This window comes from Petromyzon marinus, chromosome 65 (genome assembly GCF_048934315.1).
Source record: "Petromyzon marinus isolate PM22_M1 ecotype Great Lakes invasive population chromosome 65, UKy_Petmar_22M1.pri1.0, whole genome shotgun sequence".
Lineage (NCBI taxonomy): Eukaryota > Metazoa > Chordata > Hyperoartia > Petromyzontiformes > Petromyzontidae > Petromyzon > Petromyzon marinus.
In genome coordinates, this window is record NC_133731.1 from 5,320,892 (window position 1) to 5,392,980 (window position 72,089).

Genomic DNA, 72,089 nt, shown 5'->3' on the forward strand with positions numbered 1-72,089 from the left:
ACGTCACAAAGCTCTGCCCCCCCCCACTCCCCCCAAAAACCATATTTCCATTTTTAAAATAAACCATGCTTCAAATCGCTTTACACTATTGTCATTGTAGTGCGTATTTAATGTGGCGCTGCACTCTGATGTTGTAGGAGTGTTGTTATAACAATTATATATTTATTTAAAGTTGCGCATTTTGATGTGACGTCACATTTCTCAACCCCCCCCCCCCCCTCGTCACAAATGTCTGACCGCCCCCCCCCCCCAAATAGGTTCGTGACGTCATTTATGGACGGCCCCTTTTGGTATTGCCCTCTGGTCTAACACTGTCTGAGACGAGGCTCTGGACCAATCAGTTTCAAAGTCAATGCATCATCATACACTATCAGAGCGTGTTTCTTTATTTGTATGTTCACCACAAGTATATGTGGTTGACGCAGACGAGATTCCTTGCGAAAGGTTTCAGTTTGGTGTTTTAACATCTTAACACAACCGCTTTGTTTTGCCAGAATAAGTAATATTAAAAACAGCGGTTTTTTTTTATTTTAAAAACACGCTTTAATGAAATGTACCGTACTAGTAGTAATGTAAGAACTCCACGGCTCCAAGAAGTGGCCTCGAAGCTTGCCACAACGTAAGGGGGACCGTGACCAATTATTGAGCGTGGACAATCAGACCCAAGACGAAACATAACGTATATATATAAAAAAATGTTTAAACATATACATTTTTATTTTTTTACGACAGAACATAGTCATTGTCATCGGCGTGACATAAGTATACCAAGTTTGCAGTCGATACCACATTTGGAAGTGGGTTCTAAATTGAGTTACAAGATTTGAGGATACAACGACGAATAAAAGCGTTTAATAATAATAATAAAAACGGGAAGAACCCCTATTATTATAGTTTTTTTTTACGCTGGCAAAGGAGGTCCCATGACAAATTCACCGATCCCGACGTAACTCGCCCAGGCCCATAGCTCCATCCACTGCTGGATGAGGAGCCCTCTCCCCTTGCGCCTTGCGGGTTGGTGGAAGTTGCCCGTCCGTACTTCTTGAAGCAGGTCCGTTGCGAGCATGGAGACGCAGGACGACAGCGGAATTCGCTCGATCAACGGAACCAGAATTCCCTGCAGCAGCAGCAGCAGCCTACAACACAACTCGGCAGACACCAACGAACGTTTGTTGATGATGATGATGCTGCTGCTGGAACTTGTGCCTGCGTGAGAGATGGAGCGTGGATGTCCTCGCTTTGGCACGATCGTGATAGGTGGCGAGACCGGCTTGGCATGGCAGGCCGTGTTCAATTCAGCAGTGGATGCAGCAGCGGATTTAACCATGGCTGATCGATTATAACCTAAGGGGCTTTCCATAAATGACGTCACGCACCTAGGGGGGGGGGGGTCAGACATTTGTGACGATGTGTGACGAAGGGGGGGGGAGGGGGGTGTTTGAGAAATGTGACGTCACATCAAAATGCGCAGCTTTAAATAAATATAGACAACACGTTGTACTTAATTAAATATACTTTTTAATAAATGTTTTCTACCTACAACATCAGAGCGCTGCGCCACATTAAATACGTACTACAATGACAATAGTTTAAAGCGATTTGAAGCATGTTTTCTTTTTAAATGGAAATGTTTTTTGTGGGGGGGGGGGGGCAGAGCTTTGTGACGTCATATTTGAGGGGGGTCAAAAATCGTCCAAAATCGCGTGACGTCATTTATGGACGGCCCCTTTTACGAACGACCGGGTGTTTAAGGTTAGCGATTTGTCGTATTATCTGGGCTGTATAGCAAATGAAAAAAAAACACATAAAAAAATTCCGTTTAAATATTGATGTGTGTTATTATTGGGATCCCCTTTATAACTAACATACGTTTTAATATTGATGTGTGTTTGTATTGGGATCCCCTATATAACTAACATACGTTTTAATATTGATGTGTTTTTATTGGGATCCTTTATAACTAACATACGTTTTAATATTGATGTGTGTTTTTATTGGGGTCCCCTTTATAACTAACATACGTTTTAATATTGATGTGTGTTTGTATTGGGATCCCCTTTATAACTAACATACGTTTTAATATTGATGTGTGTTTGTATTGGGATCCCCTTTATAACTAACATACACGTTTTAATATTGATGTGTGTTTTTATTGGGATCCCCTTTATAACTAACATACGCTATAGGCCTCGCCATCAGCTTAGTCCGGCACTGGCGTTTGCCACATTTCGAAATCCCAGCGTAACAAATGAGAGAAAACTTGATTTGAAGCTTTCGTGACTGCAGGAATTACTCCTTGGTTATTTCAGTGAAGTCACGTAGAAAGAAAATAAATTAAATAATAGAGTACGACGTTTCGATTGCAACACAAGCAGCCGTTATCAGGTAGAACACAGACACGGAGACACACAGAGAGAGACACAACATAGACAAACAGACACACAAGCAGAGAGAGACACAACATAGACACACAGAGAGAGACAACACAAAGACACACAGTGAGAGACACACAACATAGATACACAGACAGACACACACGCAGAGAGAGACAACACAGATACACACAGAGAGAGACACACAACATAGACACACAGACACACAGAGAGAGAGACACACACACAGAGACACACAGAGAGAGACACACAACATAGACACAGACAGACACACAGGCAGAGAGAGAGAGAACACAGAGACACACAGAGAGAGACACACAGACAGACACACAGACAGACACACAAGCAGAGAGAGACACACACAGAGACACAGAGAGAGAGAAACAACATAGACACACAGAGAGAGAGAGAGACACACACAGAGACACACAGAGAGAGAGACACACAACATAGACACACAGACAGATACACAAGAGAGAGACACACATCACAGACACACAAGCAGAGAGAGACAACACAGAGACAAACAGAGAGAGACACACAACATAGACACACAGACAGACACACAAGCAGAGAGAGACAACACAGACACACACACAGAGAGACACACAACATAGACACACAGACAGACACACAAGCAGAGAGAGCCAACACAGACACACAGAGAAAGACACACAACATAGACACACTGACACACAAGCAGAGAGAGACACACACAGAGACACACAGAGAGAGACACACAACATAAGCACACACACAGACACACAAGCAGAGAGAGACAACACAAAGACACACAGAGAGACACACAACATAGACACACAGACAGACACACAAGCAGAGAGACAACACAGAGACACAGAGAGACACACACAACATAGACACACAGACAGACACACAAGCAGAGAGAGACAACACAGAGACACAGAGAGACACAAAACATAGACACACAGACAGACACACAACATAGACACACAGACAGACACACAAGCAGAGAGAGACAACACAGACACAGAGAGAGACACACATCACAGACACACAGACAGACACACAAGCAGGGAGAGACAACACAGACACAGAGAGAGACACACAACATAGACACACAGACAGACACACAAGCAGGGAGAGACAACACAGAGACACAGAGAGAGAAACACAACATAGACACACAGACAGACACACACACACAGAGAGACACACAACATAGACACACAGACACACAAGCAGAGAGAGACAACACAGACGCACAGAGAGACACACAACATAGACACACAGACAGACACACAAGCAGAGAGAGACAACACAGAGACACACAGAGAGAGACACACACATAGACACACAGACAGACACACAAGCAGAGAGAGACAACACAGAGACACACAGAGAGAGACACACAACATAGACACACAGACAGACACACAAGCAGAGAGAGACAACACAGACACACACAGAGAGAGAGACACAACATAGACACACAGACACACACAGAGAGAGACAACACAGACACACACCATAGACACACAACATAGACACTCTCTGTGTGTCTCTGTGTTGTCTCTCTCTCTCTGCCTGTGTGTCTCCGTGTCTGTCTTTTATCTCTCTCTCTCAAATTTAGTTCTACCTGATAACGGCTGCTTGTGTTGCAATCGAAACGTCGTACTCCATTATTTACTTATTTTTATACGCGACTTGACCGAAAAAACCCCATCGATTAAATGGGAGAAACCAAATCGCTCCCCCCCCACCCCTCTCTCGACATCCCCCCCCCCCCACGTTAAAAGAGGCGAATGGTTTCGCCCGCGGCACGCCGCTCCACGTGCCCACAAGGAGCCGCCTGGTGGTGTCCGCGCGTCGCGTCCGCCGAGGCCGAAGGCTCCACGCCACCTCCTCTGTCCTGCTCCACCTCCTCTGTCTCGCTACACCTCCTCTGTCCTGCTCCACCTCCTCTGTCTCGCTACACCTCCTCTGTCCACGCGGAGACTTCTCCGACTTGATCGCCTCGAGGCGGCGGTGGTGCCGGATTAAGGTAATGCGACGCGTTATAAAGGTGATGCGTTATAAAGGTGATGCGTTATAAAGGTGGCCCCCTACAAATTGTATATTTTTTTTGTGTGTGTGTGTTACAAACGCTGAAATATTAAAAACGTAGAATAATAATAATTAAAAAAAATGTTTTTTTTACTTGCACGGTAAATTAATTGTCTTTTTTTTGTTTCGTTTTACATTCGCTATACAGCTCGGATAATACGACTAACATCGCGAACCTTAAACACACCCGTTCGTTCGTAAAAGTTGCAAGGGCAAGTCTCGTGCTTTAGTAATAGAGCATGTGCAGAATCATGAACCGGAATTGATAGCTTGAAAGCATTTAGCGCGGGGCCCCGTAGCCACCACTACTACTACAGCATAGTAGTAGCAGCTACTACTACATAGGTAGTAATAGCCGCTACGATATCACCCGGCACTGGGCAGCGGTCAGCTTAAACGAACGGAGAAGGCCCCGACCACTCGATCTGCTGCAGTGTCCGTGGCCTAGTGGGTGGGTGGCGTGGTGGTGGTTGGTGTTTGGTGGTGGTTGGTGGTGTTTGGTGGTTGGTGGTGGTTGGTGGTTGGTGGTGGTTGGTGGTGGTGGTTGGTGGTGTTGGTGGTTGGTGGTGGTGGTGGTTGGTGGTGGTGGTGGTGGTTGGTGGTGGTGGTGGTTGGTGGTGGTGGTGGGTGGTGGTGGTGGGTGGTGGTGGTGGGTGGTGGTGGTGGTGGGTGGTGGTGGTGGTAGCCGCCACCACCACCGCGGTCAAAGCCGCCACCGGATGGCTTCCAAAGCCGTTGCCTGCCCGGGGCTTGGAGTTGAACCCCGCGTCTCTCTCTGTGTGAGTCTCTGTGGGTCTCTGTGTGAGTCTATGAGTCTCTGTGGGTCTCTGTGTGAGTCCGTGGGTCTCTGTGTGAGTCTATGAGTCTCTGTGGGTCTCTGTGTGAGTCTGTGTGAGTCTATGAGTCTCTGTGGGTCTCTGTGTGAGTCTGTGGGTCTCTGTGTGAGTCTATGAGTCTCTGTGGGTCTCTGTGTGAGTCTATGAGTCTCTGTGGGCCTCTGTGTGAGTCAGTGGGTCTCTGTGTGAGTCTATGAGTCCGTGAGTCTCTGTGTGAGTCTGTGGGTCTGTGGGTCTCTGTGTGAGTCTATGAGTCCGTGGGTCTCTGTGTGAGTCTGTGGGTCTCTGTGCGAGTCTATGAGTCTGTGGGTCTCTGTGTGAGTCTATGAGTCTGTGGGTCTCTGTGTACGTCTATGAGTCTGTGGGTCTCTGTGTGAGTCTGTGGGACTCTGTGAGTCCGTGGGTCTCTGTGTGAGTCTGAGTCTGTGGGACTCTGTGTAAGTCTATGAGTCTGTGGGTCTCTGTGTGAGTCTATGAGTCTCTGTGGGTCTCTGTGTGAGTCTTAGCCTCTGTGGGTCTCTGTGTGAGTCAATAAGTCTGTGGGTCTCTGTGAGTCTATGAGTCTGTCGGTCTCTGTGTGAGTCTATGAGTCTGTGGGTCTCTGTGTGAGTCGGTGGGTCTCTAGAGTCTGTGGGTCTCTGTGTGAGTCTGTGGGTCTCTGTGTGAGTCTATGAGTCCGTGGGTCTCTGTGTGAGTCTGTGGATCTCTGTGTGAGTCTGTGGGTCTTTGTGTGCGTCTGTGGGTCTCTGTGTGAGTCTATGGGTCTCTGTGTGCGTCTGTGGGTCTCTGTGTGAGTCTGTGGGTCTCTGTCAGAGTATGGGTCTCTGTGTCAGACTTTGGGTCTCTCTGTGAGTCTATGAGTTCTCCATGTGAGTCTTGATGCATATGCATATCTATGTGAGTGGGTATCTGTGTGAGTCTGGGTCTGTGTGTGAGTCTATGAGTCCCTGCGAGTCTCCATACGAGTCTGTGACTGTGGGTTTCTTTGAGGCTGTAACTCTTAGTGAGTCTATGAGTCTCTGAGTCTATGCATATGAGTCTCTGTGTGAGTCTGTGCATCTCTGTGTGAGTCTATGAGTCTCTGCGAGTCTCCATATGAGTCTCTCTGTGACTGTGGGTTTCTTTGAGGCTGGAACTCTTAGTGAGTCTATGAGTCTCTGCGAGTTTCTGTGTATACGAGCCTCTGTGTGAGTATGTGGGTCTTTCTGAGTTTATTGAGTCTATGCATGCGTTTATGGGGCTCTGTGCGAGTCTGTGGGTTTCTGTGTGAGTCTATGCGTCTGTGAGTCTATGAGTTTCTGTGTGAGTCTCTGTTTTCCCAACCCTGTGACGCCTGCTGTATATTTGGAGTTTGCATGTATCTCTCTCGTCATCATCACGGTGGCTAGGAGATGTTAACTCCCTCGCCTGGTGTACAGGAGGTCGTGGGTTCGATCCCGACCCTGACGCCTGCTGCTGTATATTTGGAGATTGCGTCTCTCTCATCACATCATCATCATCACGGTGGCCATGAGATGTTAACTACCTCGCCTGGTATACAGGAGGACGTGGGTTCGACCCTGACGCCTGCTGCTGCTGTATATTTGGAGTTTGCGTCTCTCTCGTCATCACGGTGGCTATGAGATGTTAACTACCTCGCCTGGTGTACAGGAGGTCGTGGGTTAGATCCTGACCCTGACGCCTGCTGCTGTATATTTGGAGTTTGCGTCTCCCATCATCATCACGGTGGCTATGAGATGTTAACTACCTCGCCTGGTATGCAGGAGGTCGTGGGTTCGATCCCGACCCTGACGCCTGCTGCTGCTGCTGCTGTATATTTGGAGTTTGCGTGTCTCTCTCTCTCCCTGTGGTCGCGTGGATTTTTTTACTTGCTCAGGGTGCTCCGGCTTTCCCCTCCACATTTTTAGAATGAACATCACGCGTTTAGGGTATTTATTTGGCTGCTGTTCTACAATTGCCACGTGATGATGGATAAGGCCACTTCGTCGAGCTGTCGTTTGTGATCGCCACGTCGTGTCTGAAACGGAGCCGTGTGGCTCAGTGTGGGGCCTTGAACCCGGTAACATGAACAAAATAAAATAGTTTAGTTTTTTAGTGTACAGGCTGGTCCAGATGTCTTGTGACCCCCCCCCCCCATTCCATTCTCAAAAAAAATCATATTTTTGTATACCCAATGGATGTGAAACCAGAAATGAATTCAGCAAAGGAAAAACGTGTTAGCGGTCGGTGTACGGGTGAGCGGTAGTGTAGTAGCGGTTAGCGCCACGCTGCGCTGTGAACCCAGCGACCCCAGTTCGATTCCCGCTCACGGCCACCAAACACCGATGTCGATTATCTGAAACGTTGACCGGCTCTCCCCCTCTAGGTCGACTCGGCCTCGAACGGGCACCCGGTGCGATGAGTTAAAACACGTGTAAAGGTCGCCACTGGGGAGACAAAGGCGGCCGGGAGTGGTGCTAGCCACCCCACCCTCCCCTTCCCCCCCCCCCGTCGTGTACCGTGCCGACCTTCATAGGCGCTGCCACTCGCTAACAGCACTTGCCCCAACAGTCTGTTAAGGCTACACGGGGGTGGGATCTTTGTCTGTTGTGCAGGAGGCCTTTGCAATTCATACGCTGGATGGTCCCCACGCAAAGATCTTAGTTCAGTAGGTCGAGTGCTGATCCCGGCTGCAACAAAAATCCCTGTTCTGCCTTCCCAGTAAACATGGGAAGGCACAACAAGGTCCAATGTTGGCCCAACGTTGGCCCAATGTTGGCCCAACGTTGTCCCAACGTTGGCCCAACGTTGGCCCAACGTTGTCACAATGTTGTCCCGACGTTGGCCCAACGTTAACCCCGACGTTGGCCCGACGTTGGGCCCAATGTGTGTTAGCCAAAACATCGCACATATCTCCATATATATAAAAGGCAAAGTTGTGAATGTGTGTCTGTTGAAAATGTTTAGCGTACTTCCCGACATGCAACAAACTTGAAATTTGCCGTGTGGGTACTTTCCAGACTGTACACCATGCAAAAATTATGAAAATACACTTGTGTTTTTTTTTTGGGGGGGGGGAGCTCAATAATGCATTTATTTTTTGCACGGCAATTGAGCTGTGACGTCAAATCTGTCACGTGACCCGCGCACGTGGAAGCTTAACGCATTGTAGTGTAGTGGTTAGTGCTACGCCGCGCTACGAACCCGGCGACCCGAGTTCGATTCCCGCTCACGGCCACCGCCGGTGACGATTTTTTTCAACCGCTCCTGGGCCTCCCCTAGGTCGACTCAGCCTCAAACGAGCAACTGCTGTGGTGTGTGAACATCGCCACTGGGAAGACAAAGGCGGCCGGGCGTGGTGGATCCAAGTCCCGGACGAAGCCGGGTAGGACAGCTAGTATATAATATATACATTTCCTTTCAAAGCCACGGTGTTATTGGTAACTTGTTACACAGACGGTCCCGTTTAGCCAGTTTTCCCCGTCTTCATGTTTTTACCACGCTAGATCCATGGTGATTCGTGAGCAGCAGCAGCAGCAACAAAGACTTAACGTGTCAACAGCATTCACCAGACAAAGATCCCCCGTGTAGCCTTAACGGACTGTTGAGGCAAGTGCTGTTAGCGAGCACCTATGAAGGCCAGCACGGCGCACGAGGGGGTGGGTGGCCAGCACCACGCCCGGTCGCCTTTGTCTCCTTAGTGGGCGGTGTTTACACGCCACACCAGGTACTCAGTTGAGGCCGAGTCGACCTAGGGGAGGCCCAGGGACCGGTTTAAATACTCGCCAAATCTTTTATTGGTCACGAGCGGGAATCGAACTCGGGATGGACGAGTCCGTGCCCAGCTTCGCTAACTGCTGCGCCACCGCTCCCCGCTCATTTGGGACCAACAACAACAAGAGTTTCCATTGGTGACGTCAGGTCACGGGACAGACCCAGCAGGTGTCACGGGTCGACCTGACTGAGATGACCGGCAGATGGAGCACACACACACACACACAGATACACGCTCGTGTACGCGCACACGTAACAGCAACAACCGCCATTCGCCACTAAGTGGCGGTGACGTGACCACGGCGCTCGTGCCAGGCTAGGTGCACGTTAAGGCCACCTGAAGCGTCGAACGCACACCGGCAGGAGGTCACGGGGCAGACCCAGGTGCCACGTCTTGACTGACTGAGATGGCTGACCAGCACAGCAAGTTTGCCCAACCTGCTGTGCTTTAGCCACCCGGCGCTCCGCTCGTTGTTGTGAGCGTCGCTCCTCCGCCCTCCGTTGTTGTTGGAGGGCGACTGCCTCCAACTGCCCAGTAGCGTCCTTCACGAGCCTCCTCCTCCACAGAGGCCGATCTTGACACCGCTGGTACCGGTCATCGGCAAGTCCACTCAGCTCCACGTCCTCCTGTACCGCATCACTCCATCTCTTCTCCAGCCCGTGCCGCACCCGTTCGGCCCCCTCTATCCGGCCGAACAAAAGCTGCTTAGGCATGCGGTGGCTGGGCATGCGGGCCGCATGACCCAGCCAACACAGCCTTGCCCGCCGGAGGAGCTCACCGATGGGACTTTGCCCAGATGAACATACGCACAGACGCAGACATGCGCTCACTACGTACGCGCATACAACAGTAGCCGCCGTTTTGCCACGAGGTGGTGGTGATGTCACCACGGTGCCTGCGCTGGGCTAAGGGTGCACGTTGAGGCCGTCACGTGATGTGTCGAAGGCTCGCCGAGGAGGGAGCCACGGGTCAGCTGACTGAGATGGCTGGCAGATGCACCCAGCTGTGGCGCCTCGCTGCGTGGATTTTTTTGCTTCGGGTCCCCCACATTTAGAATGGACATCGCGTGTATTTGGCCGCTGTGAATGTTGCCGTGATGAGGATAAGCCACATTTTGTTGAGATATTGTTTGTGGTAGCCAGGTCGCTTGTGAAAAAAGAGCTGTATTTAGCTCAGTGGGGCCCTGCCTGGTAACAATAAAAAATAGTTTAGTTTCATTTTTGATTTAAAGCTTTCGTGACTGCAGTAATTCATATTCTTAGCTCTTTCGGTAAAGTCACGTTGAAGAGAAACAATAAAATAATAAAACAATAAAATAAAAAATATTTATAGAATATATATTTTATTATTTTATTGTTTCCCTTCAACGTGACTTTACCGAAAGAGCTAAGAATATAGTTTAGTTTCACTTAATATAGAATTGAAGCTTTCGTGACTGCAGAAATTACTATACTCGTTGGGTTTTTTTTCCCGGTAAAGTCACGTATGTAGAAATAAAATCAAATGTAACTAAATTAAAAATAAATCACGACGTTTCGAACGCAACACAAGCGATCGTCATCAACAGGTGTAAAACAAATAGCGAGCGAACACATAGAGGGGGGGGAGGGACGTGATCACGCACATCATAGCACACATAGCGAAACGTCAAACTGCACGGAGGCAAATACAACAACAACGACGAAGACGATGAGAGAGACGAGAAACTCAACAAACCTTCAGAAACATAACGCGATGCAAAACCAGTCGGCCAACAACAACACAGACACTGACCTGGTTGACCACGTGTTTCAGAAGACTGCTAAATTTCGTGTTCATCCTATACGTTTATGACAGATGATCATTTAGTTACACTTATTTCCCATTATCTCTCTCTCTCTCTCTCTGCACTCTTCCCTTCCCCGTTCGTTTCTCATGTTCTATTCATCAACGTCCTTGGCTTCACCCCACTTCCCGTGGTGTGTAGCCACGGTTACAAAGTTGTGAGTTGTTACTAATGCCCATAGTTATTACTGTTGCTCCTAGCTATTACTAATGGTCCTTATTATTATTATTGCTCTCAGTCATCACGATTGCTCCTCGGGAGGGGGGGGGGGGCAGAAAGACGCAAACTCTGGGCGTCGTTACTTGCGAGTGATATCGCGGCCGAGCGTGACCGCCCCATGCTGCTCGTGATAACAGCTGGTCATTGTGAGGGCGGCCAAGTCTCTGCCGGAGAAATCTGGGGCGGTTGGCGGGGCAGCGTGCTGCGAGTTTCACCGATCCTTCTGCGGCCTGCGGTTCGATTCCCCGTGACCGCGCCGGTGGCGCCGGTGGCGGGCGGGCGGGCGGGCGGTTTGCCAAACCCGCGCCGAGCGACGGCGGTTTGGTGGAGTGCGGTCACGCGGCTGCCCGCGACCGTCACACGGCGCGGGAGAGGCCTTCGTCCAGCAGTGGATTGACACGCGGCTGCTTGATGACGGCAACAAGAACCGCCATTCGCCACTTGTTGACGGTGACGTAAACCACGGCGCCTGTGCCAGGCTAGGTGCACGTTGAGGCCACGTGAAGTGTCGAACGCCCGCTGGCCGGAGGTCACGGGGCAGACCCGGAAGGTGCCACGGGTCGACTGACTCGGACGACTGGGCCGACGCACCACCTTGTGCCTCCCCCTACTGTGCCAACTCGCTGCGCTTTAGCCACCCGGCGCTCCGCTCGTTGTTGTGAGCTTCGCTCCTCTGCCCTCGGTTGTTGCTGGAGGGCGACTGCCTCCAACTGCATGGTGTAAGTCACGGCAGCTGAGGGTAGAAGCTCAGTGGGCTTTTTACCTGCTAAGATAAAAAAAAAATAGTTTAGCTTTGTAAGTGATATGTTTATCTTTCCTATACTTTACACTACCGTGGTGTTTTTGTATCGTCTGCCGTTGTAACGTTCTGACCCCCGGGGGCCCCTGCTGGACATCAGGTTGTGAAAAAGAGCTTCATAGCTCATCGGGATTCCTCCCGCGGTGTATAAATCGATATTCTGAAGCTGACGCCGCTGACGTCCCATGCCTCTGTGCGTCGTCGCCCCCCCCCCGCCCCCCGCCCCGCTCCACTTCCCCAGCCCCTCGCGGCGGCGCCATGTGGGCCTCGGTGCTGGCCACGGCGCTGGCCACGGTGCTGGCCACGGTGCTGGCCACGGTGCTGCTGCCGCTGCCGCCCGCGGCCACCGCCGTGCCCGTGGAGAGACGCGACGACCTCCTGCGCGAGGAACGCGCCGACCGCGTGGGCGGAGCGCTCGTCCTGTCCCTGCTGGAAGTCGAGGTGAGAAGCGGTCGAGGTCGCGATGTCCTCGCAGCTGACGGACGTTGATGCCGCCGCCGTCACCGCCGCCTACAGCCACCGCCGTCACCCACCGCCCACAGCCACCGCCGCAACCACTACCACTACCTCGCCTGGGTATACAGGAGGTCGTGGGTTGGATCCTGCTGTATATTTGGAGTTTGCGCGTCTCACTCTCTCCCCGTAAAGTCACGTAGGATGAGAATAAAATAATAAAATGAAACAATAAAATTCTCACGACGTTTCGGCCACAACACAAGTGGCCTTCTTTCAGGTGAAAGGAACAAACCTGTCGGGACGACAGAGCTAAATTGTAGTCTCTGCCGGAGACAGCTACATTGTAGTCTCTGTCGTCCCGACAGGTTTGTTCTTTTCACCTGAAGAAGGCCACTTGTGTTGTGGCCGAAACATCGTGAGAATTTTATTGTTTTATTTTATTATTTTATTCTCATTCTACATGGTGACTTTACCGAAAGAACCAAAGAAGATGAATCCTTGCAGTCACGAAAGCTTTAAATCGAAATCTCTCCCCGTAGTCGCGTTGATTTATCTCCGGGGCCCCCTAGTTTTTCCCCTCCGCATTTAGGATCGATGTCGCCGCGCGTTCAGAGCATTTGGCTGCTGCTGCTGCTGAAAATGTCCACACGATGGTGATGATGAGCCACCCGTTTGTGATGGCCAGGTCGCTTCTGACAAAGAGCTACACAGCTCATTGGGGGCTTTCAACCTGATAATGATCAAAAACAAAATTGACACCATTGGAACCTCCTTTGCCAGTAGCAAAATATGATAATTGGTTTTTTTTTTAAACGTTTTATCTGGCAACAAAACTTACGTCTTTTTTTTATTTCAATTTCAAGGACAGTGCCAGTACATTATCAGAGTTATGTTTTTTGTTTGCATTCTGACCGCAGGTATTGTGGTCAATGCAAACATGACTCCTTGTAAGAAAAGGTGTCAGTTTTGTTGCCAGATAAAAGGGTAAAAAAAAGAATTATCAAAACAAAATTAATAGCGTAGTTCCTCTTATTTCCCATTCTCTCTCTGTCTCTACACTCTTCCCTTCCCCGTTCCTTTCTCATTCTCAATTCATCAAAATCCTTGACCTCAACCACATTCCCCGCGATGTGTAGCCACGGATACAAAGTTTCTAGGTATTACTCATGCTACCAGTTATTACCATTGCTTACTAGCTTTTTACTTATTGTAGTTATTAGCACATCGCCAGATTAAATATCTCTCATTGGCACACTTCCGGTGCCCGTCTCACTTGGACATGCTAATCTCTCGCAATTTACACTTACGTACAGATTCCTTCTCTAGCTCCGCCCTCTTACCCTTGGGTCGGGCCTACCAAACTCCGATGTGAAGCCTTGTTGCTGCAGCAGCTCTTTCTCCTACGTCAGCAGTCCTCCTGCTGTGTCTGTTTCACCTGATGACGGTCGCCTGTGTTGCGACCGAAACGTCGTGATCTATTAGCTTTACTGAAAGAACGAAGGGGTCCAGTTCTTGATCTTCTCGATTCTTTCGGTAAAGTCACGTGGAAGGGAAATAATAAAATAATAAAATTAAACGTAATAAGACAAAATTCTCACGACGTTTCGGCCCCAACACAAGCAGCCTTCCTCAGGTGAAGAAACAGCTGCCGGAAAGACGGCGGCTCCAGTGGCTTTAACATCGTGCTAATCTCTCACATTAACACAGCTACTTCAATGCTAAATTCTTCTGTTGATATGTAAACTCTGACTTTAACATAGCTACTTCCGTGACCAGTTACATGCTAATCCCTCACACTAACATGATGCTAATCCCCCAGTTACATGTTAATTTCTGACTTTAACATCGTACTAATCTCTCACATTAACACAGCTACTTCAATGCTAAATTCTTCTGTCGATATGTAAACTCTGACTTTAACATAGCTACTTCCGTGACCAGTTACATGCTAATCCCTCACACTAACATCATGCTAATCCCCCAGTTACATGTTAATTTCTGACTTTAACATCATGCTAATCTCTCACATTAACACAGCTATTTCAATGCCAAATTCTTCTGTTGATATGTAAACTCTGACTTTAACATAGCTACTTCAGTGACCAGTTACATGCTAATCCCTCACACTAACATCATGCTAATCCCCCAGTTACATGCTAATTTCTGACTTTAACATCGTGCTAATCTCTCACATTAACATAGCTACTTCAATGCTAAATCCTTCTGTTGATATGTAAACTCTGACTTTAACATAGCTACTTCCGTGACCAGTTACATGTTAATCCCTCTCACTAACATCATGCTAATCCCCCAGTTACATGCTAATTTCTGACTTTAACATCATGCTAATCTCTCACATTAACACAGCTACTTCAAGGCTAAATTCTTCTGTTGATATGTTAACTGACTTTAACATAGCTACTTCCGTGACCAGTTACATGCTAATCCCTCACACTAACATCATGCTAATCCCCCAGTTACATGCTAATTTCTGACTTTAACATCATGCTAATCTCTCACATTAACACAGCTATTTCAATGCTAAATTCTTCTGTTGATATGTAAACTCTGACTTTAACATAGCTACTTCCGTGACCAGTTACATGTTAATCCCTCGCACTAACATCATGCTAATCTCCCAGTTACATGCTAATTTCTGACTTTAACATCGTGCTAATCTCTCACATTAACACAGCTACTTCAATGCTAAATTATTCTATTGATATGTAAACTCTGACTTTAACATAGCTACTTCCGTGACCAGTTACATGCTAATCCCTCACACTAACATCATGCTAATCTCTCACATTAATACAGCTACTTCAATGGTAAATTCTTCTGTTGATATGTAAACTCTGACTTTAACATAGAACTTCCGTGACCAGTTACATGTTAATCCCTCACACTAACATCATGCTAATCCTCCAGTTACATGCTAATTTCTGACTTTAACATCATGCTAATCTCTCACATTAACACAGCTACTTCAATGCTAAATTCTTCTGTTGATATGTAAACTCCTTTGTCAAGGCGATCTGCTCCTCCCACCCAGCTTATTACGTTTTATTTTTATTATTTTGTTATTTCCCTTCTACGTGACTTTACTGAAAGAATCGATAAGATGAGTCCCTGCAGTCACGAAAGCTTTAAATCGAAGAGTCTAGTTATTGCTTGTGTTTCTAGTTATTACTATTGATCAGATTTTACCATCGCTACGAGGTTGTTTTTGATTAATCGTAGTTATCACTGCCGCCACTAGCTATAACTACTGGTCGCAGTTATTGCTGTTCGTGGGCCTTACCTGGTAACAAATGCAAAATAGTTTAGACGTAGCCGCGGCGGCGGCGGCGGCGGCGGTGGCGGTGGTAACGACGATCAGTGGCGCCGTGGCCCCCGGCCGCCCTCCCGTGCGAGCAGGTGAACGCGAGTCTGGCGAGGGCCATCCTGGACGAGGTGGAGACGGCGGTCAGGACGGGCGTCTACCCACCGGCCCTTCACTTCTTCAAGGCCAAGCCCCTGATTGAGCGCAGCGCCGTGTTCCAGTTCATCAGGAGGATGCCCAAAGGTGCGCGATGGCGAACGCTGGTGGTTTGGTGGTGGTGGCAGATGTGCTGGTGGTTTGGTGGTGGTGGCAGATGTGATGGTGGTGGCAGATGTTGTGGTGGTGGGTAGTTGTGGTCGTAGTGGTGGTGGCGGTAGTGGTGACAGATGTTGGTGGTGGTGGGTAGTGGTGGCAGATGTGGTGGTGGTGGGTAGTGGTGACAGATGTTGTGGTGGTGGGTAGTCGTGGTCGTAGTGGTGGTGGTTTGGTGGTGGTGGTGGGTAGTGGTGGTCGTAGTGGCGGCGATGGTGGTAGTGGTGGCAGATGTGGTGGTGGTGGGTAGTGGTGGTCGTAGTGGCGACGATGGGGGTGGTGGCGGTAGCGGCAGTCGTGGTGGCCGTGGTGGCCGTGATGATGCTGGTGGTGTTGTTTTGGCGGTTGTGATGGTCGTGGTGGCTATGGTGGTGGGGATCGTGGTAGTGGCTGTTAGTAGTGTGGAGCTGTCGTGGCAGTGGTGTTAGCGCACTGCACTACGAACCCGGCTACCCGGGTCCGATTTCCCGCTCGCGGCCAAAACCAGTGACGATTATCCGGACTGGTTTTGGGCCTCCCCGAGGTCGACTGAGCCTCAAAATGAGTACCAGTTTCTCCCTCCACACTTAGAACTGACAAGCGTTTAGAGCATTTGCCTGCTATAAATTTCCACACGATGATAAGCCCCATCCTGGAGCTATCATTTGTGGCCAGGTCGCTTCGGGAAGAAGGAGCTACGTAGCTCAGCCGGGGCCTTACCTGGTAAAAAAAAATAACAAAAAAAAAAACGGTTCGTAGTTTTTTTTGTTTTTTTAATGCTCGCAGGCCTGCGAAACCGGAACGCCCCTGCCCTCGAACCCGAACATGACCCCGCGACCCCATGACCCCACGACCCACCAGGAGCGGCGCTGCACCTGCACGACGTGGCGCTGGCGAGCGTCGAGTGGCTGGTGAAGAACGTGACCTACCGGCCCCACTGCTACGTGTGCCTCCGGCCGGAGCCGGCCTCGCCGCGGTTCCAATTCTCGGTGCGGGGGGCCCCTGGTCCGGACTCGTGCCGCTCGGCCCCCGGCGGGTGGGAGCTGCTCGCGGACCTGCGACGCCGGGCGCCCCTCGTGGAGGACTTGGACTCCAGGTGAGCCGCTCTCCCCCGGGGGTGGACGCGGAGTAAAGTAGGGGGGGGGATGGGGGGCGCCGACGCTTGTTGACGCCGTTAACGCCGGGCCAAGCGTTTCTTCCGGCGTGCGTTTCTCAGGCTGGTGCGGGGCCTGACGATGGTGACGGAGGACCCCGCTGCCGCGTACCCGAACCAGAACGCGGCCTGGCGCCGCTTCGAGGACGTCCTGAGCGGCGCCTGCGGCCTCGTGCTGCACGCCCCCGTCTTCCGAGACTACTTCGCTCGCGCTCTGCAGGAATTCTACGAAGACGGAGTCTCCTACATCGAGCTGAGGACGCTGCTGCCCAACGTGAGCGCGCGGGACTCGCTAAAGCTTTGTCCGCGCCTCGCCGGGCTTTACTAGGTCTCTCTTTGCCACTAGGCCTCGGTCCCGGCCTCGCTAGGACCCTCCTAGGCTTCTCTAAGCCTCGCTAGACCTCATCTAGGCCTCGCTGTGTCTCACTAGGCCTCGTCCAGGCTTCTCTAGGCTTCTTGCTAGGCCTCACTAGGCCTAACTAGACCTGGCCCAAGCCTCATCAGGCCCCTCAGGCCTTGCCCAGGTCCCGCAAGGACCCTTGTTCTGCCTCGCTATGCCTTGCCCAGGCTTCGCTAGCCCTTGAAAGGCCTCGGCCAGGCCTTGTCCAGGCCTCACCTCCTAGCTATCCCCCATAATAAAGGTTTTTTTTGGGTTAGATCGCGTAATATGACCACCACCAACCGACACAGCCAATTATTAAGGTTTGTCACGTGGAGAGTAAACGCACAGCATTTACAATTTGAGTACCGTCATGTTTCCCTGGTGATTACAACAACCAGCTTCATCAGGCGATTTTGCCACAACTGCATGTTTCACACGCGTCTCCGTGTTGTCTCTGCGTGTCTCCTGACGAGTCGCCGTGCGTCCACCGCGTGTCATCGCGTCTCCCCGCTTGTTCCCGTGCAGGTTTACGAGCTGGATGGGCGCCTACACGGACCGGAGTGGGTGGTGCGCGCGTACCAAGATGTGGCTCGCGAGTTCTCTCACCAGAATCCGGGCTTCCTCGGGGTGAAGATCATCGGCTCCGTCAACAGGTGAGACGATCGTCACAGGTGAGACGCCGTCACAGGTGAGACGCCGTCACAGGTGAGACATCGTCACAGGTGAGACATCGTCACAGGTGAGACGCCGTCACAGGTGAGACGCCGTCACAGGTGAGACGCCGTCACAGGTGAGACATCGTCACAGGTGAGATGCCGTCACAGGTGAGACATCTTCATATTCTTAGCTCTTTCGGTAAAGTCACGTTGAAGGGAAACAATAAAATAATAAAATATATATAACAATAAAACTTCTCACGACGTTTCGACCATAACACAAACGGTCGTCATCAGAATTTTTATTGTTTTATATATATTTTATTATTTTATTGTTTCCCTTCAACGTGACTTTACCGAAAGAGCTAAGAATATGAATTACTGCAGGTGAGACATCGTCACAGGTGAGACGCCGGCACAGGTGAGACATCGTCACAGGTGGGACATCACGGTTGAGACCATCTCACCTGACCCATTTTCAGATGATACACCATCACACCTGACCCATCACAGGTGAGATACCATCACAGGTGAGACGTGGGCACAGGTAAAATCTTATCGCAGTTGAGACCATTTCACCTGACCCATCACAGGTGCGATATCACAGTAAGAGACCATCGCACCTGACCCATCATCAAAGGTGGCACGTCACATCTTAATTTTCAGAGCTGGAATGTAGCCAAGTTGAGCGCATTGACGCGGTGAGGTGTTGTGTGTGCAGTCAGCAGCGATTGGGCTGCGACCATTGACTCGCTCCACTCGTTTTAATCACAGCTTAGTCTGTGTGGATCTATGATGGGTCTCTGTGCGAGTCTATGAGTCTCTGAATCTATGGATCTCTGTCTGAGTCTATGGGTCTCTATGTTAGTCTATGGGTCTATGTGTGAGTCTACGGGTCTATGTGTGAGTCTTCGGGTCTCTAAGTGAGCCTATGGCTATCTGAGTCTATGGCTCTCTATCTGAGTCTATGGGTCTCTGTGCAAGTCTGCGGATCTATGTGAGACCATGTGTCTCTGTGTGAGACCATGGGTCTCTGTGCGAGTCTACGGGTCTCTGTGAGTCTACGGGTCTGTTGTGAGTCTACGGGTCTCTATGATTCTATGGGTCTCTATGTGAGTCTGTGGTCTCTATGTCAGTATATGGATCTCTGTGTGAGGCTATGGGTCTCCGTGGGAATGTACAGGTCTCTGTGTGATGAGTCTATGACTCTCTGTGAGTTTATGGCTAGCTGTGCGAGTATGGATCTCTGTGGAAGTATTTGGGTCTCTATGCGAGCCTGTAGGTCTCTGTTAGTCTATGGATCTCTATGTAAGACTGTCTGTGTGTGTGTCTATGAGACCCGGTGGAATCTCTGTGGGCTGTGCGGCTGAAACCCGGATTGGAACCCAGGCTCAGCATCCCTGACCACCGAGCCACCCCGGGCACATCCGGTCAGCTCGCTGTAATCTCTCTCTGTCTGTCTCTCTCTCTCTGTCTGTCTCACTCTCTCTCTGTCTCACTCTCTCACTCTCTCTCTGTCTAACTCTCTCTCTGTCTCACTCTCTCTGTCTCACTCTCTCTGTCTGTCTCACTCTCTCTCTGTCTCACTCTCTCTGTCTCACTCTCTCTTTGTCTGACTCACTCTCTCTCTGTCTGTCTCACTCTCTCTCTGTCTCACTCTCTCTCTGTCTCACTCTCTCTCTGTCTCACTCTCTCTTTGTCTCACTCTCTCTGTGTCTCACTCTCTCTGTCTCACTCTCTCTGTCTCACTCTCTCTCTGTCTCACTCTCTCTCTGTCTCACTCTCTCTCTGTCTCACTCGCTGTCTCGTGCTCTCTGTCTCACTCTCTCTGTTACTCTCTCTTTCTCTGTCTCTCTATGTCTCGTTCTCTGTGTTTTTCTATCTCTGTTATTCTCCCTCTTTCTGTCTCTCCTCTCTCTGTCTCACTCTCTCTCCCTCTCCCTGTCTCTATCTCTCTGTCTCTCTTCTCTCTGTCTCTCAGGAAACAGAACAGCTCCGCTATCAGGATGGCCATCGAGCAGACCGTGCTACTGCGCAAGGCTTACCCCGACTTCCTCGTGGGCTTCGATCTGGTAACCGGAACGCCGTGCCCGTGTGTCTCCCGTGTGTCTCCCGTGTGTCTCCCGTGTGTGTCCCGTGTGTGTCCCGTGTGTCTCCCGTGTGTCTCCCGTGTGTGTCCCGTGTGTCTCCCGTGTGTCTCCCCCCTGTGTGTGTCCCCCCGTGGTCATGTAGCCCGTAAGCCCAGCCACCGCATGCCTAAACAGATTTTTTTCGGGTGGATAGAGGGGGCTAAGCCGGGCGCGGCATGGGTTAGAGAAGAGAGACGATATGGAGTGATGTGGTACAGGAGGATGTGGAGTTGAGTGAACTTGCCGATGACTGGTACCAGCGGTGTCAAGATCGGCCTCTGTGGAGGAGGCTCGTGAAGGACGCTACTGGGCAGTCGGAGGCAGTCGCCCTCCAGCAACAACGGAGGGCGGAGGAGCGACGCTCACAACAACGAGCGGAGCGCTGGGCAGTTTAAAGCACAGCAAGTTGGCACAGTAGGGGGCACAGGTGGTGCATTGGCCAGTCGTCTCGGTCAACCCATGGCACCTGGGTCTGTCCTGTTTCCTCCTGCCAGCGGGCGTTCGACACTTCACGTCACCTTAATGTGCACATCGCCTGGCGCAAGCGTCGTGGTGATGTCACCACCACTTAGTGGTGAATGGCGGTTGTTGTTGTCCCCCGTGTGTGTCCCCCGTGTGTGTCCCCCGTGTGTCCCCCCCCGCCGTGTGTCTCCATGCGTCTTTGCCGTGTGTCCCCCGCTCGATCCGGTGCAACACCTGCCACGCGGGGATGCGTCCACTATGTGGCGATACAAATTTTATTTTTTCCCGCGGTAAGATGTCAAAGTCACTTTGTGAAGCAGAGCAGCCAAAGTGGGGTCGCTGGGCGTGGTGAATGACGAAGGTTACCTGGGCCTCAGGTGGGACAGGAGGATTCTGGGAGCGACCTGTGGAGCCTTCGCGACGAGCTGGAGAGGCCGGCGGAGTCCGGGATCCACCTCCCCTACTTCCTGCACGCCGGCGAGACAAGTGAGGGGATTGCGGCGGTGGTGGAGGTGGAGGTGGTGGGGGTGGTGGTGGTGGTGGTTTAGGTGGTAGTAGTGGTGGTGGATTAGGTGGTAATAGTGGTGGTGGTGGACGAGGTAGTAGTAGTGGTTGTGGTTTAGATGGTAGTAGTGGTGGTAGTGGTGGTGATTTAGGTGGTAGTAGTGGTGGTTGTGGTTTAGGTGGTAGTAGTGGTGGTGGTTTAGGTGGTAGTTAGTAGTGGTGGTTGTGGTTTAGGTGGTAGTAGTTGTGGTGGTTTAGGTGGTAGTTAGTAGTGGTGGTTGTGGTTTAGGTGGTAGTAGTGGTGGTTGTGGTTTAGGTGGGAGTAGTGGTGGTGGTTTAGGTGGGAGTAGTGGTGGTTTAGGTGGTAGTAGTGGTGGTGGTTGAGGTGGTAGTGGTGGTTTAGGTAGTAGTAGTGGTGGTGGTTTAGGTGGTAGTATTGGTGGTGGTTTAGGTGGTAGTAGTGGTGGTGGTTTAGGTGGTATTAGTGGTGGTGGTTTAGGTGGTTGGAGTGGTGGCGGTTTAGGTGGTAGTGTGGTGGTGGTCGTGGTTTAGGTGCTAGTAGTGGTGGTGATGCAGGTCCAGGTGATTTATGTTTCCTGTCTATTACCCTCCCCTCTACTACCCTCACTCCATGACCCACCACCACCACCCACGCTCCCCACCCCACGCTCCCCACCCCACCCACCTCGCCACGTTGCCGTGGGGGAGGCTGGGAGGGAGCCGGCGTGGACGTGAACGTGCTGGACGCCCTGCTGTTCAACACGACGCGCATCGGGCACGGCCTGGCGCTGGCGCGACACCCGCTCGCCCTGCGCCTTGCCCGCTCGCGGGATGTCCCCGTTGAGCTGTGCCCCATCTCCAACCAGGTGCGGGCACGCGCCGGCGGCGGGCAACACGCCAGCTGGCGGTCGGCACGCGCCGCGGGTTTTGGGTGGCGGCTCCCGGGTTCGGGCGCAGCTCTCGCCCCCGGCGTTCGTCGTTGGGACAAACGGCCCGCCGATTTGGCCGAGAAGCAGCTCGACTTACTGCTTGGAGCGGGCCGTGGAGCTCGGGCAATGATTGTTGAACTGTCTTTCGTGGTCGCCGGTTGGGCTTGCGGGGAGCTTTGGGGGCACGCGGTTGGCGGTGGCAGTCCTCGGCGAGGGATCATTCGCCTTCACGAATGTCAACGACGCGTTCCGCCGCGGTGATTGACGTCGCCTCCCCGCGTCCTCTTCCCTGCCCTGCCCTCCGGCATGGCGACCCGCGCGCGGCCCTCCACCCGCTACCCCGGCCCCCCCCCCCCGGGTGCCGACGACGTTCAGGTGCTGGGCCTGGTGGCCGACCTGCGCTCGCACCCGGCGAGCGTGCTCTTCTCGCGCGGCCACCCGGTCGTCGTGTCGTCCGACGACCCCGCGGCGTTCGGCTCGCGCGGCCTCTCCTACGACCTCTACGGCGCCGTCATGGGGGTGGCAGGCGGCCTGGGCGCCGACCTCGCCACGCTCAAGCAGCTGGCGCTCAACTCCGTGCGGTGAGAGGCCGCGGGGGGCCCCCGGGGCGGTTACCGGCGGGCAACGGTAACCGCGGGAGTGGGGGATCCTCCGTTGCCGCACGTGCGCCCGGTTCGCTCGTGGACTCCTTGATTTTCCCCGTAGACGGTGGAAACAGTCGGGACGGCGTTTATCCCCCCCCCCCGCTCCATCCTAATCGGCCGTATTTAACGGGGGGGTGGGGGGGGGGGGGTGGCGGGAAGGTGGTTTTATCGGTGATGAAGCCACACAAACGCTCAAGTTAAAACTAAAAGCTCTGCTCCCGGACCGGCCCTGTTCGCGTCGTCGGAAGACGCGTCGTAAATCGAGTTTATGCGTCGTTAAATCGAGTTTCTGCGTCGGCAAATCGAGTTTCTGCGTCGTTAAATCGAGTTTCTGCGTCGTAATGTGTGGACCGTGTTAAATTGGACTGTCGTAAAACCGGAGCCCGTCTGCGTTATGTCTTTAACCGTATGTTTGCAGACGGAAAATTCCCGTGGGACTGAAATGTAAATGGGCGGGGGGGGGGGGGAATCTCACCGATTGGCGTCTCAATACCGCTGTAGGATTTGTAAGCTCCGAGGTTTCCACACTGGGGAACCCCCCCCCCCCCCCCCCCCCCCCCGGTTGGAAGCGAGTGGCAGGGAGGCGGTGACGCGAAACCTCGAACCCCCCCGACCCTCCCTGTCTCCCGCGGCAACGCTCATCAGGTACAGCGCCATGGCGACGGGCGCCAAGGCCGAGGCGACGCGGCGATTCCACGCGAGCTGGGACGCGTTCGTCGAGAGGGAGGCGGAGCAGCTCGACGGGACGCCCCGTGCCGCCCCCACGCAGCCCCGCAGCGAGCTGTGACCCCCCCGACCCCCGCCCGACCCCCGCCCTCTCCGCCGTGACCCTCGACCCCCGCCCTCTCCGTGTGTCCGAATCCATGCCACGGCGGCCCGATGGGGGCAGCCAGTCTAGCGCTGTGCTCACCTGTCCTCACTGACACCACTCACCTGCCTGCACCCCCCTCTGACCCTCACTGACACCACTCACCTGCCTGCACCCCCTCAATGACACCACTCACATGCCTGCACCCCCCTCTGACCCTCACTGACACCACTCACCTGCCTGCACCCCCCTCACTGACACCACTCACCTGCCTGCACCCCCCTCACTGACACCACTCACCTGCCTGCACCCCCCTCACTGACACCACTCACCTGCCTGCACCCCCCCCTGACCCTCACTGACACCACTCACCTGCCTGCACCCCCCTCACTGACACCACTCACCTGCCTGCACCCCCTCACTGACACCACTCACCTGCCTGCACCCCCCTCACTGGCACCACTCACCCGCCCGAACCCCTGGCTTGCCCACACCCATAACCTATCCTCACCACTCACCTGCCCTCGCCTACCTTACCTGTCCTCGCCCCTCAAGTGCCTGAACCTCTCGCCTACACGCACTCCTTGCTGTGCACTGGGGTGGCAGTACAGCCACGTGGGTTGCGAACCCATCCGTAACAACACAAATCGTCGTCGTCATCGTCGTCATCGTCATCATCATCGTCACTGCTCCATCGTTCGATAAAAAAAAAAATATCGCCACCGCTCTGGGAAGTTTAACACTGGGCGTCTCGTGGAGAGACTGAGCTCCGCCATGGGAATGTGGAGTTGCCGTCGACGGGCCCGGGTTGAACCGCTGGAGAAGAGCGAACTTCGTCGTTCACTACGGGTGTGCGCCGATACACCCCCATTCGATTCACGGCGATGCGTCATCACGTTCGGCGAAAAAACAAAATTCTACGTCTCCTTTGATTGGTCATAATGTTCGATGGCTCACAGCGGGAGGGGGGGGGACAGATGCTGTTGCCACGACGCCGCCCCCAGTAGCCTGTTTTGTCTGATTCTGTTCTCACGTTCGATAGCTCGCAGCGGGAGGGGAGAGACGCCGTTACTGCGTCCTCCGCCGGTAGCCCAGTTGCCCCCGTCCAACCCCTAGGCGCCTCGCCGCAGCATTCCTATTCACAGTTGTTGTGGTTTTTTTAATTTGACCTTACCAGGTAAGGCCCTAACTGAGCCGCACAATGTAGCTTGCTTTTTTTTTCCCCTTTCTAAGAAGCGACCTGGCCACACCACAAGAGAAAGCGGCTCGTCGTCATCGCCGCGTGGGAAATGTTCTGGCGGCGGCGGCGGCGAAGTGGTCCGTGAATGCGGCGCGGGCAGGGGGAGAAAACACCGGGAGGAGCCGTTCAGGTCGCGAAAGGAACGCAAATCCAAACTCCTCTCGTCGAGGTGTTCCCGTAGCCGGAGCCGAGTTGATTCGCTGAACCGGCTGAGAACCCCCGGGGACCCCAGGTACGGCACGGCGATGTTTTATTTGCCGGGAATATATTTTATTTATTTTTGAGGGCAGTGTAACGGGACCCGCTGAGCACTACAGGTCTGTTTTACAATTTTGAGTGTTGTGCATTTTGAGAAGAAAGCAAATAAACACTTTCTGAAATGAATTTCAATGTCTCTCTGCTCAGTATTTATGAGAGCAATCCTTGCTGTGGTTGGTTACGTACGGCGCGAAAGAAGTTCAGTGTACATCCACGCATGGTTCAGGTTTGTTGTCATCCTTCCCCCGCACCTCCGATTAGCACGGTTGGCTACGCGCGGCGCTAATCGGAGGTATGTGGTGGAAGGACATCAAACTGAACACGAAAAAATCGGCTCTAAAGAAATGAGTTTTCAATCTAGATCAGCGGTCCCCAACCTTTTTTGGCACCAGGGACCGGTTTCGTGAAAGACAATTTTTTTTTCACGGACCGGGGGTGGGGGGGGGTGGGTTCATCATTGGGTCTTTCCCCCTTTTAAAAGAAGCTCTCTGGTTACGTTTGTGTTTGTTACTCATTGTGGCTACGAGGGGGTTAGTAGCTTGTGGGATTACCAACACCACGTGACTGAGACAACTGCGCAGTGCGGGAAAGAGACGCGGATGGAAGTGGTAAATAATAAAATAATGGGGGCGGGTCACGTGATCGGACTTCACCGCTCTCACCTCCTGCTGCTGTGCGGCCCGGTTCCTAACAGGCCACGGACCGGTATCGGTCCGTGACCCGGGGGTTGGGGAACCCTGATCTCGATGATTTAAAAGTGCATCGTGGGTCCCAGTGGCCTCCATCGCCCGCCGGGGACGATGGTGATCGATGCCGCGTGTAATTGTCCCAAATTGAGGAACTGAAGTTTGGCACTTGGCGAATGTTGACCCTTGGCTAAAAGTCTGTGGGCACTACCATCTCCTCCAAGGCGTCGTCAGGACACTGGGCTCCCTCTTGTGGAGGCCCCCTTTCTGCCAGCAGTGACGTGAGTGGGGCATTGCAGGGCTGCCTTTAACTAGACGCCACGGTGGCTAGGAGATGTTAACTACCTCGCCTGGTGTACAGGAGGTCGTGGGTTCGATCCCGACCCTGTGACGCCTGCTGTATATTTGGAGTTTGCGTCTCTCATCATCATCACGGTGGCTATGAGATGTTAACTACCTCGCCTGGTATGCAGGAGGTCGTGGGTTCGATCCCGACCCTGTGACGCCTGCTGCTGTATATTTGGAGTTTGCGTGTCTCTCTCCCCGTGGTCGTGTGGATTTTTCTCCGGGTCCCTCCGGTTTCCTCCGCCCCCCCCCCCTCAACATTTCGATTCAACAACGTCACGCACTTAAGAGTATTTGGATGCTACTATGAATTTCGACGCGGTGATGATGATCATAAGCCACTTCGTTGAGCAGCCACCACCTTGGTGATGGCCAGCTGAGTGGGCCTTAACCTGGTAACATAAAAAAATGCAGATAATCGATTATAATCGATTATTATATGCATAGTAAAGTAATTGTATATATTTTTTCTTTGCTATACAGCCCAGATAAGACGACAAATCGCTGACCTTAAACACCCGGTCGTTCATAAAAGTTGAAGGCGGTATAGTACTATAGTAATAGAGCAAGTGCAGAATCACTGAACCGGAATTGATAGCTTGAAAGCGTTTAGCGCGGGGCCCTTGAAAGCGCCGGGCCCGTAGCACATGCTACTTTTGCCGCTAGGATAATCCGGCACTGCTGGTAGTGTATGATGTCTTGTCTTTGACACTGATTGGTCCACACCATAGACAGCTTCGTTTATTTAGAGCCTAGTCTCAAACAGTGTTAGACCAGAGGACGCCAAAAGGCGAACAGCGCAAAGACAATGCACTTAACACAACTGTTTTAACGTCTTAACACAACTTTTATTGCCAGAAAGGGTAAAAAACCTATTCTTATACTTTCATACTGTGGCAAGGGAGGTCACGTGATGCAACTGTAGTTTTCGGCCGCGTGACAGCAGATGGCAGCAAACCGCAGCACGTGGCAGCATTGATCGAGTGTCGTGTCCAATCAGATTCCCGGATGACGGGCAACCGCGTGCCTTGTGGACGTTGTCATAATCGTGTCAACCCACGTGGTTTATTAGCCCCCGCCCCCCCCCGTATTCTCGTGCAGGGAAATTTAGTTTTTAGGTCCGTGCGGCGTGCAGCCGTCTCAATACGGGCGAAATTTGTTTGTGTCTATTTGTTTGTGTTTCTCCCTTGTGATGGTGACTTTGTAGGATGAACGTTAAGATTTATAAGGGGCACGGGGTGACCAATAAGGTCTGAAGTTGTCTGTAATAAGATAGGCACGGATAAGGGGTTGACAGGTATGTAATGGTGAGTGTATTAGTGGTGAGTGTGGTAGTGGTGAGTGTACTAGTGGTGAGTGTGGTAGTGGTGAGTGTACTAGTGGTGAGTGTGGTAGTGGTGAGTGTACTAGTGGTGAGTGTACTAGTGGTGAGTGTGGTAGTGGTGAGTGTACTAGTGATGAATGTACTAGTGGTGAGTGTACTAGTAGTGAGTGTGGTAGTGGTGAGTGTACTAGTGGTGAGTGTACTAGTGGTGAGTGTGGTAGTGGTGAGTGTACTAGTGGTGAGTGTGGTAGTGGTGAGTGTGGTAGTGGTGAGTGTACTAGTGGTGAGTGTACTAGTGGTGAGTGTGGTAGTGGTGAGTGTACTAGTGATGAATGTATTAGTGGTGAGTGTGGTAGTGGTGAGTGTGGTAGTGGTGAGTGTACTAGTGGTGAGTGTGGTAGTGGTGAGTGTACTAGTGGTGGTTGTCTATTTGTTTGTGGCTCTCCCTTGCGATGCGATTTTGTAGGGTGAACGTCGAAATGTATCCACAGCTGGCTACGTACGGTGGTGCTAAAGAAGCCCAACATTCACACGCTACCGTAACACAAGAAAAAGATCCCCCGTGTAGCCTTAACAGACTGTAGGGACAAGTGCTGTTAGCGAGCACCTATGAAGGCCGGCACGGCACACGAGGGGGTGGGTGGCCAGCACCACGCCCGGCCGCCTTTGTCTCCCTAATGGCGATGTTTACTCATCGCACCAGGTACTCATTTGAGGCTGAGTCGACCTAGGGGAGGGCCAGGACCGGTTCAGATAATCGTAACCGGTGTTGACCGTGAGCGGGTTCGTAGCGCAACACGCTAATGCCACACTACCGCTCCCCGTAACAACAACAACCGCCATTCGCCACTAAGTGGCGGTGACGTCACGACGACACTTGTGCCAGGCTATGTGCACCTTGAGGCCACGTGAAGTTTCGAACGCCCGCTGGCAGGAGGTCACGGGGCAGACCCAGGTACCACGGGTCGTCTGACTGATGCACCACCTGTGCCCCCTACTGTGCCAACCTGCTGTGCTTTAGCCACTCGGCGCTCCGCTCGTTGTTGTGAGCGTCGCTCCTCCGCCCTCCGTTGTTGTTGGAGGGCGACTGCCTCCAACTGCCCAGTAGCGTCCTTCACGAGCCTCCTCCACAGAGGCCGATCTTGACACCGCTGGTACCAGTCATCGGCAAGTCCACTCAGCTCCACGTCCTCCTGTACCACATCACTCCATCTCTTTTCTAGCCCGCGCCCGTTTAGCCCCCTCGATCCGGCCGAACAAAAGCCGTTTCGGCATGCGGTGGCTGGGCATGCGGGCTACATGACCCAGCCAATGCAGCCTTGCCTGCCGGAGGAGCTCACCGATGGGACCTTGGCCAGATCTTTCAAGGATTGGTGAGCTCCTCACACAATCCAGCCTGGTTAAACCCAGGATGGATCGTAGGCAAGCTAGCCTAAATGTTTCCAACCGGCGAAGATGCTCCATCAAGGGGGTCCACGTTTCGCAACACACACCGTAACACACACACCGTAACACACACCATAACACACACACCGTAACACACACCGTAACACACACCATAACACACACACCGTAACACACACCGTAACACACACACCGTAATACACACACCGTAACACACACACCGTAATACACACACACATCGTAACACACACACACCGTAACACACACACACCATAACACACACCGTAACACACACACACCGTAACACACACACACCGTAACACACACACCGTAACACACACACCGTGACACACACACACCGTAACACACACACACCATAACACACACCATTACACACACACCGTAACACACACACACCGTGACACACACACCGTAACACACACACACCATAACACACACCATTACACACACACACCGTAACACACACACACACCGTAACACACATACACACCGTAACACACACACACCGTAACACACACACCGTAACACACACACCGTAACACACATACACACCGTAACACACACACACACACCACACGATGACTTGGAAGCATCTGAGTGAGTGGCTGTGAATCCGCACCCGGGCCGTGTCGACTGTCGCTGCCCTCTGCAGTAAAACCGCGAGCTGAGACAGGCAGAGAGCTGCCCCTGCCCCTGCCCTGCCAACACTTTGCTGCCCCAACGACAGCCTCTGGCGTGGGCTACCCCGGGGATCTTTGTCTTTGTGGTGGTGGTTGGTGGTAGCGGTGAGTGTAGTGGTGGTAGTGGTGTGTATAGTGGTGGTGTGTGTGGTGGTGTTTGTTTATAGTGGTGGTGGTAGTGGTGTGTGTAGTGGTGGTGGTGTGTGTGGTGGTGGTGTGTGTAGTGGTGGTGTGTGTGTAGTGGTGGTGTGTGTGGTGGTGGTGTGTGTAGTGGTGGTGGTAGTGGGGTGTGTAGTGGTGGTGTGTGTAGTGGTGGTGGTAGTGGTGTGTGTAGTGGTGGTGGTAGTGGTGGTGATGTGTGTAGTGGTGGTGTGTATAGTGGTGGTGTGTTTAGTGGTGTGTATAGTGGTGGTGGTAGTGGTGTGTATAGTGGTGGTGGTAGTGGTGTGTGTGGTGGTAGTGGTGTGTATAGTGGTGGTGGTAGTGGTGTGTGTGGTGGTAGTGGTGTGTATAGTGGTGGTGGTGGTGGTAGTGGTGTGTGTGGTGGTAGTGGTGTGTGTAGTGGTGGTGTGTGCTCTGGTGGTGTGTGTAGTGGTGGTGTGTATAGTGGTGGTGGTAGTGTTTGTGTATGTATGGTAGTGGTGGTGTTTGTGTATAGTGGTCGTGGTGTGTGTGGTGGTAGTGGTGTGTGTGGTGGTGTGTATAGTGGTGGTGGTAGTGGTGTGTGTAGTGGTAGTGGTGGTGTTTGTGTATGATAGTGGTGGTGTTTGTGTATAGTGGTGGTGGTAGTGGTGTGTATAGTGGTGGTGGTAGTGGTGTGTGTGGTGGTAGTGGTGTGTGTGGTGGTAGTGGTGTGTGCTCTGGTGGTGTGTGTAGTGGTGGTGGTAGTGGTGTGTATAGTGGTGGTGGTAGTGGTGTGTGTGGTGGTAGTGGTGTGTGTGGTGGTAGTGGTGTGTGTGGTGGTAGTGGTGTGTGTGGTGGTAGTGGTGTGTGCTCTGGTGGTGTGTGTAGTGGTGGTGTGTGCTGTGGCAAGTGCTGTTAACGAGTAGCAGCACTTATAAAGGCCGGCACGACCCACGAGGCAGTGGATGGTGATGCAAGCACCACGCCCCGACCGCCTTTGTCTCCCCTGTGACGATGTTTTTTACCACGCCGTACCAGGTGCTCATTGAAGGCCGAGTCGACCTAGGGGAGGCTCACGGCCGGTTCAGATAATCCGTCACTGCCGGCGTTGGCCCTGAGCTGTAATCGAACACGGGTAGCCAGGTGTGCTTTGTGCTAAATGAGCGCCTGGTGCGGTGATGGGAAAACATCTCCGACTGGGGGAGACAAAGGCGGCCGGGCGTGGTGCTGGCCACCCACCCCAACCTGCTCGTGCGCCAACGTGGCAGCCTTCACAGGCGCTGCCAGCAGCACTTGCCCCAGCAGTCAGTGAAGGCTATCCACGGGGGAATCTTTGTCTTTTGTGTGCATGTGCCTGTGCGTGCGTGGGGAGCGGTCGCGTAGCGGTTGAGCGCTACGAACCCGGAGGGATCCTGAGTTCGATTCCCGCTCACGGCCCAAACCAACAGCGGCAGTGACGATTGTCAGAACCGGTCCTGGGCGTCCCCTAGGTCGACTCGGCCTCAAATAATCCGAGTTCGATTCCCGCTCACGGCCCAAACCAACAGCGGCAGTGACGATTTTCAGAACCGGTCCAGGGCGTCCCCTAGGTCGACTCGGCCTCAAATAAGTACCTGACGACGCGGTGTGCACCACAAGATCGGCTACTGGGGGAGACAAAGGCGGCCGGGCGTGGTGGTGGCCACCCACCCCCCTCGTGGTGTCAACGTGGTGGCTGCTCGATCACAGCGCTTGCGCAAAAACAATTTGTTGCAAAGCTACACGGGGTGGGGAGGGGGTCTATACCTTGTGAGTCCGCGTGCGTGTGTGTGGGGGTAGTGTGTGTGTGTGGGGGTAGTGTGTGTGTGGGGGTAGTGTGTGTGGTGTGTCGTGGTGTGTGTGTGGGGGTAGTGTGTGTGTGGTGTGTCGTGGTGTGTGTGTGGGGGTAGTGTGTGTGTGGTGTGTCGTGGTGTGTGTGTGGGGGTAGTGTGTGTGTGGGGGTAGTGTGTGTGTGGGGGTAGTGTGTGTGTGTGTGTGGGGGTAGTGTGTGTGTGGGGGTAGTGTGTGTGTGGGGGTAGTGTGTGTGGTGTGTCGTGGTGTGTGTGTGGGGGTAGTGTGTGTGTGGTGTGTCGTGGTGTGTGTGTGGGGGTAGTGTGTCGTGGTGTGTGTGTGTGTAGTGTGTGTGTGGGGGTAGTGTGTGTGGTGTGTCGTGGTGTGTGTGTGGGGGTAGTGTGTGTGTGGTGTGTCGTGGTGTGTGTGTGGGGGTAGTGTGTCGTGGTGTGTGTGTGTGTAGTGTGTGTGTGGGGGTAGTGTGTGTGGTGTGATGTATGTGGTGTGTGTGTGGGGGTAGTGTGTGTGGTGTGTGTGTGTGGGGGTAGTGTGTGTGTGTGGTGTGTCGTGGTGTGTGTGTGGGGGTAGTGTGTCGTGGTGTGTGTGTGTAGTGTGTGTGTGGGGGTAGTGTGTGTGGTGTGATGTATGTGGTGTGTGTGTGGGGGTAGTGTGTGTGGTGTGTGTGTGTGGGGGTAGTGTGTGTGTGGTGTGTCGTGGTGTGTGTGTGGGTAGTGTGTCGTGGTGTGTGTGTGTAGTGTGTGTGTGGGGGTAGTGTGTGTGGTGTGATGTATGTGGTGTGTGTGTGGGGGTAGTGTGTGTGGTGTGTGTGTGTGGGTGGTAGTGTGTGTGTGGTGTGTCGTGGTGTGTGTATGTGGTGTGTGTGGGGTAGTGTGTGTGTGGTGTGTCGTGGTGTGTGTGTGTGTGGTGTGTGTGTGGGGGTAGTGTGTGTGGTGTGTCGTGGTGTGATGTGTGTGTGGGGGTAGTGTGGTGTGTGGGGGTAGTGTGTGTGGTGTGTGTGTGGGGGTAGTGTGTGTGTGGTGTGTCGTGGTGCGTGTGTGGGGGTAGTGTGTGTGTGGTGTGTGTGTGGGGGTAGTGTGTGTGTGGTGTGGCGTGGTGCGTGTGTGGGGGGTAGTGTGTGTGGTGTGTGTGTGGGGGTAGTGTGTGTGGTGTGTCGTGGTGTGTGTGTGGTGTATGGTGTGTCGTGGTGTGTGTGTGGTGTGTCGTGGTGTGTGTGGGTGTGTGTGGGGGTAGTGTGGTGTGTGGGGGTAGTGTGGTGTGTGTGGTGTGTGTGTGGTATGTATGGTGTGTGGTGTGTGTGTGGTGTATGGTGTGTGTGGTGTGTGTGTGTGGTGTGTGTGTATGGTGTGTGTGTGGTGTGTGGTGTATGGTGTGTCGTGGTGTGTGTGTGTGGTGTATGGTGTGTCGTGGTGTGTGGTGTGTGGTGTGTGTGGTGTGTGTGTGTGGTGTGTGTTTGTGTGGTGTGTGTGTGTGTGGTGTATGGTGTGTCGTGGTGCGTGTGTGGTGTATGGTGTGTATGGTGTGTGTGGTGTGTTTGTGTGGTGTGTGAGTGGTGTCGTGGTGTGTGCTGTGTGTGGTGTGTTTGTGTGGTGTGTTTTTGTGTGGTGTGTGGTGTATGGTATTTGTGTGTGGTGTGTGTGTGGGGGTAGTCTGTGTGTGGTGTATGGTGTGTGTGTCGTGGTGTGTGTGGTGTCGTGGTGTGTGTTTGTGTGGTGTGTGTGGTGTATGGTGTGTCGTGGTGTGTGTGGTGTATGGTGTCGTGGTGTGTGCTGTGTATGGTGTGTGTATGGTGTGTGGTGTCGTGGTGTGTGTGTGTGTGTCGTGGTGTGTGTGTGTGTCGTGGTGTGTGTGTCGTGGTGTGTGTGGTGTCGTGGTGTGTGTGGTGTCGTGGTGTGTGTGTGTGTATGGTGTGTGTGGTGTGTGTGGTGTCGTGGTGTGTGTGTGTGTGTCGTGGTGTGTGTGTGTGTCGTGGTGTGTGTGTCGTGGTGTGTGTGGTGTCGTGGTGTGTGTGGTGTCGTGGTGTGTGTGTGTATGGTGTGTGTGGTGTGTGTGGTGTGTGGTGTATGCATGATGTGTGGTGTCGTGGTGTGTGCTGTGTGATGTGGTGTATGGTGTGTGTGTGGTGTGTGTGGTGTTGTGGTGTGTGTGGTGTGTGTGTGGTGTATGTATGGTGTGTGGTGTCGTGGTGTGTGTGGTGTCGTGGTGTGTGTGTCGTGGTGTGTGCTGTGTGTCGTGGTGTGTGCTGTGTGTCGTGGTGTGTGTGGTGTCGTGGTGTGTGTGGTGTGGTGTGTGTGTATGGTGTGTGTGGTGTCGTGGTGTGTGTGGTGTGTGTGTGGTGTACGGTGTGTATGGTGTGTGTGGTGTGTGCTGTGTGTGTGGTGTGTGCGTGGTGGGTGTGTATGGTGTGTGTGGTGTCGTGGTGTGTGTGGTGTGTGCTGTGTGTGGTGTGTGTGTGGTGGGTGTGTATGGTGTGTGTGGTGTCGTGGTGTGTGTGTGGTGTGTGTGTACTTGCCGGACCACAGGGGGCATGCCCCAGCTCGTCGGGGCATGCCCTCGCCTCTGCCCACGGAGCAAGCGATAACTTGTCCACACACACACCTACACACACACCACCACTCCACACACAACAACAACAACCGCCATTCGCCACTAAGTGACGGTGACGTCACCACGACGCTTGTGCCAGGCTATGTGCACCTTGAGGCCACGTGAAGTGTCGAACGCCCGCTGGCAGGAGGTCACGGGGCAGAACCAGCAGGTGCCACGGATGACTGAGATGAGTGGCTGATGCACCACCTGTGCCCCCTACTGTGCCAACCTGCCGTGCTTTAGTCGCCCGGCGCTCCGCTCGTTGTTGTGAGCGTCGCTCCTCCGCCCTCCGTTCTTGTTGGAGGGCGACTGCCTCCAACTGCCCAATAGCGTCCTTCACGAGCCTCCTCCACAGAGGCCGATCTTGACACCGCTGGTACCAGCCATCGGCAAGTCCACTCAGCTCCACGTCCTTCTGTAGCACATCACTCCATCTCTTCTCTAGCCCGTGCCGCGCCCGTTTAGCCCCCTCGATCCGGCCGAACAAAAGCTGTTTCGGCATGCGGTGGCTGGGCATGCGGGCTACATGACCCAGCCAACGCAGCCTTGCCTGCCGGAGGAGCTCACCGATGGGACTTTGTCCAGATCTTTCGAGGATTTGTGAGCTCGCACAAACCAGCCTGGTTAAACCCAGGATTGATCGTAGGCAGGCCAGCCTAAATGTTTCTAACCGGCGAAGATGTTCCATTGGGGGGGGGGGGTCCACGTTTCGCAAGCGTAGAGAAGGGAGGGAATGACTGTGGCCGAGAAGACCCGAAGCTTCGTGCGGAGCGACAGACCAGGTAGCTCCCACACAGCGTTATACATATGTAGCAGCTCCATATGTAGCAGCTACTTTTGCTACTACGATAATCGGACACTGATTACAGCCATTCGTAAGCAATGGTCAGCTATCGGCTCCATTTCAGTGGAATGCATCTTAAAGAGCCACCGGAGAATTGAGGTTAGACGCTCACAGTGTACGTCAGTTGAAGATATTGTATACTACCTGTACTACCCGGCTTCGTCCGGGACCTGGATCCACCACGCGCGGCCGCCTTTGTCTCCCCAGTGGCGATGTTCACACAGCAGAGCAGTTACTCGTTTGATGCTGAGTCGACCTAGGGGAGGCCCAGGACCGGTAAAAATAATCGTCACAGGCGGTGGCCGTGAGCGGGAATCGAACTCGGGTCGCCACGTTCGTAGCGAGGCACGCTAACCACTACACTACAATGCGTTACGTTTCCACGTGCGCGAGTCACGTGACAGATTTGACGTCACAGCTCACTTGCCGTGCAAAAAATAAATGTATTATTGAGCTCCCCCCCCCCAAAACACAAAAGTGTATTTTTATAATTTTAGCATGGTGTACAGTCTGGAAAGTACCCACATGGCAAATTTCAAGTTTGTTGCATGTCGGGAAGTACGCTGAACATTTTGAACAGACACATTCACAACTTTGCCTTTTATATATATGGAGATAATGCAGTGCCCGATTACCGTAGGAGCAAAAGTAGCTACTACAAATGTAGTAACTACTACATATGTACTTCACTATGCAAGTTAAACATTGTATGTGTTGTAATATTTACGTGTTCCTTTTCATTTAGTGCTCCTTTATCACATACGCTACAGGCCCCGCACTAGCTTAATCCGACACTGCACATAGTGTATGGCAGTTGAAGATTTTGTATATAAGCTATACAGAAAAATGCAGAACTTTCCCCCTTTTATAGATTGCATCTCGTAGCATATGTAGCTACTTTTGCTACTACGATAATCGGGCAGTGGTGCCAACGATTCACCACCCCCCTCCACCCCCCTAGACAAAACACGACACCTCGGGGTAGGGGTTCAGACCACACCTTGGTAGGGTGAGTGGCACGGTCATCCGTTTAACCCCGGGGGGTTCGGTTCTCGTGGAACGTTTTCCAGGGCTCAGCCCCCGGCTTAAATGAAGCAAGAGAAAGAGCGAGAGAGCGGCTGGTGAGTCAGTGAGTGAAGTGGGTGGGTGGGTGCGTGGCCTTGGTGGAACTGAATGTAATCAGAATGTTTATTTATACTGGATGACTCCGATGAGCCACACAGCTCTTTTTCGCAGTCGTCCAGTAGTTTCAGAGATATCCCAGTAGTGTTCACAGGTGTCCAGCAGTGTTCACAGATGACCCAGTAGTATCATAGGTGTCCAGTAGTGTTCACAGGTGTCCCAGTAGTGTTCACAGGTGTCCAGTAGTTTTAGAGATGTCCCAGTAGTGTTCACAGGTGTCCCAGTAGTGTTCACAGATGTCCCAGTAGTATCATAGGTGTCCAGTAGTGTTCACAGGTGTCCCAGTAGTGTTCACAGGTGTCCCAGTAGTGTCCACAGATGTCCCAGTAGTTTCAAAGATGTCCCAGTAGTTTAGCTTCACAGATGTCCCAGTAGTTTAGTTTCACAGACGCCCCAGTAGTTCTACAGATGTCCCAGTAGTTTCACATGTCCCAGTAGTGTTCACAGGTGTCCCAGGATTGTTCACAGGTGTCCCAGTAGTGTTCACAGGTGTCCCAGGATTGTTCACAGATGTCCCAGTAGTGTTTACAGGTGTCCCAGTAGTGTTCACAGGTGTCCCAGTAGTGTTCACAGGTGTCCAGCAGTGTTCACAGGTGTCCCAGTAGTGTCCACAGATGTCCAGTAGTGTTCACAGATGACCCAGTAGTGTTCACAGGTGTCCCAGTAGTGTTCACAGGTGTCCAGTAGTGTTCACAGGTGTCCCAGTAGTGTTTACAGGTGTCCCAGTAGTGTTCACAGGTGTCCCAGTAGTGTTCACAGATGACCCAGTAGTGTTTACAGGTGTCCAGTAGTGTTCACAGATGTCCCAGTAGTGTTCACAGATGTCCCAGTAGTGTTTACAGGTGTCCAGCAGTGTTCACAGATGTCCGGTAGTGTTCACAGATTTCCCAGAAGTTTCATAGATGTCCCAGTAGTGTTCACAGATGTCCCAGTAGTTTCACAGGTGTCCCAGTAGTGTTCACAGGTGTCCAGTAGGGTTCACAGGTGTCCAGCTGTGTTCACAGATGTCCAGTAGTGTTCACAGGTGTCCCAGTAGTGTTCACAGGTGTCCCAGTAGTGTTCACAGGTGTCCCAGTAGTGTTCACAGATGTCCAGTAGTGTTCACAGGTGTCCCAGTAGTGTTCACAGGTGTCCAGAAGTGTTCACAGATGTCCAGTAGTGTTCACAGATGACCCAGTAGTGTTCACAGGTGTCCCAGTAGTGTTCACAGGTGTCCAGCTGTGTTCACAGGTGTCCAGTAGTGTTCACAGGTGTCCCAGCAGTGTTTACAGGTGTCCAGCAGTGTTCATAGGTGTCCATTAGTGTTCACAGATGTCCCAGTAGTGTTCACAGATGTCCCAGTAGTGTTCACAGATGTTCCAGTAGTTTCACAGGTGTCCAGTAGTGTTCACAGGTGTCCCAGTAGTGTTCACAGATGTTCCAGTAGTGTTCACAGGTGTCCCAGTAGTGTCCACAGATGTCCCAGTAGTTTCACAGATGTCCCAGTAGTTTAGCTTCACAGATGTCCCAGTAGTTTAGTTTCACAGACGCCCCAGTAGTTCTACAGATGTCCCAGTAGTTTCACATGTCCCAGTAGTGTTCACAGGTGTCCCAGGATTGTTCACAGGTGTCCCAGTAGTGTTCACAGGTGTCCCAGGATTGTTCACAGATGTCCCAGTAGTGTTTACAGGTGTCCCAGTAGTGTTCACAGGTGTCCCAGTAGTGTTCACAGGTGTCCAGCAGTGTTCACAGGTGTCCCAGTAGTGTCCACAGATGTCCAGTAGTGTTCACAGATGACCCAGTAGTGTTCACAGGTGTCCCAGTAGTGTTCACAGGTGTCCAGTAGTGTTCACAGGTGTCCCAGTAGTGTTTACAGGTGTCCCAGTAGTGTTCACAGGTGTCCCAGTAGTGTTCACAGATGACCCAGTAGTGTTTACAGGTGTCCAGTAGTGTTCACAGATGTCCCAGTAGTGTTCACAGATGTCCCAGTAGTGTTTACAGGTGTCCAGCAGTGTTCACAGATGTCCGGTAGTGTTCACAGATTTCCCAGAAGTTTCATAGATGTCCCAGTAGTGTTCACAGATGTCCCAGTAGTTTCACAGGTGTCCCAGTAGTGTTCACAGGTGTCCAGTAGGGTTCACAGGTGTCCAGCTGTGTTCACAGATGTCCAGTAGTGTTCACAGGTGTCCCAGTAGTGTTCACATGTGTCCCAGTAGTGTTCACAGGTGTCCCAGTAGTGTTCACAGATGTCCAGTAGTGTTCACAGGTGTCCCAGTAGTGTTCACAGGTGTCCAGAAGTGTTCACAGATGTCCAGTAGTGTTCACAGATGACCCAGTAGTGTTCACAGGTGTCCCAGTAGTGTTCACAGGTGTCCAGCTGTGTTCACAGGTGTCCAGTAGTGTTCACAGGTGTCCCAGCAGTGTTTACAGGTGTCCAGCAGTGTTCATAGGTGTCCATTAGTGTTCACAGATGTCCCAGTAGTGTTCACAGATGTCCCAGTAGTGTTGACAGATGTTCCAGTAGTTTCACAGGTGTCCAGTAGTGTTCACAGGTGTCCCAGTAGTGTTCACAGATGTTCCAGTAGTGTTCACAGGTGTCCCAGTAGTGTTCACAGATGTCCCAGTAGTGTTCACAGATGACCCAGTAGTGTTTACAGGTGTCCAGTAGTGTTCACAGGTGTCCCAGTAGTGTTCACAGGTGTCCAGCAGTGTTCACAGGTGTCCCAGTAGTGTCCACAGATGTCCAGTAGTGTTCACAGATGACCCAGTAGTGTTCACAGGTGTCCCAGTAGTGTTCACAGGTGTCCAGTAGTGTTCACAGGTGTCCCAGTAGTGTTTACAGGTGTCCCAGTAGTGTTCACAGGTGTCCCAGTAGTGTTCACAGATGACCCAGTAGTGTTTACAGGTGTCCAGTAGTGTTCACAGATGTCCCAGTAGTGTTCACAGATGTCCCAGTAGTGTTTACAGGTGTCCAGCAGTGTTCACAGATGTCCGGTAGTGTTCACAGATTTCCCAGAAGTTTCACAGATGTCCCAGTAGTGTTCACAGATGTCCCAGTAGTTTCACAGGTGTCCCAGTAGTGTTCACAGGTGTCCAGTAGGGTTCACAGGTGTCCAGCTGTGTTCACAGATGTCCAGTAGTGTTCACAGGTGTCCCAGTAGTGTTCACAGGTGTCCCAGTAGTGTTCACAGGTGTCCCAGTAGTGTTCACAGATGTCCAGTAGTGTTCACAGGTGTCCCAGTAGTGTTCACAGGTGTCCAGCAGTGTTCACAGATGTCCAGTAGTGTTCACAGATGACCCAGTAGTGTTCACAGGTGTCCCAGTAGTGTTCACAGGTGTCCAGCTGTGTTCACAGGTGTCCAGTAGTGTTCACAGGTGTCCCAGCAGTGTTTACAGGTGTCCAGCAGTGTTCATAGGTGTCCATTAGTGTTCACAGATGTCCCAGTAGTGTTCACAGATGTCCCAGTAGTGTTCACAGATGTTCCAGTAGTTTCACAGGTGTCCAGTAGTGTTCACAGGTGTCCCAGTAGTGTTCACAGATGTTCCAGTAGTGTTCACAGGTGTCCCAGTAGTGTTCACAGATGTCCCAGTAGTGTTCACAGATGACCCAGTAGTGTTTACAGGTGTCCAGTAGTGTTCACAGATGTCCAGTAGTGTTCACAGATGTCCGGTAGTGTTCACAGATGTCCAGTAGTGTATACAGGTGTCCAGCTGTGTTCACAGATGTCCATGGTGTTCACACGTGTCCAGTAGTGTTCACAGGTGTCCCAGTAGTTTCACAGATGTCCCAGTATCACAGATTTCCCAGTAGTTTCATAGATGTCCCAGTAGTGTTCACAGATGTCCCAGTAGTGTTCACAGATTTCCCAGAAGTTTCATAGATGTCCCAGTAGTGTTCACAGATGTCCCAGTAGTTTGACAGGTGTCCCAGTAGTTTCACAGATGTCCAGTAGTGTTCACAGATGTCCCAGTAGTGTTCACAGATGTCCCAGTAGTTTCACAGGTGTCCCAGTGGTGTTCACAGGTGTCCCAGTAGTGTTTACAGGTGTCCAGCAGTGTTCACAGGTGTCCCAGTAGTTTCACAGATGTCCCAGTATCACAGATTTCCCAGTAGTTTCATAGATGTCCCAGTAGTGTTCACAGATGTCCCAGTAGTGTTCACAGATTTCCCAGTAGTTTCATAGATGTCCCAGTAGTGTCCACAGATGTTTCAGTAGTTTAACAGATGTCCAGTAGTTTCACAGGTGTCCAGTAGTGTTTACAGGTGTCCAGCAGTGTTCACAGGTGTCCCAGTAGTTTCACAGATGTCCCAGTAGTGTTCACAGGTGTCCAGCAGTGTTCACAGATGTCCGGTAGTGTTCACAGATGTCCAGTAGAGTATACAGGTGTCCAGCTGTGTTCACAGGTGTCCAGTAGTGTTCACAGGTGTCCAGTAGTGTACACAGGTATCCAGTAGTGTCCACAGGTGTCCCAGTAGTGTTCACAGGTGTCCAGTAGTGTTCACAGGTGTCCCAGTAGCGTTCACACGTGTCCAGTAGTGTTCACAGGTGTCCCAGTAGTTTCACAGATGTCCCAGTATCACAGATTTCCCAGTAGTTTCATAGATGTCCCAGTAGTGTTCACAGATGTCCCAGTAGTGTTCACAGATTTCCCAGTAGTTTCATAGATGTTCCAGTAGTGTCCACAGATGTTTCAGTAGTTTAACAGATGTCCAGTAGTTTCACAGGTGTCCAGTAGTGTTTACAGGTGTCCAGCAGTGTTCACAGGTGTCCCAGTAGTTTCACAGATGTCCCAGTAGTGTTCACAGGTGTCCAGCAGTGTTCACAGATGTCCGGTAGTGTTCACAGATGTCCAGTAGTATATACAGGTGTCCAGCTGTGTTCACAGGTGTCCAGTAGTGTTCACAGGTGTCCAGTAGTGTACACAGGTGTCCAGTAGTGTCCACAGGTGTCCCAGTAGTGTTCACAGGTGTCCAGTAGTGTTCACAGGTGTCCCAGTAGTTTCACAAGTGTCCCAGTAGTTTCACAGATGTCCCAGTAGTGTTCACAGATGTCCCAGTAGTGTTCACAGATGTCCCAGTAGTTTCACAGATGTCCCAGTAGTTTTCATAGGTGTCCCAGTAGTTTCACAAGTGTCCCAGTAGTTTCACAGATGTCCCAGTAGTGTTCACAGATGTCCCAGTAGTTTCACAGATGTCCCAGTAGTTTTCACAGATGTCCCAGTAGTTTAACAAGTGTCCTAGTAGCTTCGCAGATGTCCCAGTAGTATTCACAGATGTCCCAGTAGTGTTCACAGATGTCCCAGTAGTTTCACAGATGTCCCAGTAGTTTTCATAGGTGTCCCAGTAGTTTCACAAGTGTCCCAGTAGTTTCACAGATGTCCCAGTAGTGTTCACAGATGTCCCAGTAGTTTCACAGATGTCCCAGTAGTTTTCACAGATGTCCCAGTAGTTTCACAAGTGTCCTAGTAGTTTCGCAGATGTCCCAGTAGTGTTCACAGGTGTCCAGTAGTTTTCACAGATGTCCAGTAGTTTTCACAGATGTCCCAGTAGTTTCACAAGTGTCCCAGTAGTGTTCACAGATGTCCCAGTAGTGTTCACAGATGTCCCAGTAGTGTTCACAGATGTTCCAGTAGTTTCACAGGTGTCCAGTAGTGTTCACAGGTGTCCCAGTAGTGTTCACAGATGTTCCAGTAGTGTTCACAGGTGTCCCAGTAGTGTTCACAGATGTCCCAGTAGTGTTCACAGATGACCCAGTAGTGTTTACAGGTGTCCAGTAGTGTTCACAGATGTCCGGTAGTGTTCACAGATGTCCAGTAGTGTATACAGGTGTCCAGCTGTGTTCACAGATGTCCATGGTGTTCACACGTGTCCAGTAGTGTTCACAGGTGTCCCAGTAGTTTCACAGATGTCCCAGTATCACAGATTTCCCAGTAGTTTCATAGATGTCCCAGTAGTGTTCACAGATGTCCCAGTAGTGTTCACAGATTTCCCAGAAGTTTCATAGATGTCCCAGTAGTGTTCACAGATGTCCCAGTAGTTTGACAGGTGTCCCAGTAGTTTCACAGATGTCCAGTAGTGTTCACAGATGTCCCAGTAGTGTTCACAGATGTCCCAGTAGTTTCACAGGTGTCCCAGTGGTGTTCACAGGTGTCCCAGTAGTGTTTACAGGTGTCCAGCAGTGTTCACAGGTGTCCCAGTAGTTTCACAGATGTCCCAGTATCACAGATTTCCCAGTAGTTTCATAGATGTCCCAGTAGTGTTCACAGATGTCCCAGTAGTGTTCACAGATTTCCCAGTAGTTTCATAGATGTCCCAGTAGTGTCCACAGATGTTTCAGTAGTTTAACAGATGTCCAGTAGTTTCACAGGTGTCCAGTAGTGTTTACAGGTGTCCAGCAGTGTTCACAGGTGTCCCAGTAGTTTCACAGATGTCCCAGTAGTGTTCACAGGTGTCCAGCAGTGTTCACAGATGTCCGGTAGTGTTCACAGATGTCCAGTAGAGTATACAGGTGTCCAGCTGTGTTCACAGGTGTCCAGTAGTGTTCACAGGTGTCCAGTAGTGTACACAGGTATCCAGTAGTGTCCACAGGTGTCCCAGTAGTGTTCACAGGTGTCCAGTAGTGTTCACAGGTGTCCCAGTAGCGTTCACACGTGTCCAGTAGTGTTCACAGGTGTCCCAGTAGTTTCACAGATGTCCCAGTATCACAGATTTCCCAGTAGTTTCATAGATGTCCCAGTAGTGTTCACAGATGTCCCAGTAGTGTTCACAGATTTCCCAGTAGTTTCATAGATGTTCCAGTAGTGTCCACAGATGTTTCAGTAGTTTAACAGATGTCCAGTAGTTTCACAGGTGTCCAGTAGTGTTTACAGGTGTCCAGCAGTGTTCACAGGTGTCCCAGTAGTTTCACAGATGTCCCAGTAGTGTTCACAGGTGTCCAGCAGTGTTCACAGATGTCCGGTAGTGTTCACAGATGTCCAGTAGTATATACAGGTGTCCAGCTGTGTTCACAGGTGTCCAGTAGTGTTCACAGGTGTCCAGTAGTGTACACAGGTGTCCAGTAGTGTCCACAGGTGTCCCAGTAGTGTTCACAGGTGTCCAGTAGTGTTCACAGGTGTCCCAGTAGTTTCACAAGTGTCCCAGTAGTTTCACAGATGTCCCAGTAGTGTTCACAGATGTCCCAGTAGTGTTCACAGATGTCCCAGTAGTTTCACAGATGTCCCAGTAGTTTTCATAGGTGTCCCAGTAGTTTCACAAGTGTCCCAGTAGTTTCACAGATGTCCCAGTAGTGTTCACAGATGTCCCAGTAGTTTCACAGATGTCCCAGTAGTTTTCACAGATGTCCCAGTAGTTTAACAAGTGTCCTAGTAGTTTCGCAGATGTCCCAGTAGTATTCACAGATGTCCCAGTAGTGTTCACAGATGTCCCAGTAGTTTCACAGATGTCCCAGTAGTTTTCATAGGTGTCCCAGTAGTTTCACAAGTGTCCCAGTAGTTTCACAGATGTCCCAGTAGTGTTCACAGATGTCCCAGTAGTTTCACAGATGTCCCAGTAGTTTTCACAGATGTCCCAGTAGTTTCACAAGTGTCCTAGTAGTTTCGCAGATGTCCCAGTAGTGTTCACAGGTGTCCAGTAGTTTTCACAGATGTCCAGTAGTTTTCACAGATGTCCCAGTAGTTTCACAAGTGTCCCAGTAGTGTTCACAGATGTCCCAGTAGTGTTCACAGATGTCCCAGTAGTGTTCACAGATGTTCCAGTAGTTTCACAGGTGTCCAGTAGTGTTCACAGGTGTCCCAGTAGTGTTCACAGATGTTCCAGTAGTGTTCACAGGTGTCCCAGTAGTGTTCACAGATGTCCCAGTAGTGTTCACAGATGACCCAGTAGTGTTTACAGGTGTCCAGTAGTGTTCACAGATGTCCGGTAGTGTTCACAGATGTCCAGTAGTGTATACAGGTGTCCAGCTGTGTTCACAGATGTCCATGGTGTTCACACGTGTCCAGTAGTGTTCACAGGTGTCCCAGTAGTTTCACAGATGTCCCAGTATCACAGATTTCCCAGTAGTTTCATAGATGTCCCAGTAGTGTTCACAGATGTCCCAGTAGTGTTCACAGATTTCCCAGAAGTTTCATAGATGTCCCAGTAGTGTTCACAGATGTCCCAGTAGTTTGACAGGTGTCCCAGTAGTTTCACAGATGTCCAGTAGTGTTCACAGATGTCCCAGTAGTGTTCACAGATGTCCCAGTAGTTTCACAGGTGTCCCAGTGGTGTTCACAGGTGTCCCAGTAGTGTTTACAGGTGTCCAGCAGTGTTCACAGGTGTCCCAGTAGTTTCACAGATGTCCCAGTATCACAGATTTCCCAGTAGTTTCATAGATGTCCCAGTAGTGTTCACAGATGTCCCAGTAGTGTTCACAGATTTCCCAGTAGTTTCATAGATGTCCCAGTAGTGTCCACAGATGTTTCAGTAGTTTAACAGATGTCCAGTAGTTTCACAGGTGTCCAGTAGTGTTTACAGGTGTCCAGCAGTGTTCACAGGTGTCCCAGTAGTTTCACAGATGTCCCAGTAGTGTTCACAGGTGTCCAGCAGTGTTCACAGATGTCCGGTAGTGTTCACAGATGTCCAGTAGAGTATACAGGTGTCCAGCTGTGTTCACAGGTGTCCAGTAGTGTTCACAGGTGTCCAGTAGTGTACACAGGTGTCCAGTAGTGTCCACAGGTGTCCCAGTAGTGTTCACAGGTGTCCAGTAGTGTTCACAGGTGTCCCAGTAGTGTTCACACGTGTCCAGTAGTGTTCACAGGTGTCTCAGTAGTTTCACAGATGTCCCAGTATCACAGATTTCCCAGTAGTTTCATAGATGTCCCAGTAGTGTTCACAGATGTCCCAGTAGTGTTCACAGATTTCCCAGTAGTTTCATAGATGTCCCAGTAGTGTCCACAGATGTTTCAGTAGTTTAACAGATGTCCAGTAGTTTCACAGGTGTCCAGTAGTGTTTACAGGTGTCCAGCAGTGTTCACAGGTGTCCCAGTAGTTTCACAGATGTCCCAGTAGTGTTCACAGGTGTCCAGCAGTGTTCACAGATGTCCGGTAGTGTTCACAGATGTCCAGTAGTGTATACAGGTGTCCAGCTGTGTTCACAGGTGTCCAGTAGTGTTCACAGGTGTCCAGTAGTGTACACAGGTGTCCAGTAGTGTCCACAGGTGTCCCAGTAGTGTTCACAGGTGTCCAGTAGTGTTCACAGGTGTCCCAGTAGTTTCACAAGTGTCCCAGTAGTTTCACAGATGTCCCAGTAGTGTTCACAGATGTCCCAGTAGTGTTCACAGATGTCCCAGTAGTTTCACAGATGTCCCAGTAGTTTTCATAGGTGTCCCAGTAGTTTCACAAGTGTCCCAGTAGTTTCACAGATGTCCCAGTAGTGTTCACAGATGTCCCAGTAGTTTCACAGATGTCCCAGTAGTTTTCACAGATGTCCCAGTAGTTTAACAAGTGTCCTAGTAGTTTCGCAGATGTCCCAGTAGTATTCACAGATGTCCCAGTAGTGTTCACAGATGTCCCAGTAGTTTCACAGATGTCCCAGTAGTTTTCATAGGTGTCCCAGTAGTTTCACAAGTGTCCCAGTAGTTTCACAGATGTCCCAGTAGTGTTCACAGATGTCCCAGTAGTTTCACAGATGTCCCAGTAGTTTTCACAGATGTCCCAGTAGTTTCACAAGTGTCCTAGTAGTTTCGCAGATGTCCCAGTAGTGTTCACAGGTGTCCAGTAGTTTTCACAGATGTCCCAGTAGTGTTCACAGGTGTCCGGTAGTGTTCATAGGTGTCCCAGTAGTTTAGTTTCACAGATGTCCCAGTAGTTTTCACAGATGTCCCAGTAGTTTCACAAGTGTCCTAGTAGTTTCCACAGATGTCCCAGTAGTGTTCACAGGTGTCCAGTAGTTTTCACAGATGTCCCAATCTGTGGGTGACAGGCAGATGTGACCTTGGCAGCACAGTGGAAACTCTAAACGCTCGCGGCCGCACATCGACGAAGGAAAATCCCTAGTTCGTCGATCCCCTGATTCGGGCGCCCATTTTTCCCCGTGGAGTTTGTTGTACTGTAGTTTTTCGACCCCCCACACCCAACTTGTTTGTCATGGGTTTCAAATCGCAGTACTGTACAGTACTCAATTGTGTTTGCACATGCGGTAGTAGCGATCATCGCCCGTCCGCTACTGGCGGACTAATGCCCCCGCCTGAAGGGTCAGGCGCCGAGTAACATTGTGCGCCGCACAGGGGCAGCTGCCACTAGCGGGGAGGGGGTCCCCTAGGCTAGATCACACAGCAGCAATCATCGCCGACTGCTGGTAGGCCAATGCACCGCTTGCAGGGCCATGTGGGTGCCGAGTCGTCTTGTGTCGTACGGGGACAGCTGCCACCGGGGGTGCCCCTTTCAAATGTGTTGAGATGAGAAAGTGATGAAAGTCACTCGGGGATTATCATTATCCCTATATTATAATTATATTATCATTATATTATTATCATTGCATCATCATTATATTATCATTCCCACTATATTATCATGTTATCATCATATTATAGTAGTATCATTATATTATCAATATACATTATATTATAATTATGTTATCATCTCCATATATATAAAAGGCAAAGACGTGATTATGTATGTCTGTTCAAAATGTTTAGCGTACTTCCCGACATGCAACAAACTGGAAATTTGCCATGTGGGTACTTTCCAGACTGTACACCATGCGAAAATTATAAAAATACACTTTAGGTTTTTTTCTGGGGGGGGGGCTCAATAATGCATTTATTTTTTGCACGGCAAGTGAGCTGTGACGTCAAATCTGTCACGTGACCCGTGCACGTGGAAGCGTAACGCATTGTAGTGTAGTGGTTAGCGCTACGCCGCGCTACGAACCCGGCGACCCGAGTTCGATTCCCGCTCACGGCCACCACCGGTGACGATTATTTTGAACCGGTCCTGGGCCTCCCCTAGGTCGACTCAGCCTCAAAACGAGTAACTGCTGTGGTGTGCGAACATCGCCACTGGGGAGACAAAGGCGGCCGGGCGTGGCGAATCCAATTCCCGGGCGAAGCCGGGTAGTACAGCTAGTTATATTATATTATCATTATATGACCATTATATTTTCATTCTCACTCTATTCGTTTGCGTTCTCGGGTTTCCTCCCATAGCTGGAGGGAAGAGAAAAAATAACCCCACGGCAATGTTAGCGGTGTTTGCCAAAAGATCCGCGGTGGCTATGAGATGTTAACTACCTCGCCCGGTCTACAGGAGGTCGTGGGTTCCATCCTGACCCTGTGACGCCTGCTGCTGTATATTTGGAGTTTGCGTCTCTCATCATCATCACGGTGGCTAGGAGATGTTAACTACCTCGCCTGGTATACAAGAGGTCGTGAGTTCCATCCCGACCCTGTGACGCCTGCTGCTGTATATTTGGAGTTTGCGTCTCTCATCATCATCACGGTGGCTATGAGATGTTAACTACCTCGCCTGGTATACAGGAGGTCGTGGGTTCCATCCCGACCCTGAGACGCCTGCTGCTGTATATTTGGAGTTTGCGTCTCTCATCATCATCACGGTGGCTATGAGATGTTAACTACCTCGCCTGGTATACAGGAGGTCGTGTGTTCCATCCGACCCTGTGACGCCTGCTGCTGTATATTTGGAGTTTGCGTCTCTCATCATCATCACGGTGGCTAGGAGATGTTAACTACCTCGCCTGGTATACAGGAGGTCGTGGGTTCGATCCCATAGACTCACACAGAGACCCATAGACACACACAAAGACCCATAGACTCACGCAGAGACCCATAGACTCACACAGAGACCCATGGACTCACACAGAGACCCATAGACTCACACAGAGACCCATAGACTCACACAGGGACCCACAGACTCACACACAGAAACCCATAGACTCACGCAGAGACCCATAGACTCACACAGAGACCCATAGACTTACACGGAGACCAATAGACTCACACAGAGACCCATAGACTCACGCAGAGACCCATAGACTCACACAGAGACCCATAGACTTACACGGAGACCAATAGACTCACACAGAGACCCATAGACTCACACAGAGACCCATAGACTCACACAGAGACCCATAGACTCACGCAGAGACCCATAGACTCACACAGACACCCATAGACTTACACGGAGACCAATAAACTCACACAGAGACCCATAGACTTACACAGAGACCCATAGACTTACACGGAGACCCATAGACTCACACATAGACCCATAGACTCATACAGAGACCCATAGACTTACACGGAGACCAACAGACTCACACAGAGACCCATAGACTTACACGGAGACCAATAGACTCACACAGAGACCAATAGACTCACACAGGGACCCACAGACTCACACACAGAAACCCATAGACTCACGCAGAGACCCATAGACTCACACAGAGACCCATAGACTTACACGGAGACCAATAGACTCACACAGAGACCCATAGACTCACGCAGAGACCCATAGACTCACACAGAGACCCATAGACTTACACGGAGACCAATAGACTCACACAGAGACCCATAGACTCACACAGAGACCCATAGACTCACACAGAGACCCATAGACTCACACATAGACCCATAGACTCACACAGAGACCCATAGACTTACACGGAGACCAACAGACTCACACAGAGACCCATAGACTTACACGGAGACCAATAGACTCACACAGAGACCCATAGACTCACACAGAGACCCATAGACTCACACAGAGACCCATAGACTCACACATAGACCCATAGACTCACACAGAGACCCATAGACTTACACGGAGACCAACAGACTCACACAGAGACCCATAGACTTACACGGAGACCAATAGACTCACACAGAGACCAATAGACTCACACAGAGACCCATAGACTCACACAGAGACCCATAGACTCACACAGAGACCCAGAGTTTGCTGTCCTTCCCCTGCGCCTCCAATTACCCACGGTTGGCTACGCACGGTGCGAAAGAAGTTCAACATACGTACGTTCATGCATCAGCCCCCGTAGTAACGAAAGGGTGGGAAGGGTTGCAGTGGAGAGGGGTGACTCCCACCCCTGGTTCAAGCGTTCTGGCCGGCCCTAAATATGAACTCCCAGAAGGCCGTGATATGTAAGGGAGCCCCCCAATCTCGAGAGAGTGAATTTGTATTCACTTTTTCCACGCTGAGCCTGGGGGACCGTCCATAAATGACGTCACGCACCTGGAGGGGGGGGGGGGTCAGATATTTGTGACGATGTGTGACGAGTGGGGGGGGGGGGTGTTTGAGATGAGACACCGGGAGGAGACAGGGAGACACACAGAGACACATAGACAAAGATACACTGAGACACTGATGTATACAGGGAGACACAGACACTGAGACACCGGGAGGAGACAAGGAGACACACAGAGAGACAGAGACACTGATGTATACAGGGAGACACACAGAGACACAGACATTGGGACACTGAGACACTGATGTATACAGGGAGACACAGACAAAGAGACACTGAGACACCGGGAGGAGACAGGGAGACACACAGAAAGACACTGAGACACCGGGAGGAGACAGGGAGACACACAGAGAGACACAGACAAAGAGACACTGAGACACCGGGAGGAGACAGGGAAACATACAGAGATAGACACAGACAAAGAGACACTGAGACACCGGGAGGAGACAGGGAGACACACAGAGAGACACAGAGACATTGAGACACTGAGACACTGATGTATACAGGGAGACACACAGAGAGACACAGACAAAGAGACACTGAGACACCGGGAGGAGACAGGGAGACACATACAGAGAGACACAGACAAAGAGACACTGAGACACCGGGAGGAGACAGAGAGACACACAGAGAGACACAGAGACATTGAGACACTGATGTATACAGGGAGACACACAGAAAGACACAGACAAAGAGACACTGATACACCGGGAGGAGACAGGGAGACACACACAGAGAGACACAGACAAAGAGACATTGAGACACTGATGTATACAGGGAGACACAGACACTGAGACACCGGGAGGAGGCAGGGAGACACACAGAGAGACACAGAGACATTGAGACACTGATGTATACAGGGAGACACACACAGAGAGACACAGACAAAGAGACAAAGAGACACTGAGACACTGATGTATACAGGGAGACACACACAGAGAGGCACAGACAAAGAGACACTGAGACACCAGGAGGAGACAGGGAGACATACAGAGAGACACAGACAAAAAGACACTGAGACACTGATGTATACAGGGAGACACACAGAGAGACACAGACACAGACAAAGAGACACTGAGACACCGGGAGGAGACAGGGAGACACACAGAGAGACACAGAGACATTGAGACACTGAGACACTGATGTATACAGGGAGACACACAGAGAGATACAGACAAAGAGACACTGAGACACCGGGAGGAGACAGGGAGACACACACAGAGAGACACAGAGACATTGAGACACTGAGACACTGATGTATACAGGGAGACACAGACACTGAGACACTGAGACACCGGGAGGAGGCAGGGAGACACACAGAGAGACACAGAGACATTGAGACACTGATGTATACAGGGAGACACACACAGAGAGACACAGACAAAGAGACAAAGAGACACTGAGACACTGATGTATGCAGGGAGACACACACAGAGAGACACAGACAAAGAGACACTGATGTATACAGGGAGACACACACAGAGAGACACAGACAAAGAGACACTGAGACACCAGGAGGAGACAGGGAGACATACAGAGAGACATAGACAAAGAGACACTGAGACACTGATGTGTACAGGGAGACACACACAGAGAGACACAGACAAAGAGACACTGAGACACCGGGAGGAGGCAGGGAGACACACAGAGAGACACAGAGACATTGAGACACTGATGTATGCAGGGAGACACACACAGAGAGACACAGACAAAGAGACACTGAGACACCGGGAGGAGGCAGGGAGACACACAGAGAGACACAGAGACAAAGAGGCACTGATGTATACAGGGAGGCACAGACAGACGGCACAGCAGACAGACGCCAGAGAGGAGGAGGAGAGGGGGTGGGTGAGAGTGGTGGGTGAGTGGCTGCGTTAAGAGAGAATGTGTCTCCGTTCGTGACTGCATCAAGTTTCACGTCTCGTGGGCTATGTGCTGACCTGCCCGCGCTCTTCCACCTCAAACACGGAGGTGGAGGCGCTGGAGGATGGCGATGATGATGATGATTGTGGGCGGCAGGGAACGGAAAAGGCTTTTGCGCTGGCCTGCCCGGTATCAGGAAACCCTCAATCGCCTCTTGTCTGACCATCCTCATGCCATCAAAATTTGATACTCCGACCGATGCTTCTATTGTTGCGGAGTAACTCATTCAGCCAGCTATGGCTCTAGGAATTGGTGTTGCATGTTATTTATGTAGTTTATTGTAAAAAAAAAATTCGGTCACAGTCCCTATGATCACTGTTACGTTGCAATTATGGCTTTATTTTTTTTAGTGATTTCGACAACGTTTTTTTGTTTGGACATGTTTGTTTTGTTGTAGTACGGAGTTAGACTGATGGCCTTAATCTAAGTTTTTCTTGTTGTTGTTGTTTGACTTGCATCCCACTGGGATTTTTGATGGCCTTAATCTAAGTTTTTCTTGTTGTTGTTGTTTGACTTGCATCCCACTGGGATTTTTTTGCACACAGCGTTGGTGTACGGTGCTTTTTTCAGGAATATTTTGCTGTTTTTTTTCATGGATTTTCTGTTTGTACAGTCACATAGTCACTTTAAGATGTTTTCTTGTTCATGTTTTTGTTTGTTGCGGTTGCACCCGATTCAAGAGCCGAATGGCTCACAGGGCTATACCAACATAAATAAACTGAAATCTCACTCACTCACACACTCACTCACTCACACACTCACTCATACACTCACACACTCACTCACTCACACACTCACACACTCACTCACTCACACACTCACTCATACACTCACTCACACACTCACACACTCACTCACTCACACACTCCACTCAACTCTCTCACTCTCTCTCGCTTAGTCCTGCCTGGGCTTGACCGCCACACACATACATCACCCGACACACACACATCATCCGACACACACACACACATCATCCGACACACACACATACTCCATCCGACACACACACACATCATCCGACACACACACACATACATCACCCGACACACACACATACTCCGACACACACACATACATCATCCAACACATACATCACCCGACACACACACACACATCATCCGCCACACACACATCATCCGCTACACACACACACATCATCCGCCACACACACATCATCCGCCACACACACACATCATCCGACACACACACACACATCATCCGACACACACACACATACATCATCCGCCACACACACATACTCCATCCGACACACACATACATCATCAGACACACACACACATACATCATCAGACACACACACACATACATCACCCGACACACACACGTACACTCTCCATCCACAGCCACGCCGAGACATTAACAAAAACGACAAACGATGGAGCTCGCATGGCCTTGATAAGACTGTTGGTGGGGGGGGGGTCATAGCGAGTAGCAACTGCGAAGAGGTGGGTGGCCAAGCACCACGCCCGGCCACCTTTGTCTCCCCCAGTGGCGATGTTTACACACCGCACCAGGTACTCGTTTGAGGCCGAGTCGACCTAGGGGTAGGAGGCCCCCAGTACCGGTTCAGATAATCATCACTGGCAAGGCCGTAATCTCCATATATATAAAAGGCAAAGTTGTGATTATGTGTGTCCGTTCAAAATGTTTAGCGTACTTCCCGACATGCAACAAACTGCAAATTTGCCATGTGGGTACTTTCCAGACTGTACGCCATGCTAAAACTATAAAAAATATACTTTTGTGTTTTTTTAGAAGGGGGGGAGCTCAATAATGCTTATATTTTTTGCACGGCAAGTGAGCTGTGATGTCAAATCTGTCACGTGACCCGCGCACGTGGAAGCGTAACGCATTGTAGTGTAGTGGTTAGCGCTACGCCGCGCTACGAACCCGGCGACCCGAGATCGATTCCCGCTCACGGCCACCACGGGTGACGATTATTTTAACCGGTCCTGGGCCTCCACTAGGTCGACTCAGCCTCAAACGAGTAACTGCTGTGGTGTGTGAACATCGCCACTGGGGAGATAAAAGCGGCCGGGCGTGGTGGATCCAAGTCCCGGGCGAAGCCGGGTAGTACAGCTAGTATATAATATATATTGGGGGGGACACATCCCCCCCCCAATATTCAAATATGCTCAAAATGTCCCCCCCAATATATTGCTGTAAAAAATAATTGCTATGCTATGTAAATAAAAACCAACAATTTGCTAAACCTTGGCCACAATATCTGGACTTGTCTTCATATAAATCAACGCATCGATTTCTGTGTATATGATTGTGGATACGGTTGTACTTTATTAATCTCTAATCTCTGCCATTACGTACAATGAAACAAGAAATGGTAAAAAAAAGTAAAAACAGAGCAATGTAATGCAATATACACTATTAGACATTATTGTAAAAAATAAATAAAAATTCCATCCCATGTGTTAGTTAAATTTTTTTATATTTTCGGCAGTAAATGAGTTTTTAAATTTAGATTTTTTTTCTGGGGGAAGATTTGGTCGCCCCCAATGTTGGCTACGGCCTTGGTCACGGGTGTTGTAGGCTGTGAACGGGAATCCAATTCGGGTGGCCGGGTTCATAGCGCAGCGTATAGCGCTAACCTCTACACTACCGCTCCCCTAGAGTTGACCTCCCAAACACAGACAAATATCCCCCACCCCCCGCCCCGTATAGCCTCAACAGAGTGTTGGGGCAAGTCAGTAGCAGCACCCTGCTAGTCAGTAGCAGCACCCTATGAAGGGTGGGTGGGTGGCCAGCACCACGCCCGGCCGCCTTTGTCTCCCGAGTGGCGATGTTTTACACACCGCACCAGGTACACACAGACAAACAACAACAACAACCGCCATTCGTCACTTAGTGGCGGCGACGTCACCACGGCGCCTGTGCCAGGCTAGGTGCACGTTGAGGCCACGTGAAGTGTCGAACGCCCGCTGGCAGGAGGTCACGAGGCAGACCCAGCAGGTGCCACGGGTCGACTGACTAAGATGACTGAGATGACTGAGATGAGTGGCCGATGCACCACCTATGCCCCCCTACTGTGCCAACTTGCTGTGCTTTATCCACCCGGCGCTCCGCTCGTTGTTGTGAGCGTCGCTCCTCCGCCCTCCGTTGTTGCTGGAGGGCGACTGCCTCCAACTGCCCAGTAGCGTCCTTCACGAGCCTCCTCCACAGAGGCCGATCTTGACACCGCTGGTACCAGCCATCGGCAAGTCCACTCAGCTCCACATCGTCCTGTACCACATCACTCGCCTGCCTTCCTGATCACCAATCTATTCGCTGTAGGCACAGCGACTGTGGCTTCTGTGTTATCACCCGCCTCTCGCTCCTTGGATATGCGTGATGTTGATTCTAAACGTGGAGGGGAAAAACCGGAGGGCCCAGATAAAAATGCACGCGACCATGGGGAGAGAGAGACACGCAAACTCCAAATATACAGCAGCAGGTGTCACAGGGTCGGGATCGAACCCACGACCTCCTGTGTATCAGGCGAGGTAGTTAACATCTAACCACCGTGGTGATGATGATGATGAGTAACGCAAACTCCAAATATACAGCAGCAGGCGTCACAGGGTCGGGATCGAACCCACGACCTCCTGCGTACCAGGCGAGGTAGTTAACATCTCCTAGTCGCCGGTAACGTAGCCACCACAGCCCCTGCTAGAGAGACTGAGATAGCCTTGAGGCACACACAAACACACGCGCACGCGCGCGCACGGTGAGACGCGTATGATTACGAGACCGCTGACAACATGTCTGGGACTGCTCAGGAAATGAGAAATTCAATCTTGGATCATTATCACTGCTATTAGAGCGGTACGTGCATCGGACCGTCGGCCGCATTCAAACTAAACCGTGCAATGTCGTCGGCTTACGCGAGATGAAAACCCGGCCCGGCGCCCGGCATACGAACGTGGAATTTCCACCGCCGTTACGGGGGATGTTGGGTGGTTCGGTGGGGGGGGGGGGCTGTCGAGAAGAAACGATGGGGCGGGTCACCGCCCCCAGTGAACACGCGAATGTTGGTGCAGCGGGCACGCAACGCCGACCCAGCGTCGTAGTTGTGGTGGTGAGGGTTCGATTCCCCCTCACGGCCAACGGCAGTGACCAGTGCCGGATTCCCCACGTGGCAAAGTAGCTACCGGAGACGTGCGGTCAGAGGAGGCAGGGGAGGCTTGAGCCTCACCTGTCATACTCCAATGAAAATAGCTGTTACGAAAAGTAAAAAAAAAGAAATCTCAAATAAATATGAAGATGTTTCCACTGATCTGTGTCATAAATGTCATTTCTGTACGATTCCAATCGTTTTTATAGTCAAAATCGCCAAATTTGCGGAGCCCCGCTGCAAATACCGGAAGAAACGAGAGGTGAGGCAGCGACGAGCTCAGCCTCCCCTGTGATTGCGCAACCCCTCAGTAACTGGATGGAGCGCGGGAAATAAGCGCGTTCCTGTTACTATCTCAGTACGTCACCAATGTAATGTTTGTAGACCCCTTCATTTCATGTCCTCGCCTTCCATACTCCACGCAACTTATTTCACGTATGTGTATAAAGTTATTTAGGCTCGCTGGTCTCGTCATGAAACTGCAGTGAAAAAGCACCAGGGGGAGGCAGCTATCACATCTGCCTCACTCCGTAAGGCCACGCCCCCTCAGTGTGTGAATGTGGCTCTGACACTAGCCAGTGCCTCCGCAGCTATTGACCTCACCGCACGTCACTGGTAGCTACTACATAGCTACATATGTAGTAGCTATGGGCCCCGCACTTTCAAAGCGCTAAACGCTTTCAAGCTATCAATTCCGCTTCAGTAATTCTGCACTTGCTCTATTACTATAGTACTATACCGCCTTCGAACTTTTACAAACGACCGGGTGTTCACGGTTAGCGATTTTTGTGGTATTATCTGAGCTGTATAGCAAATGAAATAAATTACAATTACTTCACTGTGCAAGTAAAAAAGATGTAAGTGTTTTAATATTTACGTGTCTTTTATTATGTAGGGGCCCTTTATAACATTTGTTGCAGGCCTCACACTGCCTTAATCCAGGAATTGGTGGTGGGTGCTGCAGACGAGCTGTGAGTGGCCCATTAAGACCGGGAACACACAAATAAAACTCGGCTGAAATTGGACCCTACCACCTGTCGCACCTGCGATATATATGAAGACAAAGGTCCCCCGTGTAGCCTTAACAGACTGTAGGGGCAAGTGCTGTTAGCGAGTAGCGCCTATGAAGGCCGGCACGGCACACGAGGGGGGTGGGTGGCCAGCACCACGCCCGAACGCCTTTGTCTCCCCAGTGGCAATGTTTTACACACCGCACCAGGTACACACAGACAAACAACAACAACCGCCATTCGTCACTTAGTGGCGGCGACGTCACCACGGCGCCTGTGCCAGGCTAGGTGCACCTTGAGGCCACGTGAAGTGTCGAACGCCCGCAGGCAGAAGGTCACGGGACAGACCCAGCAGGTGCCACGGATCGACTGACTGTGATGACTGAGATGAGTGGCCGATGCACTACCTGTGCCCCCCTACTGTGCCAACTTGCTGTGCTTTAGCCACCCGGCGCTCCGCTCGTTGTTGTGAGCGTCGCTCCTCCGCCCTCCGTTGTTGTTGGAGGGCGACTGCCTCCAACTGCCCAGCAGCAGCGTCCTTCACGAGCCTCCTCCACAGAGGCCGATCTTGACACCGCTGCTACCAGTCATCGGGAAGTCCACTCAGCTCCACGTCCTCCTGTACCACATCACTCCATCTCTTCTCTAGCCCGTGCCGCGCCCGTTTAGACCCCTCGATCCGGCCGAACAAAAGCTGTTTCGGCATGCGGTGGCTGGGCATGCGGGCTACATGACCCAGCCAACGCAGCCTTGCCTGCCGGAGGAGCTCACTGATGGGACCTTGCCCAGATCTTTCAAAGATTTGTGAGCTCCTCACGCAATCCAGCCTGGTTAAACCCAGGATGGATCGTAGGCAGGCTAGCCTAAATGTTTCTAACCGGCGAAGATGTTCCATTAGGGGGGTCCACGTTTCGCAAGCGTAGAGAAAGGAGGGAATGACCGTGGCCGAGAAGACCTGAAGCTTAGTGCGGAGCGACAGACCAGGTAGCTTCCACACAGCGTTACGCAACCGATGAAAAGATATTGCCACTCGACTGATTCGGAGTGAGACCTCTGCTGTTAAACTGAAGCCGGTCATAAGCACACTGCCCAGGTATGGGAAACTCTCAACTCTCTCCACAACTGCCCCATCACCGATTGGGAGTTGTGGGGGTGGAGTTTCCGATGGTACAAAATACCCAGGCAGGTGCTTAGTTTTGGTGGGGCTGATGGTAAGGCCCCATCTCTTAGTGGCATGCTCCAGTCTCAGCAGCAGCGTCTCCAACTCCTCCTCTGAATGAGCAGCTATTACCAAATCATTGGCATACATAACGTGGTTGAGCAATAGGGAGCCATCCCTTGACCGCACCCGGGCATCGATCAGCCTCCCATTATATCTGTACCAAATAGAGATTCCCCCGGTACAGCTATTGAAGGCTTCACGAACTACGTGGTCAAAATAGATGTTAAATAATGTGGGAGCCAGAGGACATCCCTGTCGCACCCCAAGGTGTATAGGGAATGGCTCTGACGCTCGGCCACGTAGTTTTACCCGGGCACGCTCACCATCGTGAAGGTCCTGAATGATCGTGAGCAGAGGGTCAGGGACTCCAAAAGCACGAAGAACAACCCAGAGCCCAGGCCTACTGATGGTATCATAGGCCTTGACCAGGTCAATAAAGCAGATATATAGGTTTTGCTGGAATTCCCTATACCTCTGCTGTAGCAGACGGACAGAAATATATGGCATCTATGCAGGACCGCCCTTTCCTGAAACCGCATTGGGGCTCCGCAAGCCTCTCCTCAGCGTGCCTGGCAAGGCGATGTTGAATAATCCTTGCCAGGACCTTTCCCGGAACACTGAGGAGTGAGATGCCCCTGCAGTTGTTACAGTCTGTGCGGTCCCCCTTCTTAAAGAGGGGGACCACCAGACAGACACACACACACACAGACACACACACACATAGACACACAGACACACACACAGATAGACACACACAGACACACATAGAGACACACTGACACACAAACACAGACACACTGACACACACATAGACACACACAGACACACACACAAACACACACACAGAGACACACACAGACACACACACAGACACACACACACAGATACACCTGCCCTAATACACAAACACAGACAGACACACACAGACAGACACACACAAACATACACAGACACACAAACATCATCATCATCATCACACGCGCGCGCGAACCATCGTAGCCATAGCGGGGCGGGTTGGGACAGCCGCCTCGGGAGCCCCTCCCGCGGGGGGGGGGGGGGGGGTTGAACGAGGGGCGGGGGTGGGGGTGATGGGGAGGGTGATGGGGTAGCCGCGGCCGCTGCCAATCCTGTTCAGTCTTCAGCGGCACACCGGTCTCGCAGGTGGACGAAGGAGACGCGTCGGGAACCGAGTGGAAGGTTGGAGCTCTCACCTGCACAGGTAGGTGGCGGCGTTGGTGGTGGTTGTTGTGGTGGTGGTTGTGGTGGTGGTTGTGGTGGTGGTGTTAGCGAAACTTAGGCAGTGGTTGTGTGTGCCTCAAGACTATCTCAGTCTCTCTAGCAGGGGCTGTGGTGGCTACGTTACCGGTGGCTAGGAGATGTTAACTACCTCGCCTGGTATGCATGAGGTCGTGGGTTCGATCCCGACCCTGACGCCTGCTGCTGTATATTTGGAGTTTGCGTGTCTCTCTCTCTCTCTCTCCCCGTGGTGGCTATGAGATGTTAACTACCTCGCCTGGTATTCAGGAGGTCGTGGGTTCAATCCCGACCCTGTGACGCCTGCTGCTGTATATTTGGAGTTTGCGTCTCTCATCATCATCACGGTGGCTATGAGATGTCAACTACCTCGCCTGGTATACAGGAGGTTGTGGGTTCGATCCCGACCCTGATGCCTGCTGCTGTATATTTGGAGTTTGTGGTGTCTCTCTCCCCGTGGTCACGTGGATTATTTTCCGGGTCCTCCGATTTTCCCCTCCACAACATTTAGAACCAACGTCACGCGTTTAGATTATGCGGCTGGAGCACATTTCCACGTGATGATGAACGGCCACTTTGTTAAGCTATCATGTGTGGGCCAGCTCGGGCTACATAGCTCAGTGGGACCTTACCTGGTAGTCACAGGTGTGCTGCATACATACGCCACGTGTACAGATGAACATTTAACGCAGGCAAGTAAATAATTGTTACGGAGACACGGGCCCATGCAGGTAAATGATGGTCTAGTTAAGGCAGTGAACGGTTATGACAAATCCAGGTGAAGATATTTAATTCTATTGAGGCCGAGACAAGTATAATATGGAAAGGTAAATACTCAATGAGTTATGTTAGCGAGACAGGTAAATGATTATGTAGATACAGGCCCAAACAGGTATGTTACGGACGGGTACGGTTCGGGTAGGGAAATATATTCATACAGGTAAGGCTAAGAAAAATATAATATGCACAGGTAAATGCTGGTCGGGGTGAGGCAGGGGACGTGTAGGTGTTTACAGAGTTATGACATGGACAGGCAAGTGCTGGTAGAGGAATGGCATGGATAGGTGAATGCTATTGGAGATGCGGGTCCACACAGGTGTGTTGTGAACAGGTATGGACAAGGCAGGTAACGACTTATACAGGTAAAGCTGAGACATATTTTAATCTGGGCCGGTAAATGTTGAAAGTGGTACGGGTCCATACAGGTGTGTTTTGAACAGGTATGGGCAAGGCAGGTAAAGACATATACAGGTAAAGCTGAGATATACGTGTCATCTGGACAGGTAATTTCGTGTACAGGTACGGGCCGAAACAGGTGCACAGTAAACATGGGTGAGTGACGTATATGGTTTTGGAGATACATAAAATAAAAATATATTGAGATTGTGCCGTCTTTGTGCCGTTGTGGGTAGAGATGGTTGTGTAGTGATATTCCGTGTGTGTGTGTGGTAACATTGTTGGGAGCGGTGGCGCAGCGGTTAGCGCTAAGCTGCGCTACGAACTCGGCGACTCGAGTTCAATTCCCGCTCACGGCCACCAACACCAGCGAGGATTTTCTGAACCGGTTCTGGGCCTCCCCCTAGGTCGACTCAGCCTCAAATGAGTACCTGGGGAGACAAAGGCGGCCAAGAGTGGTGCTGGCCACCCACCCCCTCGTGTGCTGTGCCGCCTTCGCAGGTGCTCGCTAACAGCACTTGCCCCCTACAGTCTGTTAAGGCTATACGGGGGATCTTTGTCTTTGTGTTGTGTGTGTGTAGCGATGATGTGTTGGGTTAGCACATGGGTCGGCAACCTATGGCTCGCGAGCCAGATGTGGCTCTTTTGATGACTGCATCTGGCTCGCAAATAAATCTCAGCTAACATTTCTTAACATAAGTAATGAATAATTCCGCTGACATTAAAGTAAAACATTACAGAAATCACAGTGTTAAAAAGAAACGTTTAAAATATAAAACATTCTCATGCATTTTAATCCATCCACCCATTTTCTACCGCTCCTGCTCAGGGTTGCAGGTGTCTGGAGCCAATCCCAGCTGTCCGACACCAAAACTCTATCTTTATAGGATAATGCGGTAGCCTAAGGGTCGTTGTGAGGTCAAGATGTAAACTTCCGTCCTTTTAATCAAATAGTCAGCTAGCTAATTTATACAGAGCAAACCCTTTTGATGAAGAAGATGGCGAAAAGTAAAAAAAGATGAGGAGTACCGCACATTTCAGCACGAATGGACAGAAGAATTAGCCTTTGTGGAGAGAGCAGGTTCTGCGGTGCGTCTAATATGCAATGATAAAATTTCATCGATGAAATGGTCAAATATAAAGCAGCACTTTGGCACACGCCATGCTACATTTGCATCGAAATATCCAGCGGGGGACAGCAGAAAGAAGGCATGCGCCAAGAGCTACTGTCCAGAGTGCAAGCTAGTATCAACCAGACTACAAAGCCATCAGCACAACCATGCAGCACCAGAAGTCGCATTAATGTTAAGAAGTATTTTATTTATTATTGGGTGTTGGTATAACAACGTTATTAAAAAGGATACATTTAGAGACTTATTATATTCTAAAATTGGTGGTCTTAGTTAAAAATACACGCATTTAGTTGTATTCAGTGTTAAAAATGTATTATATGGCTCTCACGGAAATTTATTTTAAAATATGTGGCTTTCATGGCTCTCTCAGCCAAAAAGGTTCCCGACCCCTGGGTTAGCATACTGGTTATGTTGCGTGTCGTGATTCTGTTGTGTGCAGTGATGATATTTATTAAGCTACTTATCATCATAAATATCATCAGCATCAGCAGTATCGTCATTATCATCAATTACCCATCTTACCAGCTACACATTGACACCATCATAACAATTAATACTAGTTCACACCAGAATCAGAATTTTGTTTTCATCCTGGAGAAATCCGATGAGCTATGAAGCTCTTTTTTCCCACAGATGTCCAGTAGAAAGTTACAACAACAAACAATACAAACACACTATGGTCATGTAAAGTATAGGAAACGAAATCAAATCACTAAAAATAAATACGTGATATAGATCAAGTATAAGTTCACATTGAATAAGTATATCGATCCCCAAGCTTAGGAAAGGCAGCAAAATAGCAGGACTGCATGTGTATGTACAGGGACGCCCCTACTTACACACGAGTTAGGCTCCAGAGGTCTGTTCGTAAGTTGATTTGTTCATAAGTCCAGATTTGCTCTTGTAGATTCCCAACGTGTTGTACGGCGTGTACACTAAACACGGGGAATGGCTTTACAAGTTGTATAATTTGTAAATGTAGATGCCACTGGTTCTTCATGTTCTGCAGATGTAGATGCCACTGGTTCTTCACGTTCTGCAGATGTAGATGCCACTGGTTCTTCACGTTCTGCAGATGTATACGCCACTGGTTCTTCATGTTCTGCAGATGTAGATGCCACTGGCTCTTGATGTTATGCAGATGTAGATGCCACTGGTTCTTCATGTGGCATCTACATGACATATGGACACGTCTGTTCGCATCTCTGGAAGTTCGCAAGTCAAATGTTCGTAAGTGCAAGACAAATATCCCCCGTGTAGCCTTTACAGACTGTTGGGGCAAGCTCCGTTAGCGAACACCTATGAAGGCCCATAATTAGTTCAGATAATCGTCACTGGTGTTGGCCATGAGCGGGAATCGAACCTGGTCGCCCGACAACACACACACACTCACTCCAGATTCCTGTGGCATTCATCTGGAAGCCAGTGCAGAGGGACATCATCCGATCTAAATTATTCCAATTCCTCAATTTTTTTTTAGATATCATCATCATCGTCGTCGTCGTCGCCGTCTCAAAGGCTGTGACCCCCTCAGGCTCTCTGCACGGCTTCGCAAAGTGACTCCTTGCAGCAGCGATCCATATCCTCCGGGGGAGGGGTCACAATTGCCCGGCTATTAGCAAACCCAAGACCCATCATCATCATCATCATGATTCCATTTGCTCAGACTCCTTGCAAAGCCTAATTTAATGTTGTGGTTAATTTGTATTAAGCACCGACATTGGAAAAAAAAGAACAAACATATCTTGAACTACAATCAAAGTACTGTAGATAGTTTTTATTTTATTTTACCAGATAAGGCCCCGCTCAGCTACGGAAGCTCTTTTTTTTCAGAAGCGACCTGGCCACAAATGATAGGCCAACGAAGCGGCTTATCGCGCTGATGTTGATTCTAAATGTGGAGGGGAACGAAATCGGAGGACACGGTGAAAAATCCACGCGACCGCAGAGAGAGAGACCGCTAACTCTAAATATACAGCAGCAGGCGTCAGGGTCGGGCTCGAACCCACGACTTCCTGTACACCAGGCGAGGTAGTTAACATCTCCTAGCCACCGTGATGACGAGAGAGAGAGAGACCGCTAACTCTAAACATACAGCAGCAGGCGTCAGGGTCGGGCTCGAACCCACGACTTCCTGTACACCAGGCGAGGTTGTTAACATCTCCTAGCCACCGTGATGACGAGAGAGAGAGAGACACCGCTAACTCTAAACATACAGCAGCAGGCGTCAGGGTCGGGCTCGAACCCACGACTTCCTGTACACCAGGCGAGGTAGTTAACATCTCATAGCCACCGTGATGATGAGAGAGAGAGAGAGACCGCTAACTCTAAACATACAGCAGCAGGCGTCAGGGTCGGGCTCGAACCCACGACTTCCTGTACACCAGGCGAGGTTGTTAACATCTCCTAGCCACCGTGATGACGAGAGAGAGAGAGACACCACAAACTCCAAATATAAAGCAGCAGGCGTCAGGATCAGGATTGAACCCACGACTTCCGGTACACCAGACGAGGTTGTTAACATCTCCTAGCCACCGTGATGATGAGAGAGAGAGACACCGCAAACTCCAAATATACAGCAGCAGCAGGCGTCAGGGTCGGGATCGAACCCCACGACCTCCTGTATACCAGGCGAGGTAGTCAACATCTCCTAACCACCGTGATGATGATGAGAGACACACAAACTCCAAACATACAGCAGCAGGCGTCAGGGTCGGGCTCGAACCCCACGACTTCCTGTACACCAGGCGAGGTAGTTAACATATCCTATCCACCACCTCGTTATGACGTCTTAACGTATCACGAGGGATATTTAATCCGCGTCGCGGTGACAATAAAATAATGATGATATATCGGTATCATCAGCCGCGATCGATCCACTGCTGGATGAAGGCCTTTCTGCAGGACATCGCCCCCCATGCACCCCCCATGCACCCCCCCCCCCCCCACCTGCTCGCGACCTCGCGATGCAACGTCTGGGGTGACGGCGCTCCTGCACAGAAGCTGATTCCATCGCTCCGTCTCCGTGCCGCCTGACCCTCCCTCGGCTTAAACTCTGTATCGCCCCCAAACCAATTTTATTCACGGTGACATTTATATTTTTTTTACAATGAGTTAGGGTGCGTAAAATGATTTTTATTTATTTAAATGTATCCATTTCGTCTGCTTCGTGGCACCTGTAGATGAAACACGCGTTCTGTCGGCCCTTCGCTCCACTGCGAGATGACGATAACGATGACGACGATAACGATGACGACGATAATGATGACGACGATAATGATGACGACGATAATGATGACGACGATAATGAAAACGATGATGACGATAGTGATGACGACCAAGATGACAATGATGACGATGATGACGTGCCATGGATGAATAACGTGTCTCTGCGCTGCTGCTGCTGCTATATTTAGGCGGAGATCTCCGCACCCCAGGATTCAGAAGACATGCGGCTCGCCCAGTCGAAGCAGTCGTGCCGAAGGAATTTAAAAGGCCCTAGAGTTGTAGCTTCGTGTCGATGATGCCTCTGTGACAGGCTACTTAGCCAGCAACTCTGAGGCACCTGGGTTCAAGCCCTGGGGCTGGTGTGTGTGTGTGTGTCTCTCTCTCTTTTTTTTGACGATCAGAGGAAACAAGAAGATGCTCGGTGTAGTCGGCACTTTGCTTCGTTCATCATTTCGTTTTTTTTTCAATGGTTTGCTTTATGTAACCCCCAACCCCCCTTTTTAAATGAAAGATTTCACAAAATATTTCACGCTCTGCTCCCCTTACCCCTTCCCTCTCTCTCTCTCTACCCCCCTCTCTCTACCCCCCCCCCCCACCCCCTCTCTCTATACCCCCTCTCTCCCTACTCCATGACTATGTTCCCCCTATGTGTTCTATGTAATATTTGTTTTTGTTTTTAAAACTACGACAAGTGCTGCATCTGCACCCAGCTCATCCTCGCAGTCCTACGGCCTCCGACGGGCAGCTCATCCTTGCACTCTGTTCCGCCTCTATTGATCTCTGTGTCCATGTCTCTCTGTGTGTGTGTGTCTATCTGTCCATCTTGCCGATGACTGGTACCAGCGGTGTCAAGATCGGCCTCTGTGGAGGAGGCTCGTGAAGGACGCTACTGGGCAGTTGGAGGCAGTCGCCCTCCAGCAACAACGGAGGGCGGAGGAGCGACGCTCACAACAACGAGCGGAGCGCCGGGTGGCTAAAGCACAGCAGGTTGGCACGGTAGGGGGCACAGCTGGTGCATCAGCCAGTCATCTCAGTCATCTCAGTCAGTCGACCCGTGGCACTTGGGTCTGCCCCGTGACCTCCTGCCAGCGGGCGTTCGACACTTCACGTGGCCTCAAGGTGCACATGGCCTGGCACAAGCGTCGTGGAAGACGTCACCGCCACTTAGTGGCGAATGGCGGTTGTTGTTGTTATCTGTCCATCTATGTCTGTATATGTCAGCATGTCTCTGTCTGTCTCACTGTCTCTGCGTGTCTATCTTGAAATTGCGTCTGTCTGTCCGTCTGTGTGTCTCTCTGTCGATATCTCAGTATATGTCAATGGTTCTTTGTGTAACTCCATGGGTCTCTGTATAGGTGTGTGGGTCTCTATGCGAGTCCGTGTGGGGCTGTGGAGGATCGGTGTGTAGGTTTGGGGGCCGTCCATAAATGACGTCACGCACCTACGGGGGGGGGCGGGGGTCAGACATTTGTGGGGTGGGGGTTGGGAAATGTGACGTCACATCCTAAAATACGCAACTTTAAATCAATATAGAATTGTTATAGCAACACATATTGTTATAACAACACTCCTACAACATCAGAGTGCAGCGCCACATTAAATACGCGCTACAATGACAATAGTTTAAAGCGATTTGAAGCATGTTTTATTTTCAAAATGGAAATGTGGTTTTTGGGGGGGGGGGCAGAGCTTTGTGACGTCATATTTGAGAGGGGGGGGTCTGACTTTTTGTGACGCCATGTGACGAGGGGGGGACATATGTAGTAGCTACTAGTAGCTACTACATATGTAGTAGTAGCTACATATGTAGTAGCTATGTAGTAGCTACTACATATGTAGTAGTAGCTACATATGTAGTAGCTATGTAGTAGCTACTACATATGTAGTAGTAGCTACATATGTAGTAGCTATGTAGTAGCTACTACATATGTAGTAGCAGCTACATATGTAGTAGCTATGTAGTAGCTACTACATATGTAGTAGCAGCTACATATGTAGTAGTAGTAGCTACATATGTAGTAGCTATGTAGTAGCTACTACATATGTAGTAGCTGCTACATATGTAGTGGCAGCTACATATGGAGTGGTAGCTACATATATAGTAGCTACATATGTAGTAGCTCTGGGTCTCTCTCTCTCTCTCTCTGTGAGTCTGGATCTCTGTGCGAGTCTATGGGTGTACTGGCTTCCCCCTCGCTCTACGCGGTAGTAGTCGTAGTAGATGCTTTCCAAAAACAGGGGGACACACAAAGCGAAACCGCACGCGGAGACAACTGCCTGCCAATTAGCGCATTCAGTACACACACGGTACACACAGTACACACACACAGTACACACACAGTACACACACAGCACATATAGTACACACAGTAGACACACACACACAGTACACACACACACAGTAAATATAGTACACACACAGTACACACACTACACATCGTACACAAACAGTACACACACTACACATAGTACACACACGGTACACACAGTACACACACGGTACATACAGTACACACATACAGTACACACACACAGTACACACACAGTACACACCCAGCACATATAGTACACACAGTGCACACAGTACACACACACACACAGTACACACACACACAGTACACACACGGTACACACAGTACACACACACGGTACACACACAGTACATATAGTACACACACAGTACACACACTACACATAGTACACACAGTACACACACGGTACACACAGTACACACACACGGTACACACACACTACACATAGTACACACACGGTATACACAGTACACATAGTACACACACAGTACACACAGTACGTAAATCCCTCTCACGTTCGACCTCAGCCGCTGAGTGAATTTAGACCGCGTAGGAGAGCGAATTTCGAGTAGAAATCGGCCAGCTGCAGCTTGAGGAGAGAGGCACAAAGCGAATCGCACAAAGCGAACCCGCGCAGTCTGAGACCGGCCTGCTTGAGACCACCACCACCACCACCAACTACCCCACCACCACACACACCAACACCACACACACCAACACCACCAACTACACCACCACCACACACACCAACACCACACACACCAACACCACCCACACCAACACCACCACACACCAACACCACCAACACCACCACACACCACCACCACACACCAACACCACCACACACCAACACCAGCACACACCAACACCACCACACACCAACACCACACACACCAACACCACCACACACCAACACCACACACACCAACACCACCACACACCAACACCACCAACACCACCACACACCAACACCACCACACACCAACACCAACACCACACACACCAACACCACCACACACCAACACCACACACACCAACACCACCACACACCAACACCACACACACCAACACCACCACACACCCACACCACCACACACCAACACCACACACACCAACACCGCCACACACACCAACACCACCACACACACCAACACCACACACGCCAACACCACACACACCAACACCACACACACCAACACCACACACACCAACACCACCACACACCAACACCACACACAGCAACACCACACACACCACCACCACACACCAACACCACCACACACCAACACCAGCACACACCAACACCACCACACACCAACACCACACACACCAACACCACCACACACTAACACCACACACACCAACACCACACACACCAACACCACCACACACCAACACCACACACACCAACACCACCAACACCACCACACACCAACACCACCACACACCAACACCACCAACACCACACACACCAACACCACCACACACCAACACCACACACACCAACACCACCACACACCAACACCACACACACCAACACCACCACACACCAACACCACCACACACCAACACCACACACACCAACACCACCACACACACCAACACCACCACACACACCAACACCACACACGCCAACACCACACACACCAACACCAGACACACCAACACCACCACACACCAACACCACACACACCAACACCACCAACACCACCACACACCAACACCACACACACCAACACCACCACACCAACACCACACACACCACCACCACACACCAACACCACCACCACACACACAGTACGACGAGTACGTGTGATTAGGGCCGGCAGGAACCCGTCCTCCGAACTCGTTGTTTAAACCCCTCGCAATGCCGAAACCACGACCCCCCTCCCCCTCCTTAACCCCATCAGCCACCACCACCGCCACCACCACCACCACCCTCCTCCGCTTCCCTCCACCTCAATGAGATTGTCACGCACGTCCAGACGTGCGCTGCGCGTGCTACTTAACAGATGCTCGCTAACAGCGCTTGCCCCGACAGGCAACGCGTTTAAAAGGCAGCATTTGGGTCTTGTTTTAACACAAATAAAAAATATATTATTAAAAAAATGTTGCTTTTCCCACAGTGGTAAGGTATCCCCCCCCTCCCCCCCCCCGTACTAGTCCGGGCACATTCCCGACTGCAGGTTTCATACCACGCCCAGGTGTGTGTCTGTATGTGTGTGTGTCTTTGTATGTGTGTGTCTGTATGCGTGTGGCCTCAAGGTGCACATGGCCTGGCACAAGCGTCGTGGTGACGTCACCGCCACTTAGTCGCGAATGGCGGTTGTTGTTGTGTCTGTATGTGTGTGTGTCTGTATTTTTATTTTAGACGTGGTTTAGTGGTAAAAAAAAAAAAATTACGGTGGAGGGGTTACCAGCCCCTCGCACCCGTCCGTTTAGACCCTGTGGTGGTCACAGACGCCATGAGGGGAGTCAGAGCCATTCCCTGTACACCTTGGGGTGCGACAGGGATGTCCTCTGGCTCCCACATGATTTAATATCGATGCCCAGGTGCGGTCAAGGGATGGCTCCCTATTGCTCAACTACGTTATGTATGCTGATGATTTGGTAATAGCTGCTCATTCAGAGGAGGAGTTGGAGACGCTGCTGCTGAGACTGGAGCGTGCCACTAAGAGATGGGGCCTTACCATCAGCCCCACCAAAACTAAGCACCTGCCTGGGTATTTTGTGCCATCGGACACTCCACCCCCACAACTCCCAATCGGTGATGGGGCAGTTGTGGAGAGAGTGGAGAGTTTCCCATACCTGGGCAGTGTGCTTATGGCCGGCTCCAGTTTAACAGCAGAGGTCTCACTCCGAATCAGTCGAGTTGCAATATCTTTTCATCGGTTGCGTAACGCTGTGTGGAAGCTACCTGGTCTGTCGCTCCGCACTAAGCTTCAGGTCTTCTCGGCCACGGTCATTCCCTCCCTTCTCTACGCTTGCGAAACGTGGACCCCCCGTAATGGAACATCTTCGCCGGTTAGAAATATTTAGGCTAGCCTGCCTACGATCCATCCTGGGTTTAACCAGGCCGGATTGTGTGAGGAGCTCACAAATCCTTGAAAGATCTGGGAAAGGTGCCATCGGTGAGCTCCTCCGGCAGGCAAGGCTGCGATGGCTGGGTCATGTAGCCCGCATGCCCAGCCACCGCATGCTGAAACAGCTTTTGTTCGGCCGGATCGAGGGGGCTAAGCGGGCGCGGCACGGGCTAGAGAAGAGATGGAGTGATGTGGTACAGGAGGACGTAGAGCTGAGTGGACTTCCCGATGACTGGTACCGGCGGTGTCAAGATCGGCCTCTGTGGAGGAGGCTCGTGAAGGACGCTACTGGGCAGTTGGAGGCAGCCGCCCTCCAACAACGGAGGGCAGAGGAGCGACGCTCACAACAACGAGCGGAGCGCCGGGTGGATAAAGCATAGCAAGTTGGCACAATATGGGGGCACAGGTGGTGGTGCATCGGCCACTCGTCTCCGCCAGGCGACCCGTGGCACCTGCTGGGTCTGCCCCGTGACCTCCTGCCAGCGGGCGTTCGACACTTGACGTGGCCTTGACGTGCACCTAGCCTGGCCCAAGCGCCGTGGTGACGTCACCGCCACTAAGTGTCGAGTGGCGGTTGTTGTTGTTATTGTTGTGCTCGTGTGGGGGAGCGGTAGTGTGGTGGTTAGTGCGCTTTTCTGCTACGAAACCCGGCGGACCCGAATTCGTATTCCGGTTCACGGCCACCAACCCAGCGACGATTACCTGAACCGGTCCCCGGACCTCCCCTAGGTCGACTCAGCCTCAAAAAATCAGTACCCTGTTGCGGTGCGTAAACATCGCCACTCGGGAGAGACAAAGGCGGCCGGGGTTCGGTTGCTGCCCACCCACCCCCTCGTGTGCTCACAGTGCCGCCCTTGATAGGTGCTACTCGCTAACAGTCTGCATGTGTTAGGCTATATTGGGGGATCTTTGTGTCTGCGTGTGTGTGTGTGTGCGCAAGTGACGTTGTGGCTACGATACAAAAATAAAATCGTGGGTGGGTTCGGCAATCCAAGAGTATCTCTGGACCCACCCCCTTTTGTTGTCAAGCGCGAGAGAGAATGCCACGCGCGCAGCACACCACGTTGAAAATTCGATGGCTTACGGGCAAACACAACCGGTTTCGTGATTCCTCGCCCATAGTTCAGTGCGGTGGTTGGGTGGAGATTGCGTCGGGCTGCAGTGTCACGCGGTATTTATTTAATGCTTCTTCCTGTGCGCGCGTGTGTGGACGTGCGTGCGTGCGTACGCGTGCGTGCGCGTGCGTGTCCCTGCCAAGAGTCTATTTATAGCAGAGGCTTTTACAACGCACAGATACAGAGATAGCCCCCCCCCGTACAGCCTTAACAGACTGTTGGGGCGAGTGCTGTTAGCGAGCAGCACCACCTGTGAAGGCCGGCACTGTTAGCACACGAGGGGGTGGGTGGCCACTACGAGAGAGGGTTCGTGTCGTGTCGCTGTTCCACCTCGTCCGTTGAAGGAGCGCAGACCGCCACAGTGGGTTCATTTTTTAGCCCATCGACTCATAGACCCCATGGACTCATAGACTAACATTGCCCATAGACTAACATTGCCCATAGACTAACATTGCCCATAGACTAACATTGCCCAGAGACTCATAGACTAACATTTCCCATAGATTAACATTGCCCATAGACTCATAGACTAACATTGCCCAGAGACTCGTAGACAAACATTGCCCAGAGACTAACATTGCCCATAGACTCGTAGACTAACATTGCCCAGAGACTCATAGACTAACATTGCCCAGAGACTCGTAGACAAACATTGCCCAGAGACTAACATTGCCCATAGACTCATAGACTAACATTACCCAGAGACTCATAGACTAACATTGCCCATAGATTAACATTGCCCATAGACTAACATTGCCCAGAGACTCATAGACTAACATTGCCCATAGACTCATAGACTAACATTACCCAGAGACTCATAGACTAACATTGCCCAGAGACTCATAGACTAACATTGCCCAGAGACTCATAGACTAACATTGACCATAGACTCATAGACTAACATTACCCAGAGACTCATAGACTAACATTGCCCATAGACTCATAGAATAACATTACCCAGAGACTCATAGACTAACATTGACCATAGACTCATAGACTAACATTGCCCAGAGACTCATAGACTAACATTGCCCATAGACTCATAGACTAACATTGCCCAGAGACTCATAGACTAACATTGCCCATAGACTCATAGACT

General features: G+C 51.2%; 1 protein-coding gene across 3 annotated transcripts; it reads left to right on the forward strand.

The window, feature by feature from the left end:
* The first annotated feature begins 4,166 nt into the window (after positions 1–4,166).
* On the forward strand, positions 4,167–25,271 carry ADA2 (adenosine deaminase 2). 3 transcript variants are annotated; one of them, XM_076054278.1, is made up of 12 exons: positions 4,167–4,416; positions 8,576–8,678; positions 12,153–12,352; positions 15,785–15,932; positions 16,842–17,076; positions 17,197–17,407; positions 18,041–18,168; positions 20,153–20,243; positions 21,140–21,248; positions 21,975–22,132; positions 22,571–22,776; positions 23,485–25,271. In XM_076054278.1, the coding sequence occupies exons 3-12, from the start codon at positions 12,170–12,172 to the stop codon at positions 23,624–23,626; spliced, it is 1,611 nt and encodes a 536-aa protein (XP_075910393.1). In that variant the 5' UTR covers positions 4,167–4,416; positions 8,576–8,678; positions 12,153–12,169; the 3' UTR covers positions 23,627–25,271. The 3 variants fall into 3 exon arrangements, with proteins under 3 accessions (XP_075910393.1, XP_032833879.2, XP_075910394.1); XM_032977988.2 differs by lacking the exon at positions 8,576–8,678 and having other exon boundaries at positions 4,186–4,416; XM_076054279.1 differs by lacking the exons at positions 8,576–8,678; positions 23,485–25,271 and having other exon boundaries at positions 4,187–4,416; positions 22,571–22,780.
* Positions 25,272–72,089: the final 46,818 nt, after the last annotated feature.

Excerpts from the sequence above, each read along its gene's own strand:
- ADA2 (XM_076054278.1), top strand. The coding sequence starts at position 12,170 with ATGTGGGCCTCGGTGCTGGCCACGGCGCTGGCCACGGTGCTGGCCACG. Across the intron at positions 17,077-17,196 it reads GTGGAGGACTTGGACTCCAG|GCTGGTGCGGGGCCTGACGA; the intron begins GTGAGCCGCTCT and ends TGCGTTTCTCAG. Across the intron at positions 17,408-18,040 it reads TGAGGACGCTGCTGCCCAAC|GTTTACGAGCTGGATGGGCG; the intron begins GTGAGCGCGCGG and ends GTTCCCGTGCAG.